Source organism: Sebastes umbrosus, chromosome 4 (genome assembly GCF_015220745.1).
Source record: "Sebastes umbrosus isolate fSebUmb1 chromosome 4, fSebUmb1.pri, whole genome shotgun sequence".
NCBI lineage: Eukaryota > Metazoa > Chordata > Actinopteri > Perciformes > Sebastidae > Sebastes > Sebastes umbrosus.
The window spans coordinates 15791537-15853348 of record NC_051272.1 but is presented as its reverse complement, the minus strand read 5'-3'; the positions used below and the strand labels follow the sequence as shown (position 1 = coordinate 15853348).

General features: G+C 40.2%; 2 protein-coding genes across 2 annotated transcripts in view; both read right to left on the bottom strand.

Annotated features, from left to right (window-relative positions):
* Positions 1-9866: 9866 nt before the first annotated feature.
* On the bottom strand, positions 9867-34307 carry gnrhr4 (gonadotropin releasing hormone receptor 4). The gene is made up of 5 exons (XM_037765960.1): positions 34237-34307; positions 29462-29583; positions 26748-27387; positions 11010-11214; positions 9867-10908 (listed from the first exon to the last, which is right to left on the bottom strand). The coding sequence occupies exons 3-5, from the start codon at positions 27267-27269 to the stop codon at positions 10445-10447; spliced, it is 1191 nt and encodes a 396-aa protein (XP_037621888.1). The 5' UTR covers positions 27270-27387; positions 29462-29583; positions 34237-34307; the 3' UTR covers positions 9867-10444.
* Positions 34308-59942: 25635 nt separating this feature from the next.
* Positions 59943-61812, bottom strand: part of si:dkeyp-59c12.1 — a 2290-nt gene continuing 420 nt past the window's right edge. Inside the window, exons 3-4 of the mRNA XM_037767590.1 lie at positions 61777-61812; positions 59943-61031 (exon numbers count right to left, since the gene is read on the bottom strand). The exon at positions 61777-61812 is cut by the window's right edge and continues 41 nt beyond it. Coding sequence (XP_037623518.1) covers positions 60606-61031; positions 61777-61812 — 462 coding nt within the window. The 3' untranslated portion in view covers positions 59943-60605. The remainder of the gene's footprint in view (positions 61032-61776) is intronic.

Below are 61812 nucleotides of genomic sequence, written 5' to 3'. Positions count from 1 at the left end.
AGCAGCAGGAAGGAAGGACCTGCGGTATCTCTCCTTCACACACCGCAGGGTAAGCAGCCCGTGACTGAAGGAGTGGTTTCTATAATATTATAGACCATTTCACGGGGTTGGCTGAACGTAAACATTCCACAAATACGTCCTAGTTTATCTCCTGTCGCAGTGTAGCTGACAGGAAGTAAGCATGGAACCAAGCTGTTGCCAAGCAATGCAATTACGTTGAAACAGTCACATCCACAGTCACACAAGGTGTCCCCCAAGGCTCTGTACTCGGTCCACTCCTGTTCATAATCTACATATTCCCCCTCGGTCAGATCCTACGCCACTTCAACCTGGACTTCCACTGCTATGCCGATGACACTCAGATCTACCTCAGCACCAACACCCCCCACAACCCACCCCTCTCCCACATCAACTCCTGCCTCTCTGCAATTAAAACCTGGATGCAATAGAATTTTCTTAAACTAAACAGTGACAAAACACAACTCCTCCTCATCGGCTCCAAATCCACCCTCACCAAAACCAACAACCTCACACTCAACATCGATGGCACTTCTGTTTCCCCCTCCCCACAGGCACGTAACCTTGGCGTGATATTTGACCCCACCCTCTCCCTCGAGCCCCACATCCGCCAACTGGTCAAAATATCCTTCGTCCACCTACGCAATATTGCAAAGATCCGTCCCTCCCTCACACCCCCTGCTGCAGAGAAACTCATCCACGCCTTCATCTCCTCTCGCCTTGATTATTGCAACTCTCTCCTCTATGGCATCAGCAACACCTCCATCAATAAACTCCAACTGGTTCAGAATTCAGCTGCCCGACTCCTCACCCACACCAAATCATGGCATCACATCACTCCAGTCCTGAATGACCTTCAATGGCTCCCTGTCTCCCACCGGATCTTGTACAAAATCCTGACCCTCATCTACAAAACTCACCAACTTGCCCCCCCCTATCTCTCTGACCTCCTGAGATTCTCCTTGATTGTCTCACACCGTTTACCCCCCGAATGTGTAAAGCATCTTTGAGATCTTTATAAAGCGCTATATAAGTTTAATTTATTATTATTATTATTATTATTAACAGTCTATAGCCTGCGTGAAACAACACAGTAAGAACGCACAAGGCAAATTGTAAGATGCACTGTTTGTTGTCCATCTGTGAAACATTGTAGTTTCACCACGGATGACTCACGTCAATGTTATCCCCCGCTGCATCATAATTACATAATTAGTCGGCTTCTCTTTTACTAAGTCCTCCTTCACATCTTTCCTTGACCTCCTGACGTTTTCCACTGATGTCAAGGAAAAGTGGCTCGGAAAAGACATTTAGACTTCGACTTTTCCACCACAGCAACTGGACCCAAACGCAGACAGTGGAGGAGGCAGCAGGATGCTTTATTAAAGGAAATGACTTACAGCTGAAAGTCCACAGGCAGGCAGGTAACAGCAGTCGAGCAACAGGTAGCAGGTAGCCGGCAGGAAAACAGGGAAAGCCAAAAGACTGGTCGAAGGGAATAAAGCAAAAATAGCCTTCTGAGCACTGGGAAAACTAGAAACTAGGAACGCTACTTACCAGGTGAGAGGCTGACGACCTGATACTGAGATAAGGAAAACACACAGACTCAATATTAACTAATAGAACACAGGTGTGGTGCAAAACAGGCAGGAAGTAAACCACGACATGACATATGAGGAGACTGAACTTTCACAATAAAACAGATAACAGACTAAGCAAAAACCCAGGAAGAGTGATGAGTGGACTGGTGCAGCAATGCTTGATTGAGATGGTGATAAACTGACATACTGATTGATTGGTACACACTATTGATTGATGTATTGATTGGATGATAACTTAGCTGTCTTGATTCCGCATTGATCTTTAGACTGCAGCAGGCGGACATTAGTGGGTTGATAATTGAGTTTCATCTCTTTTGAAATGTTCAAAATTACACTCCAAATGTATACAAACAATTTGCTGCGGCTGTAGAAATGTATTGACATGTAATTTGACAAGTAACTGAGGTTTATTTTAACAATTTGTGCCTCAAATCAACCCCTGGTGGAAAGGCAAACAGTGGATAAAAGGAATATCCAGCACTTTACTGAACCTCACATCAGAAATGGTGAATTTCAGTGCACCTGTCCAAAGCAAAATACACCAATACTGAAACACCGAACAAAAAACACCTCAGAACATTATAAGGGTAATGATTGTCTTAAGTCTTTTTAGAATTTTTTTTAAATGCTAGGAAGAATTGATTAAAAATATTGACTGGACATCTTTAAAAATACTTTATTATATCAATTCACTCACTAAATTTAACTTTGCTTGGATCAGGTAACAGTGCTTCCCTTATGAAGCAAGAAATTACACAGTGAAGATTGTATTTGGGTTGGAAAGTATATGGCACAGACATCCTTTGATGTTTTTTTTTGTATTGCTGCATGTGGGTGGTAAGCTTTGAAAAAGTGGAGCTCAAGTTTTTCTTTTGAGCTTAAGTCATTTGAACTTGTATGCGTTTTTTCTATCGCTTTGTAGTGTTCTTTTTGTATTTCTGTCTTCATCAGGTCAACTCAGATGAGTCTGGCAACTTACATTGTACTCTTCTCTACAGACTATCATCAACAGAGTGTGCAGCGCATAACAAAGTTTCGGATATCTTGCCTGCTCATGGAGTATCTAGTTCATAACACAAAGTATTAACCTCAGAATTGTATTAAACCAGGAGAAGTGCCTCACTGCAGATTACAAATCTATTTTACAGCAGAGTCCTGGCCAATGCAGCAGCACATAAAACAAAAACATAAGCCACAAATTAATATTACCAAATAAAACAGAAAGGACTGAGTTGTCTACCTTAAAGTTAAAGTTTTAGAAACAGTCTTTTCTGAAACTATCAGTCTGAAAGATGAGTGCAGCAACTGAGAGGACTGAAGATTATACTCTACGCGAGAGAGGCCTGAGATTTGTCCCAATTCCCTAAATGGGCCCTGGTGATATTTAGTTGAGGAGTTAGAAAGTGCTCTATCCACAGAAAGTTGTACTCTCCTTAGCACCTTTACCCTAAGAGATAACTGAGAAGGAGCATTTCAGGTCAGAAGAGTGTGAAATTGAAAACTGTAACTTGTCGCTGACATCTTGCAATATGTGAAGTTTCTTAATGCCACTTCAGTTACGAATCTTCTTTCCTTAGAGGTTCCCACAAACGTCTTCCAGAATGAAAAGGGTGAGTCGAAAAACAGCTTTTCTGTTGTGTTTTTATCCTTGGAAATGTCTATCTTCCAAAAAGCTATGTTTTTGGATTTTTGATCACAGCATGGTCAGTGACAGATACTTTTATCATTTATTAAAATATGTTGTTAAATAATTTTAGTAGCTAAAACTTGTAAAACATTTGTATTTTGTGTCTGTTTGTGATATGACATCAGTATTCTACAGTTTCATTGACATAAGAATGCAAGAAAATCCACATTAAATGTAATTACATTATTTAAAAGTATAGTAGAAATAAAATAAAATAAAATAAAAATAAAGTCCCAGCGGTCAGTCGAATTACTTCACACTCGTTTGTTGTATTTTTAGGCTGTCGGAAAAGCAACAAATCTAGCAAACACCAGCTGGGTTTTTCTTCCATTATGAAGTTTTACACTTTTATTTATCGAAACATTCTCATGATGTACGAATCAAATTATGTATTCAATATCAACTTTCATTTTTCTTTTTCAACAAAATGAGATGCCAAAGAATACTTGGTGCAGACTGATGTTATCTCTGTCTGAAATATTGGAGTACCAGCACAAATAGTCCAAACAAATATAACTTATAGTCATCATTTTAATAGTTGTAGGTTTATTTTGATCACTTAAAATATGTGCAGTCATAACACATACAGTTTATGCAGTGTATGCCCTTAAAATTAGCTCAATTTCCACAACTCCTGTTTACATTGCAGTATCCTTACTCACACATCACACAGCAGTCAAGCAGAACCCGACGGTGTGCAAAATCGCTCTTTCTGCTGGGCCAAATAGATTGAATCCTTTGCTGTAATCAAATTATGGTGCTGATGCACATTTATATTCAGCAAAGAAGCTGAATCCCTGGACTCAAAGGAAATGGAAGGTATTAGATGTGAGATTAAGATTTCATTGTTGAAATCCCCATTTTATAAACTGTAGGACGCAATAAATGCCTTGTGATTCTCATTTGGTGCTCTCTACGCCCAAAAAGAAACACTACTGTTGACATATTCTCCGTATGACCGTCCTCTGTCCACAGAGGAGCCTTTTCAGATTCAACACAGCAGCTGTTTTTGGCTTTTGCAAAGATGCTCTGAGATTATTATAATCACATGTTTTGGATGCTCCCTTTGGTGTAGGGAGAAACGGCTGGAGCCTCGGCTCCTGCTGTGCAGAGCAATTCGGTTCTGCTCTATGTTATTTTTGAGTCTCTGTTTGCACCACACATCAATAAAAGTCTCTTTAAAAGAATACAATTTTAATAATGTCAATTAAACTATGACTGCTACTGTTGCTTCCCCTGCTGGGGACAATGAACTGTAACGTTTTGTCTTGTAACTGGTCCACTCGGATAGCCAGACATAAAATCTTTGATTCAATTTCATGTTATGTCTACCAGCCAAGCTGGAGTGCATTTCTCAAACAATATCGCTGTGACAGGCGAGAGATCTCCTGCTACGTTTCGGTTAATAGTGTCACTCGGCAATAAGACGCCCTTGAGGCAGACCTGCAGAGATTAATGACCGCTGTAGCATGGAATATAAGCTCCAGGTCACTAACGAGTATCCCACTGAGGCATGTACCTGTCATCCACGCCCTGTCAGTTTTTACAGGTTCAACACCCGTGCCCTGCTCACTGCTGAGAACAAGAGCTGCACTAGACTTTTAATTTGAGAGGAAATTATATTAAGTATTCATGACAACTCACAACGCTGGCACTCATTATGTATGATACACTCCCGCCCGTGTATTCAGGTAAATAAGATAAATTAAAGAGATTGGGAGCATTTCTATCGCCTCTGCACGGCTCTCAACATGGTGACGGCTGAGCTAACAACGCTAACAGTGAAAACAAAGGCAACACTGCTGACAGAGCAACAGTGTTAACCTGGGAGGGAAACTGAGCGTGCAGGGTGCTAAGCTTAACGTTCACATGCAAGAACATGCACTAAAAGCCTGCCCGGCCGGCCCGGCTATGTAAACAAAGCACAGTACAGCTGCAACGATTAATCTATTAAAGGGACTGTTTGTAACTTTTTAAGCATATGAATGTACCATTTCGGGACACATGCGCGCTCGCATATGCGCGCTCGCGTGTGCCTGAAGTCTCTCCTCCTCTGCCTGCCTGCCTTCACTGACACAGCGCATGCGTTCTCGCTGTCTCGCTCCACCTCTAGACATGAACGCTCGCTCACTACAAACTGCAGAAGAGATAGTTTAGCTCTGAGAATATCTAGTGAATGTACAGTGGACGTTTGTGCAGAAATAAATGCTGCAGTTCCTCCAGACCAACAGAGGTTTTCCGTGTCTTGTGAAGTGACGGGGCTCCGCAGCGAGAAACGTTATCATCTCGACCGGGCGCCGGTGTCTCCCTGCAGGCGCAGGTCGGAGGCGAAAACGTTACTCGCTGCGGAGCCCCGTCACTGACCCGCTTTTGCTGAAGCAGGAAAAGCCAACACTAGGATCAGCAGTGATTCATAGAGAGACCTTCGTCTGGTCAGCTAACATTACTGCCAAGCAGGTGAAATATAGAGTGATATTGTGGTTTTAGCTGACGTGTGTCGCCTCACTGTGTTGAGCGATGCTCGTTCAGGTATATTTAGAGCGAGCAAGCTCGAGCCCGACGCTGACTTTCGTTGACTTAACGGCCACAGGTGTCACTGTTAACAAGACATTCTGAAAGTTACAAATAGTCCCTTTAATCGATTAGTTATCAACTATTAAATTGATTACTATTTTGAAAATCGATTAATTGGTTTTAGTATTTTTTTAAGAAAACAGAAAGCTTCTTAAATGTGAAGCTGGAGTTTATGACAGTAAACTAAATATCTTTGAGTTGTAGTCAAAACAAGAGCTTTGAGGACGTCATCTTGGGCTTTTGGAAACTGGGAACTGATCGTCATTTTTCACCATTTTCTTGCATTTTATAGACCAAATAACAAATCACTTAATCGAGAAAATAATCTACAATGAAAATAATTGTTATTTGCAGCCCTTAAGCAGGGAGAAGCTCTGATTACAACACACACAGAGGGGGAGCGACTTTAGTCTTTGCTCAGGTAGACATTACTCCTCTATATCTTTACATAGCAAATAGTTGTTTGCTGCTATGTTAATGCTCTGAATGTCGTACAGAGCACCTTTAAAGTTCTAGTACATAAATTTCAGCAGAGCCAATCTGCTAAGAAACGTGTGCCATCATCCACTTTGCTTTGTAGTAATTAAAAGCAAAGAGTGTTCAACGAGTTTGGGGAGCGTAGAATGTGGCGCATATTGAAACACAAGTGGTTCACATCTGGTGTATTAAAATGCTCATTTTCACACCAACTAACACTTCATTATCCAGATAACCACCGTCTGTCTGCAGGAAACTTTTGTAGGTTAAGCAGCTTTTGCATATTTAGGTGCCACAATAGAGTCGTGCTGGAGATTAACTGATGAATGATAAAAACATCTTGACGGTTACGTCTTTTAACACATTATGAACAATGCCACTTGATTGGTATAATCCTCAGTACACTTTCATCTCACTAATTAATAACGACTTTCGGGAAAAATCCCTTTTTTGGCAGTGAACACAGAGGGAGAGATAAGCTTATGATGGTTACAAGGAATGTTGAATCCAACTAAATCTCCAATTAAACAAAGAGAGACAATGGTTTGACACTGTTTCCTGACACTCTGTGACAGTTCATTTCCATCTAATAGCTTTTCAAAAATTCTTGGAGAGTCAGAGAACAAAATTGGCTTATCACAGGAGTATTATTCTGCACAAGGCGTGCAGCTGTTGGCCGGATCTCAACTCTGATTGCTAGTGTTGCAGGATGGATTCTTGATGTTAAACCGGTGATTCTCAAATCTGAAAAAGCTGAAAATAGATAATAGATAATAGCTGTTATTCCCACATAGTGGTGTGCACAAGCACTGAAAGGAAAAAGGTAATACTGTAATTCTCAAAAGGGGCATTTTCTGCTGTCAGCTGTAACACTCTCAGTGCAACATTTGGGGGTTTTACTGTAAATTGTGCCTGAAAGGTTTTGTCACTGGCAAAAGAAATGACAGCACGGTTAGAGACAAGGTGGAAATATTTGAAATTCAGCTTTAAAAACTGGAAGAGCAGTTGAGAAATCTCACTACAATGTCCATTTAGTAGCTGTTGTGGAGCTTTTGATCAAATCACATGATCTTTACCAACAGATGGAGTTGCCCACATGGAGGAGAAGTCCTAAAAAGTGCTCCGAAAGAGTGGAAATTCGAACATCTATAATTCCATATTTGCTCATGTGATGTGATTGAAAGCTCCAGAACGGCTACTAAATGGACTGTGAGGTGAGATTGTTTTCTCAACTCTTTTCTGGGGGTTTTTGCACTTATAAAAGAGACAATGCAACACATTTACATTTGCATTCCTGACTTCTAATCAAAATTCAGTCAAGATTTTATAGAAATAAGATGAAATGCAATGAAGTGAGCTACTCTGATATATCACTTCCTGACTATACTGCAGTACCTTCTTGAATTTTCCAGAAATAAAGAAAAACATATATGTTCAAGGACACTTTGTTTACAGAAGTCACTCATGAATCGCGTTGGTATTGATACTGCAGCCACGATTTGATAGACTGTAAAAGGCTGTGGGTTATTGACATAAGAGAGATTTATAGAAAGACAAATCTTTTATTCGGCAGCTCTATACCTATCAGTAATGTCTGCGCTCTTGTATATAGAGTTTGTGTATTGAGATACAAAGACATGCAAAGTGTTCCTACTCCTATCTGTGGAATAATAGCTGCGATTCTGATTCACACATCAACAGTTCACCAGATAATTTAGCATTACTGCAGCTATTTTCAATTAAACTAAATGCTTGAGGAATTATTTAAGGTTTTCATTTTGGTGATAAATAATTAGAAGATGTGAAATATTAGTCATAGTACAGTGAAAGCATCATAATCTTCATCAAGGCTGTCTCATTTTTTCTGATTGAGCCATTTCCAGCTGATGACAAATTGAGCTCAGTGAGAGGCCGGTCATTGTTTGTGCATCACCCAACGCCTGGAAAAAAAGCCATCATTTTTTTTTATTCAACAAATAAACACATTGCAAGTATACAATGCACATTAAGACTTTGCCCATCGTCTATAACTTGCAGGAAAGAAACAACATCATACAAACAGACAAATGGTTTTCATCTCTCTTTTTTTGCTTATCAGAAAAAGTGTTTACTGTTAACAATATCACAATATAATTAAATTAAGCAGTTTTTTTTAATCCATTTCTGGGTCACAGAAAGCATCACAATTCACAACATAATAACACTAATACTAATATAAAATATAACAAATGGCACGATGAATCAAGAACATTTAACAGAGCTTTGTCGCCAGTGTGATATTGTGCAACACAGTAAATACAGAATTGATCTCGGACAAATTACGCAATCAATAACACATCAACGACATGCTGCGCGGGTACATTCAATACATAGAACTGTATACCATAACATGTATTTAAAAGGCCGTCACGGTCAATAATGGTCATGTCATTCATGTTTGTAATGAAACTAAATCACAGTCTTTTATATTGCACACACAGCACCACACATGACAATTTAGAGCAGTTTCCAGTAAATAAGCAGCACTAAATAGCAGAAGACCTTGTGGTTCAACATTTAATAAAAATGTTAACATAAATGAAAAAAGGTTACACCACAGACAGTTTATGACCTATTTGATTATCTTTAATCAAATGCTTGCATCTTTGTTTTTGTGGTTTCTTTGACACAGGAAATAATACAGGACATGTGAGGCCTGTACTACGAAGCAGGATTTGGGATTAGCGAGGTGACTTCAGGGTTTTCCGTCCTACGACGGTGTTTCACTTCTTACCGGGGTATCGCCATGGTAACTTATGCTGAACGGCTAACCTGCTCCGGAGCTGGTTATGTTCCAGATAACAGATCAACTCATATAAAAGCACCGCCTACTGACCGATCAGAGCTCGGTGCGGGGATTGTATGATAATTTATTACACAAAGACAAAGAAATTAAAGTCAGAATCCAGGCTGAAAACAACACAGTTTAAACTGACAAATACAGAAAGGACAGTTGGCTCTATACTGTGGGTGTTTACCGCTTTGAATTATGTTTCTATATTTATTTTTTTACTTGCTCTCAAGTCCGTTTCACACCGCCGGTGTCGGGGATGCAACTAAAAGAAGGCTGAAATACTCATACTATGTCATTACCAAAGGGCATAATGAAGTGTAATCTATCCATCCATTTTATACATTTTTTATAATATCACTGCCCCATCTAGACGACTATATCTGACTTTTGAGTATTAATTTATGCATTCACACATCTGCAAATTTTTTCTTTTGCCAGCTGTCCTTCCTGCATTAAGCAGCTTCAACAGTGTTACTTTTAGTCTGGATTATGCGTTTAACTTCTTCGTATTTGTCTGATATTATAGTTTACTCTTGGTTTGTAAAATATGCTGCTCTGCTGACAGTAGACTTGTCCATGATTGTGATTGGTCACATGCTGCAAACACCGCCCCTTTTATGTGAACGCGCTCATAGCCAGATTGAGACACCCTGGGTTGATTTACCAAGGGGTAGGACCGCATAGCGGGATCTCGTTTGTTTGGGTTAGTTAAGCCAGATAACGAGAGGATACCCTGGGTATGTTGAACTCGCTTCGTAGTACAGGCCTCTGGAGATCTACCCAGTAAAACCCAGTAGTTGTGTTTGTGTGTGTTTCCCAGAGTGTGACTGCCTTTCAACCTGTGAATCAATGTGATGTGGTGCTAGAACACATGGGTCCAAAACATTTTAGTCCATTAAGCGGATTTGTCATCAGTTCAACCCAAATTTAAACTTTCCCACATGAGTATTTAAGCTTCATCAGATCAAATCAGATCAGCAGCATGTGAGACATTCTCTGTGATGCACAGCGTCACCCTTATTATGGTGAGTTCTGAAAATGCTGCATGTATCACTCTGCAGCGTTTCGTCAAAATCCGATCAGTGGCGTCCAAGATGTGGGATGAACAAACCAGGGCAGAGCTATGATACATCGTCGATTACATCAGTGCAACAAAAATGAAAGAACACCTGATTTTTTATGGAGCTTCATCATGTCAAAGCAACATCCTCGAACTCCTCTCTGGAAAAAGCACAACGCTGATTAAGAACAGCATCACATCTTGCTTTCTGGGAGGACAGGCCTTGAACCACTCTTCATGCTGTTGTTGTCGTTCCCCTCGTCTACGTCTGTGTTGTTGCCACTCGAGGCGATCTGCCTGCGAGACGACAGGCGAGTCATGTGTACAAGGCAAGTGTTGTTTTCTAATTCAGTCCGTGTCTTTGAAGTTGGAAAGCACGTCTTAAGACCATGGTTAAGATGAACAGTGAACAGACCATAAGTGATGGGGTCCAGGCAGGCGTTGAAGAGGCCAAAGATAAACAGCATATGAGTCAACGAATGAGAGACCGTCTCCTCCATTTCTTCAGGAAATAGCCAATACCACAAGCCCAGCAGGTAGTATGGGGTCCAGCAGACGATGAAGGACGTCACGATGACGATGCTCATCTTAAGAGTCCTCATCCGAGCTTTGGGGATGTTGTTGTGGGAGCGGCGGAGATGAACATCTCTCGACAGCACTGGAAGGGAAGAAAACACCATCTTTGTCACGCACAGCTCCTCTTTGGGTCTCAGAAAACACATGTTGACTGCAGATTTTTGAAGAAAACGTGAGACTTACAGTTCCCCCGGGCCATGCGGCTGGATATCTCAATGAGGATTCGTGTGTAACAGAAGATCATGATGACCAAAGGCAGGAGGAAGAGGCACACAAAAGTGAACATGTTGTAGACGGTCTCCTGCCAGCGCTGGACGAAGCTGCCGTGGGTGGTGCACTGGGTGAAGTTCTGCGGGACTGTGATGGTCACATTGTGGAATATAAACATCTGCATGAACAGACAAGAAGAGTTTTGCTTAGCAATAAGTCTAAATCAGTCAGACAGAATGGAGGATACGAGGAGAGAGAGGCTTACTGTATGGAACCACAACTGTGCCGTATTTTATGAGAATCTGATTATTGATTCGTCAGCTGATCTGATGGGACACTAAATGAAACCGTCAGGCTGCTGTGGAAACAGCAATACTCTAATATAGGGCAGCATCTAACAATTATTTTCATTATCGATTAATCTGTGGATTATTTTCTCAATTAATGGACTAGTTCTTTAATCTATAAATTGTCAGAAAATGGTGAAAAATTGTCAATCAGTGTTTCCCAAAGCCCAAGATGACGTCCTCAAATGTCGTGTTTTGTCAACAACTCAAAGATATTCAGTTTACTGTCATAGAGGAGTAAAGAAACCAGAAAATATTCACATTTAAGAAGCTGTAATCACAGAATTTAGACTTTAAAAAAAAGATGACTCAAACCGATTAATCGTTTATCAAAATAGTTGACGATTAATTTAATATTTGCCCACTAATCAAATAATCATTGCAGCTCTACTATAATATCAATAGACCTTTTCATTGCCATTCTGTTGCTAGAGCAACAGCTTTGGTCCAAGTTTACTTCTGGTCAGCTATTGCATTAACAAGGTCGTGTCTAGGAGGTAACATGGAAATTGCGAAACTCTCGTGAGAGTGGTAAGGTTAGGTATTGAACTCAAATTGTTAAGGTTAGGATATGTCGTCGTCCAGCGTGTCTCGCAAGAGGTTTTGCAATTTAAGGGTTACCTTCTAGACATGACCCTTTTACAAACATTGCAACATGAAATACAAAGGTCAAGTTTCAAAAGGTCTAGAATATCACATGACTGTAATCGTGTAGATTTGGCAAACTACCTGTGGAAACAGGAGTAGTAGCCCCCTCGGTGGCTCTATAGCTGTTTTTTATTCATAGAATAAAATATTACGTGTGCAGATTCTGAATCATGAATAAATCACAAACACTGTGAGGAAGCACCAACTCCCTCACTAACTATTTGCTTAAGCCTTTTGTTAAGAAAGGTGGATCACACAGTTTTCTTTGTTTTCTTTAATCTATAGTTAAATAATTCATTGACTGACAAAGACAAAGAAGTGTTCTCAGCATTACGTTAAAGGGACTATTTGTAACTTTCAGAAATGCTTGTTAACAGCAACACCTGTGGCCGTTAAGTCAACGAAAGTCAACGAAAGTCAACGAAAGTCAGAGTCGGGCTCGCGCTTGTGCTCTCTCTAAATAGACATGAACGAGCATCGCTCAAAACAGTGAGGCGACACGTCAGCTGAAACCACAATATCACTCTATATTTCACCTGCTTGGCAGTAATGTTAGGTCTGGAGGAGCTGCAGCATTTATTTCTGCACAAACATCCACCGTAAATTCACTAGATATTCTCAGAGCTACTAGCTCTTCTTCAGTGTGTAGTGAACGTGCATGCACGTCTTGTAGAGGTGGAGCGAGACAGCGAGAACGCGCGCGGTGTGTGTGAGTGAAGGCAAGCAGGCAGAGGAGGAGAGACTCCGGCCACACGCGAGCGCGCATATGCGAGCGCGAGCGCGCATACGAGAGCAGGCATGGGATCCCGACCCGGTATATTTGTACCTGTAAAAAGTTACAAACAGTCCCTTTAAGTTTATTTCTTAAAAGTGTATTAAATGACGTGCTGTAATCAAAATCATAACCTGTCAAAGTTTGATTCCTTTGTGGAGGCTGTCTTGTGCCGGTGCTTAAAGAGGGAGCACGCCTCAACAGCAGCTCTTTTATGTGGTGTGTGAGAAGGCAGGTTATCGGATTTGATGTGATATTGACTGTGTGATGAAATGAGAGCAAATTAAGTTAAATCTTGAATTATGTACAAGTAATGTGTTTCTTTTGAATGTACCGTGTTTATGTCAATATACTGTAGGATGTATTGAGGCCTTGCACATATGAGTTAGTTAATAAAACAATGCATATTTGTTGTTAATCCTGTCAACTCTCTATTCTAGAGTCCTCACCTGATAGGCCAGTTTGAACTCTCAGGTTATAGATGTGAGTGGATTGGGAGACACCTGATGATTTCTTTTGTCCATCTTTTCTTATTTTCTGATCCAAGTGCGTCTAGGCTGATTCAGTAAAAATGAGGTATCCTAATATTTCCCCTATACAGCTGCACAGTCATGGTTATGATATCCAGCCGGAGTCTGTTAAGGTCAGACTTACTTACTTACTTACAGACAACAGTGATTTTATTTAGAGCATTTACTGCTGATTGTGATTGCTACCTCACTTCCAATCAGTCCTGTCCGTAATGAACGCATGTAATTGTTTCTTTGTTGTTATTTCCATCAGTCACCTTCCATGACGCCCTGACGTCAGTATATAGACCTGTAATCACTATAATTAGAGTGGCAATCATCAGGTGGTCTTTCCTTTCAAAGTGTTACTTAATTATCTCACCACATAGGGCAGTGGAGACTCTGTGCATCATCGGTAATTGCCATCTCAATATGATGCTGGAGTGAGCCAGTTAGGTGAATAAAAATCCCTCCGTCCCATCATCCCAGCGGGAAGCGAGGAACCACGTTAGCCAAATGGAGAGCAGCCAATCTGGCAAACTTGAATGTGCAGTGGGGAGGTTTCGAGGTAGAGCGGGTCGTCTAATAAGTACAGGGTTGGTGGTTTGATTCCCGACTCCTCCTATCTATATGTCAAACAATAATTGCTAATTGATAGCCGGGTAGTCCTTGCATCGCTGCTCCATCGCCATAGATTTGTGCACATGGGTGAATGCAGTATAAATGCAACACTGAATCACAATTAAAGGAACTGTATATAAGAATCAGAAATTGCTTGTTAACAGCGACACCTGTGACCACGCTTGTGCTCGCGCTACGTAGACGCGAGCGAGCATCGTTCAAAACAGTGAGGCGACACAAACGTGACTGAACATGATTGACAGCTAAAATCACAATATCACTATATAGTCTTATTTTTTTGGTTAGGTTGCAACCTGTTCACACATTGGAAATAAAAAACAATTAAAGAACGTTTATAAGTGCATGTTTACCATTATTTTTGGACTGTATTAGACCATAGGAGTAACATGTATGAATTTTAAAAATGGGCGTAGTTCCCCTTTAAGTATAAAACAAATCCTATCGGAAGAGGAATAGAGTCTCAGTGGCTCAAGATGCTTGAGGTAGTTTGACTGTAAATTGAATTAGGACATTACTGACGTCATTCAAGGACAAGTACATTCCTTGAAATCTTGAATGTGTCTCGTATTATTAGCTGACATAATGTCTGAATATAGTAATAGTTATAATAATAATTCGTATATTGAATGGCTTTGTTATATTCTGAATGTGTCTGAATCAAACTGTGGCACTCCAGAGCTTTTAAGTAAATGTATAAAGCAGACTCATTCAGCTGTTATAACACTAAACATGTCCATAACAGCTGAATGTGTCCTTGCCATTTTGAAATTAATGGTGTGGTATGTCTAATAGACTGACGAAGATGATAACGTCAGTAAAAAGATTTACACTTAACATTTTTCATTGGACACAAAAAGCCTTTAGCTTTGTGCATCTGAGGAAAAACAAACTATATTTATCTTGCCGGAAAGACGAACCCTTGAGAAATCTGAAACACCGTATTCACTGTGGCTTATGTACACCTCCCGTCCTCCGCTAAAGTAAAAGCCAGTAATTGCAATTCTTGCGGACAAATGAAGCAACCCCAAAGGGAAAAACCCCAGTTCTGGGTTTCAGCTAAAGCGCTTACATTAATTTGTTGCCTAATTGTGTTCTCATAAAAAAATGTTAACACAACAGAACGTTGTTTGATCAATAATTTTACATTTTCTCCCAAAACGATGTCTTCATAACGTGAGTTCCTGTGCTTCTCATTTCAGGAAAACACGAAAATGGGAAAAAATAACTTGAATCTATGACCACAAACTGAGACATTATGAGCGATAGATAACAGGCTATATGTGCAAACTGTTTTATGTGTTTCATAACGAGACATGATATCATTTAAACTGAGAGCAGACTCTGCTGTGGTGTAAATCTCAAGGCTGAAACAAGAGATGTATTTCTTGAATTTTGACAATACCTAGCAGCCTCTGGGCTGAGAAAATAGAAAAAGCAGCAGTGTAGCTCCTGGCTATTTCTTTTATAAAGCCATTTAGAGCAGTTTATTTGAGGCCCTCAGATATCAAAGTGAAGATAAATGCACTGCGAAGGCTGAGCACAGCTGAGCCCCTGTCAGTCAGGAACAGAACATGTATAAGTCTGCTTCTCCAACATCCTGTGTATATCAGGATCTTTGAATGAACACAATATACTCCATTTTTCAGAATAAACCTTGTCTTGTGTGGAGATTCAAAAGCTAGTCAGGAAGCTTCCCATTCCGCAAAAAAATACATCTGCTTCTAGATGATGACAAAAATGTCTGTGTCTAAGGGATATGGTTTTGAAAGCTGTAAACAACCTGCTGCTGAGTGGGTTTTTTTCACCTCTTAAAACCCCCCTGTCACTCACTGTCAATCAGTACAAAATCATAGTGTTTGTCCAAGCTATGTTCCAACTCAGAGAACTCCAATATGTCATGATAAATCTGGAGAAATGTGTATAAACCTGATACTCCAAACATCCAGAATCCAATTTCCATTCGACAGAGCGGTGCAGACAAACGAACATGGAGTCTAGGGTTTAAATATTTAATCCAGGGCAAATATCATAGACTGTGGCTTCGATGAAATGTTGGAACAAGCTTATACAGAATATACTGGAAGCTTAAAGCTACATAAAGGTTAAATAACATAGGAAAAGTGGATATGACGCATGTACTGTACAAAGAGTAAGGCTTGACCCCAACATGTTTATGTTGCTGCAGTTTGCATCTGGTGCTTCAGAGCTTCAGTAGATCTCACATGCTACAGCAGGATCAGATGGGGTGAGTGAATAAGCAGAATATGTACCCCAATTATGAAATTTAAGTGTGAGTTATGCCTCTGTTTACAGCCTTAATAGTGTTTTATTATAGGAGTGTTTTAGCCCACAGTGATTTCTCCGTATAGTGACGGTCCATGAATGACACAGATATGTGAATACTACAATATGACTGGACAGAAACCAGTTGGCTCATCATGTAGACCTATAAAATATGAACGAATGAAGAATTTGTCATCAGCGGATTCCAAAATAATATTAAGAATATTGCATAATATGTACTAAAAAAGTTAATATGAAGAATTTAGAGATCTCACACAAACACTGACAGCATTTGGATGATCATGAGTCAAAGCTGACCGTCAAACATCACTGATGTGTTTAACACAGAACGGATTATGAGCTCAAATCACATTAGCTGCTGTCATCCAGGCATCCTGAAGAAAACAGGTGTCATGTTCAGACATAAAAATAGATGTGATTTCTCAGTGTTTTCAAACACTATGTATATGGCAAACACTGAGTCATATTTGCTATACAGTAGCCTCCAGTTATAAATTCATGCAAAGCAAATGGACATCAATGCCTGCAGGCTGTTCTCACACACCGTTTGTAGCTATATATACGAAAAATAATGCACTGTCACTCATATATATATCCCACAAAATCAATTTGTATGTAATCCACGTAATCATGAACTGGGAAGTATAAAGAGTGACAAACTCGGTGTAGGAATGGGAGGGTAAAAAAAGCACCCCGTGTCACTCGTACCCCGTGTGAAACCAGAAGTCAACGTTGATTTATTTGTCACGTAACTTCTGTACTTAAGTTACGGCACTTCCTGAGTGATTTTAAGCCAAACCACAATATTTTTCTAAGCCTAACTAAGGAGTTTTGTTGCCTAAACATAACCAAGTCAATCCTTTCCTAAACCTAACTAAGTAGTTTTGTTGCCTAAACCTAACCAAGTCAATCTTTTCCTAAACCTAAGTAAGTAGTTCTGTTGTCTAAACCTAACCAAGTTGTTTCCTGCGAAGACAGAAGTTTATTTTGAAAATGCTGTATGCATGCAACGAGCGTAAATTGACACGTTTTGCTGAACATTCGTAGGAAAACGAAAAAAGGAGGAATAACTTTTTCACAAGATATCATACAAGCTGTTGTATGAGGATACGCTGATGCCTGTTGTGTGAAACAATGAGCTCAAAGTCACAATTAGGTTCCATGTTGTGCACTAAATTAGTGAGACAAATTGTAGGAAATCACTCAATTTTCAATAAGTCGTCTGTATTAAATCCACACAAGACACAAAGGAATAATACAACATGAATATTGAGAAACACATAGATGTGGTCTGGTTGTAGGAACGAGGCCTGAGTGCTGGAGATCAGCAGAGTGTCAATATGACACCATTTGTGCATGAAAGTACTGAATTTCATAGAGTTAAAGTTAGATGTTGCTCCATCTCTTCTACTCCTGCTGGATTAGGCAGCTCGGCAGTAACCCGGAGACGTTTGATCTGTGTCCTCTTAACTGTCATCACTCATCATCTGCCTGAAGTGAGGAAACCCTGTCTAAGGGTCCACGAGGAACAGAAACTGAAGAAGTTCATAAGGCCCTTTTGTTACTGTTTAGGTTAGAGATCCATGAAGGAACTTTACATGTAAATGAGTCACAGCAGGAACAAGCCTCAAGGGTTCATTCACTCTCATTATTCAGGACTTCAACCTGGAAAGCTCCAGGGACGGCACGCTAGAGGTTCCTACTGAGGACAGAGAGGTTCTTGCTTCACCGTTCAACATTTATTTTTCCTTTTTTTATCTGTTCATAAGGCATCATGTACTGTAGACCAGTTTAATATCAATTAATATATTAATAATTATTATATTTTTTATGCATTTCTCCTGATAGAGCTCTACTACTGAGAATCATTTAATCAATCTAAAGGTTCATATTTAGTCACAATGTTCATGCTGAATTAATCACATTATCTAGTATCTATTTCATTGTATTGCATGACATTGATTAAGAAAGAACTCCCTTTAAAAGGCTTTCTGTAATTTAAGTGTATTATTATGTTATTAGTAGTTGTGTGAGTTTAGCTTGATTGATTGATTGATTAATTGATAGATACAATAACAGTTTATTTCATTTGTTTCAAACACCACAACACGAGACAGGTCACCTAATTTTATTATCTATGATAAGTTCTTCCTGATCATGCTGAGTATGTTTCAATCATTGTATGGTCCCATGATTATTGATGTAGTATAATGTATGTCTCAGTGGACAACCTCCAGGTCTGTGAAGTAAAGCCAATGATAAAGTGCCTTAAAGCTGCAATCTTTCTAATAGCCAGCAGGGGGCGACTCCTCTGGTTGCAAAAAAGAAGTCTGACTGTATTTTAGTCTATGAGAAAGTGACCCTACTTCTCACTTGATTTTTACCTCAGTAAACATTGTAAACATGAGTTTATGGTCTCAATCACTAGTTTCAAGTCGTCTTCAATACAGCATGATGTTCATTTAGTAAATTATGGTCCCATCTAGAGTCAAATAGACCATAAAACAGGGTATGCTTTCAGTTTGCTTTCAGTTTATGAAAGTTAACATTTTGGTTTCCTAAAAATGTCTTATTCAGAGTTTGGTTGTACTTAGCTCCACCGTCTTGTTTCACTTCTGGTTGCAAAAAAACAAGATGACGACGGCCAAAATGCCGAACTCAAGGCTTCAAAACGGCAGTCTACAAACCAATGGGTGAAGTCACGGTGATTACGTCCACTTCTTATATAGAGTCTATGATATATCTACACGTCATTATAAAGTCTAGTATTAGACTTTTTATTTATACAGGATATTAAAAACTAGAATTACCGCCTCGCAGTTGTATGCCTCCGCCAACCAGTCAAGTTGCAGTTTACATTCATGTCTGTCCAAAATGTCATCACTTCATCATTTTATCCTGTTATAAAATAGTGTGAAATTGTCATAATTAGCACCTTCGACCACCAAATTCGATGTCACTTCATCTTGAGTTCAAGTGGACGTTTGTGCCAAATTTGAAGAAAATTCGCTCAAGGCGTACAGACAGACAGATGGATGGACAACCCGAAAACATGTCGCCGGCACGGAGGCATTAAAACAGATTACAAAATGCTTTACGAAAATAGTGAAACTAGTGAAACTAGTGAAATTAGGCAACATAACATAATACACTATGTATCTATAAATAGAAGATACACCTATCACCTCACTACAACATCAAATGAAGCCTTTCAACATCAGAGTGACTCATAGACGTTACTATTAATCAAGGTCACTCATTCCTGCCACCTTAACGCTTCTGGAGGTTTAATGCCTCCTGTAATCAGACGACAGAGAAAAAAAAAACAGGATTAGTCGATGGCTGCAGAAATATTTGCTGCACACCACTTTCTACAATGTGACACATAAGTCAAATGTCACGAGGATAAATAAGAATACAAGCTGTCTAGTTTACAGAAGGCGGATTGGAGTCACTGCCATGTCTTTGACCCATACGAAGCCTTTCAGACCGATGAAAATGCAGCTTTTCATAAAAAAATAATGGAAAAAAAAGGTTCAAACAAAGACAGCTTAAGGCATTTCATCTTTACCCACTACATCTCTGCGTAAGCTGCTCCGTGATAAAAGAATTCATTAAATAACTGAGCATACCTTTCTGATTAAAACCCATTTCACTACATTTAACATTGAGTGGCTACAGAGCCTGATCTCATTCAGTTTTCCACTGTGAGCTTCGGGGTGTGATATGCAACTCAAGTACACAGCTGGAATCGTCGCAGCTCGCTGGTTTGACGCTGCCTCTTCGGTGACTGAATGTCTTGGACATAATGTTCGATCGTTGAGGGTCTCCAGGTGTCATTTTACAGGAGGGGGTCACTGATGAGGCACTGTTTCATCTATGTTCCCAGTGACACTTGTGATACAGGTGCAAAGCTCGGAGTAGAGGTGGCTTACGTATGAAACATCCTTTTCATTTCATAGCTTTTTGTCTTATGAAGGAGAAAAACACCTGTATAACAAACCCTGCTTTTATATGCAAGTTTTTTTTTCTTAATTTTTAAGGATTACAGCTTTATACAATTTGTAAATGGAGATTTGCCCCTGTGATCTTCCACGGTAGAGACGATGACAGGTATGTGGTGAGATAATGCTATATTCAGTATATCCAATATTCAGTTCAGAGCTCCAGCAGCCTCTAATATCACACCTGGTGGTGAAACAGATGATTAAATGTCAGCTGTACCACCTTGAGATCGATTCCAGGCGTCTTTGGTATTTTACATGTGTATCAAAATGTCATCTCTCATCATCTTCACCTCTTCTTCATTTCAGTCATATGTAATACAAACCTGACTTCATTAAAAATTGTAAAGGAGTGTGTTGCTGAGGGCTAGTTGCTACTGGTTACTAGTGAGAAGACGAGCTATGGACCAGAGGGTCCAGTTTGAAGACACTGCACAGTGTTTTTGCTACGTGAGCAATAATGTTGTCCTCAGTCTCAAAACTTGCAAGGCGATGTAGATTATTCAGCTGTTTTACTGGACGATGTTGCAAAACTGAGCCTGGATTATTTTTCTGGTGCTGCGCTTTTCAGCCCAGAGATTGTGTCACAGACCTCCAAGTAATATTTGCTTTTGTTCGCCGTAACCGTGATCCTCGCCGAGCCCAAAAAAGTTTTCCAAGCTGCTTAACTTTAAAGCAGCGTTATCTGATTTTGTGGCCACTTGGAGGCAGCAGAAATAAGCTGAAAATGCAACACTTGCATATAATCACCTTATGAAGTTGAACAGGTGAACTTGTTAACAAACTTGCTTATTTACACATCCAGAATGCATTTGGAGTCATGCTTTATGACCACCTGATGAATGAGTTCTGTTCAGGTCACAACCGATTCTTGAGGAAAATATCTGGTTCTCTAGCTGCTTAAAGGGACTGTTTGTAACTTTTTAAGCGTATAAATGTAGCGGGTCGGCACACATGCGCGTTCGCATATGCGCGCTCGCGTGTGGCCGGAGCCTCGTCTCCGCTGCCTGCTTACCTTCACTCAGACAGAGCGCGCGTTCTCGCGTACTCACTCCACCTCTACTAGACGTGAATGCGCGCTCACTCCACACTGCAGGAGAGTTAGTTTAGCGCTGAGAATATCTAGTGAATGCACAGGGGACGTTTGTGCAGAAATAAATGCTGCAGCTCCTCCAGACCAACAGAGGTTTCCCGTGTCTTGTGAAGTGACGGGGCTCCTCCACGTGTTACGTTGTCGTCTCGTTACCGACCAGGTGCCGGTGTCTTCGGCTGCCGGCTGCGGTCGGGAGGCGATAACGTCACTCGTTGAGGAGCCCCGCTGCCTGAGCCTGCGCTGAGGCAGGAGAAGCAAACACAGTATCAGCAGTGATTCATGGAGAGACCTTTGTCTGGTCAGCTAACATTACTGCCAAGCAGCTGAAATATAGAGTGATATTGTGCTTTTAGCTGACGTGTGTCGCCTCAATGTTTTGAGCGATACTCGACGCTGACTTTCGTTGATTTCAAGGCCACAGGTGTCGCTGTTAACAACTGTTTGTATCAGAGTTTTTTTAGGTTTGATTTTCTGTGTTTTTTTTGCAAATGACAAATAAAGAAATAAAGATAAACGATAAAGAAATAAAAACATACAGAGATGTGGACTTTAAAGATAGATTGTGGCAGGTGATTGCAGAGCAGCTTGGAATCAGTGATGGTCGCAAAACCACTGATGTACAAAAGATTAGACAGTAATGATGGTGCTCTAGGCAACTAAACGACACCTTCTTGCTAATGTCATCATTCATTAGCCCCGCTTGGGACTAGTGCTATCCATTGCACCCACAAACTGTAATGAATTCAGTTTTATCTTGTTAATAATAATAATAAAATGCAAGGTTTCTGTGCTTAACGATTTTTAACTGATGACCGTTTTTTTAAAAAAGCATATGAAAAATACGGAACACTTGTGCAAACACTGAAAAACTCCAAAAAGCTGAGGGCAACTGCAGAGTTGGTAATAATTCTCTGTAAGTGTGGCGCTATGAGCGATACCTTTTACATACATAGTCAACTGTTATATTGTTAATATAAAAATACTAATTATAGCAGCTTTAACCATATCTTAGGCATAGTTGCCATAAGCACAAACTTTCCTTTACCTCAATTATACTGTAGTTTCCACATGGAGATATTGTGGGAAACAATCATTTTAAAAATGTTGTGAGCGATGTTGTGTGAATATCAACATGCTGTCTTGGGATATGGTTGTTGTTTTATGAAGCAGTGCTGTAAATGCTCTGAACTTAGTCTTGGAGTGAATAATAAGCAGTATAGAAGCCAGCTTACTAATGCTTTTAGTAAGTGCTGCATCATAAATCTTAAAGATCCTTGTTCAAATCATCATTTAGCCGATAATGCAAATGATGCAAAAATGCAGAAATTAAAGAAGATAACAAAACAAATAGGAGTAGAAGTCTTATTTGTGCATCCCTCAAAGGCTCTGGGGTTCATTTTGTTCTGATTGTTGTCTTGATGAGAGTTTTTAGGACCCAATCGCTGCATGTGTGCAGCTTTTTGGTCCCTTTTGATTTTCAAAGGTTGAAAAATAAACAGCCAAAAGGTTTTTGAGATTACCCTTTGCCTTTCGAAGAACCTTTGCAGAAGCTTCTGAGCACACAGGGATTTCTCAGATGTCTCCCTGCCGTGAGAGAGTGCAGGTGCAGGTGCAGGGAACAGCGTTGCATCATGACATATTGGCTCTTATTAGAATACTTATCAGCCAATCAGCCAATCACAGCGTGAGGCTGGTATCTATTGGGGTGTTAACTTTGCATCAGTCGCACAGTTAGTGAAGCAGATTTTGAGACATCACTGATTATCTCTGAGCACTATTTGGACAACAATAGGTTGCAGGCACAACAATGTGGATAAAGAGGACTCTTGTTTTACCTTATTAATATTTGCAGCCACCATCTCTGCCTCCTCCACCGTCTCAAAAGATGCTTTAGATGCACCACAGCAGGAGCCACTCAGACAGCTGAGTATTGCTTCGTGAATCTTTAAAATAAAAACGGAAACTTGCCAGTTGTCTTTCCTGCCACCTCTCCCGGGCCACTTTGCTTGACACTCTCAGGAGCTAAATCCAGACTGTGTCAGATGAAGGTTAAAATAAGTCTAAATCAGGCCACATCACATGTATAGTGTCATGAAAACTGTTACTTGTTACGGTTATACAGTGGCCCAGAAAAATAATGATGACACACGCCAAACACGGGTGAATCACGGGACGGTGGCAGAGGCCGCGATTCTGATCTGACTGAGTTACAGATGGTTATGGTGCAGTTAGATGAACAGTTATTCAACACCAGAAAGTTGTGGAAAAAGTACAAAAAGTCATGCTTAAAATGTATAATTACAGTACAAAAGGAACAAAAACGTACAAAAGTTGGCAATTCAAGAAAAAAGGTTTTAAATCTGTGGATTTTTTTCATTTTGTTCCAACTTCTTGTTGAAAAGAAAATGGGGAGGATGTCTCAGACCACTTATTAAGAAATGAAAAGATTTGTCTTACATTTGCATTTCAATAAAAAGGGTGCGTAACGCAATCAAATAAAAATGCAAGTAAGTTTCAAAGGCATCACGTTCCCATTTTTGGACACAGTTTCTCCTTTTTGTGAATGTGAGGCCAATTGATTGGACTTGAATAGATGGTTTGATAACTGTGATCCAACCTGGTTGATTTTTGTCCCTTTACTGAACACACGGCTCTCGGTTGGACTTTTCTTTTCACCTTTCATGTCAACAGTTTGTGAGTCATCTCTCTCCATTTCTTATTTCATAAAAAAGTGGCTCTTGATGGGGTGAGACTATTTTTTATTTTCTGAATGTGTCTAGCCAGCTGTTAATAACAGAAACATAAAGACTCTGAAATAGTGAGTCATAAAATTGTTTTTGTAGGCACAGCGGCAAGACAGCTCCCCAAAAGTGAAGCCAAAACATCTTGATCGCCCCCTGGTGGCTGGCTGTTAGTTTCAGAAGCACTTGATTTTCATTTTTAGATTTAGATTTACTTATCAATTTTTTTTATATGCAGTGAAGTTTTCTATGAGCAGAGTATATACTTTAAATGTCAATATCACAGTCGATCATGTTCATTTAATTCTGTGAAGCCAAAATCGTGATCGAGAATAATATTTGATTAATTGTGCAGCCCTACGTGATGCAGCAAGAAAAAAAACAGAAAGGCCAGTGCAAGAGCACCAGCATACTCGCCATGGGAAAGGAGTCTATCGCCTATCTTTAGCGGGTTTTGCTGTATTTAAAAAAAGTATTTAATTAATTATATTCCCATGTATCAGTAATGTCCCACACTGTTATACTATTACATATATTTAATTTGTTTCATTTACACCAGGATGAGGTCAATATCTTGCATTGCTTCCATATGGTCTGGAGCCATCATGTTTCTACAGTCCCACCCCCTAAGAAATGTTTGATTAGACGTCAAACATTATAGTAATGTAGCTGCTGCCATTTTTCTTGGGAGGAGAGTCTCACATTTAAAGATATTGACTCTCTTGAAAATCCATTAAATGTAATTTATCTCTTCAAGTTGTTAAAATCCCCAAATTCCAAGAAAAAGATCAGAGGACATGGCCTCAGTGTCCTCGGTGTAGCTGCGGCACCGTCCCTAAATACTCACCGAGTCTATATGAAAAGTTTAGCAGTCAGATCTTGACTTCTTTCACTCCAGTGTGGTCCAGTTGCACTAGGTGAGGTTGAGGAAATAAAAAAGGTGATCTTACACCTGTCCATTTGCAAACCTCCTGAAAGCCTGTCAGGTCAATGATCCCTTGATGAGAAACCTGATTAGAAATCCAATTTGATTCAGGCGAGCCGCTGCCTCATTTGTGTTGAGTAGTTAAAACCAATTCAATGACTGTTGTGTATTTCTCATAACGTTGTTAAGCAACCAGTGACCAGGACCTTGTGCTGGTGTCCGTGTGCTGGAACAAATCATACCCAAATTAATGGAGCATTGTGAAGCTTCCCACACCATGTAATGAACAATACAACTTAATTTAATGAGTACAACAGGTGGAGGCTAAGCGCACCTTAGGTGTTTTGCTGTAAGAAAGTAGATGAATAGCGAGTGAGCCAGCTGCCTTTTTCACGTTATATAAGATTTCTATTTTTTGCATTAATTACCTGAATGTTTAATTGTTTTTTCTGCGGACTTGACCAATTATTTAATTAACCTTCACCCCCCTTTTCAGCAAAACTAAACAAGATGGATTAACTGGAGGAAAGCACACTGGCAGTGTTTATCCCCTTTGACACCCACCAGCCAACAGTTTTAGAGCTAGGTACTGCTATAATATATAATATATAACATATATAACTAGAGAAACAAAGGAATCTATTGGTACCAACCATGCCGGAGGCTAAATAACGCTCCAAAGTTAGGCAAAATATTGCAGAGGAAAAACTGGCATGGACAATTTCACAGGGGTCCCTTGACCTCTGACCTCAAGAACTGTGAATAAAAATGACTTCTCTGGGTACCCACGAGTCTCCCCTTTACAGACATGTCCACTTTATGATAATCAGATGCAGTTTTGTGCAAAAACAATGTCGTTTTTTGCATGCAGTACAAATGTGTTATTTTCGCCTATGGTGTGTTTGAATATTTCTGCATACTGGGGTCCCTAAACAGTCTTGGATTTACATAAATTGGGTATCACTGTAAAGCTGAGGATCCATTAAGACCAGTTGTATTAATGTGTGATGATGTTAGTCCCTAAAGTAGCCATTTCATTGTAGTGAGACCCTTTTTTAACTTGACCTAACTGTATAAAATGACCTGTGGTGACCTCTAGGATAATCACAGCCTCATGAAACTTTACAGCCACAAACTACAGACCTACAGCATTCAGAGGATGCTCTAGGTCTAGGTATATTGACAATAAGGTGGTTTCTGAGCAGTTTCCAAAACAGAAGTGCTCGCCATCCAATCACCGAAAAATGCAATTCTTGTCTTTTCTGGGGTGTTTATCAAGGTATTGGTGTCTTAATATGGTATTTTGGAGGGATTATTGATCATTTTTATTAATTCTCAAGTGGTATAAAATGGTTAAATGTATCACCAAATCTGTGTAACAAATAGTATCAACCCAAAAATTGCTGCAACAACTTATGAGACATAATAGAGCAAGTCGTTTTTTGCATGCAGTACAAATGTGTTATTTTCGCCTATTCTGAAATGGTGTATTTGAATATTTCTGCATACTGGGGTCAAGAGATGGATTCACTAGGGGGAAAAGCACACTGGCAGTGTTTGAACAAGGGTTTCATTCTCCTGCAAATAAAACAGAGATGGTGAGAGAGGTACAACAACCAGCAGCTGTCATGTGGCACAAAGCCTCATATGGTGTGTATAGAGAGGGTTCAAGTATTTGATGAGTGGCAGAGCAAAAACGAAAATGTGATTTTTTTTTTCTCCTTACCTGAGGGAGCGAGAGGATTACACTCATCGTCCAGGCCACAGTCAGCATGATTTTGCTTTTCCTCTTGGCCTCGCTGATGCCCAGAGGGTTGAGGATGGCAGACTGTCTATCCAAGCTGATGACCACAGTCACAAAAGCGCAGGAGTACATCGCCACCAGCTTCAGGAACATCAGCAGCCTGCAGGCGAGGTCTCCGGCCTGCCACTGCACCGTGATGTTCCACACCGCGTCCACGGGCATCACGATGAAGGTCACCAGCAGGTCGGCCACGGTCAGGTTCATGATGAGGATCCGGACGTGGGACTTGCGTTTGCCTCCGTTGCTTGCCGCCCACAGCACCACCAGGTTGCACACGGCCGACACCGCACACAGGCTGAAGGTGATGATGACGCGCACTTTGGCCGCGGTGGAGAAGGTGGGCAGCTGGAGCGCGTCTCCATCGGTGCTCTTGTTGCACGCCGAGGATGAGGCTCCTTGGCAGCTGCCATTCACTGTTTGATCCGTCAGCTGGTGGAACATCATGAACTGACAGGGAGGCACAAATATACAAGGCAGGAATCCTCCAAGGCTACTCCTAGACTGCGTCTTTCCTCTCCATCTCCATCTGCATCTCTCCAACTGGAACTTTCAACAGTGGAAACTGAGAAAAGAAAGCAATTATGCATCCGATTTGTTTATGCTGCTGTTTTTATACATGTGGCCAAGACGCAGGTAGTGCTCGTTTAGTGGCACCTGTAACCTCGTTAGAACAGTTCTGGCAGTTTTGGAGTTAAACAAAATTAAAGGGACTGTTAGTAAGAATCAGAAATGCTTGTTAACAGCGACACCTGTAGCCATTAAGTCAACGAAAGTCAGCGTCGGGCTCGCGCTTGTGCTCGCTCTACATAGACATGAACGAGCATCGCTCAAAACAGTGAGGCGACACACGTCAGCTAAAACCACAATATCACTCTATATTTCACCTGCTTAGCAGTAATGTTAGCTGACCAGACGAAGGTCTCTACATGAATCAATGCTGATACTAGTGTTGGCTTTTCCTGCTTCAGCAAAAGCGGGTCGGTGCCGGGGCTGGAGCAGGAAGAGAAACGTTATCGCCTCCCGACAGCGCCTGCAGGGGAGACACCGGCACCCGGTCGGAGGCGATAACGTTTCTCATTACGGGGCCCAGTCACTTCACAAGACACGGAAAACCTCTGTTGGTCTGGAGGAGCTGCAGCAGTTATTTCTGCACAAACGTCCACTGTACATTCACTAGATATTCTCAGAGCTAAACTAACTCTTCTGCAGTGTGGAGTGAGCGAGCGTTCACGTCTAGAGGTGGAGCGAGACAGCGAGAACGCATGCGCTGTGCGAGCGCGCGCATGGGATCCCGACCCGGTACATTTATACGCTTAAAAAGATACAAACAGTCCCTTTAAGACATAATTAAAACAGTTAGAAAAACATAAAAAGATTAAAGATTAGAAAATAAAAACAAGCTAAAAATAAAAACTAGGATAGAAGCTTAAATAGAGTATAACACACAAGAGTAAAAGCTCTAGTGCAGTATAAGGTCATTATCTATTTAATAAAAGGCAGCAGCAAACAGGAACGTTTTAAGCTTTGATTTAAAAGAACTCAGAGTTGGAGCGGTCCTGCAGGTTTCTGGGAGCTTGTTCCAAATATTTGGTGCATAAAAACTGAACGCTGCTTCTTCATGTTTAGTTTTGACTCTGGGGACACTAAGCAGACCTGATCCAGATGACCTGAGAGGTCTGGATGGTTCATAACATAGCAGAAGATCAGAAATGTATTTTGGCCCCTAAACCATTTAGTGCTTTGTAAACCAGCAGCAGTATTTTGAAATCAATTCTCTGAGAGACAGAGAGCCAGTGTAGAGTCTTTCCATTTTCTTGGTCTTAGTGAGGACTCTAGCAGCAGCTGGTTCTGAATCAGCTGCAGCTGTCTGCTCTATCTTTTAGGAAGACCAGTAAAGACGGTGAAAACTGAGAAAAGAAAGCAATTATGCATCCGATTTGTTTTATGCTGCTGTTTTCATACATGTGGCTAAGGCGCAGGTGCTCTTATTGGCACCTGTAACCTCGTTAAAACTGGCACATGCAGCTTTTACGCACAGAAATTACCAAACACTGCGTTATTTAGCTTCTCTAATAGATATTCAGAAGCAAAGTGATCACACAAATATATCTTCAGAAGCAAAGTGATCACACAAATAGATAATCAGAAGCATAGTGATCACACAAATAGATAATCAGAAGCATAGTGATCACACAAACAGATATTAAGAAGCAAAGTGATCACACAAATAGATATTCAGAAGCAAAGTGATCACACAAATAGATATTCAGAAGCAAAGTGATCACACAAATAGATATTCAGAAGCAAAGTGATCACACAAATAGATATTCAGAAGCATAGTGATCACACAAATAGTCACAGTCACGCCACTATAATCTAAATGAATAAAGAACAGGAAAGAAAATGAGGTATCAGATCACATTACTAAACAGCACAGGTGAGGGGAAAAAGAAAAAGACGCCAGTAATACTGAATGAAGTGCAGCTATTTGCTGAACTTCTAACCCTCCTCATCTTTCATTTTCTCAAGTATCTAATTAAAGATACCTGCCTCGTTACTGTCCCAAAGGTAGAGAAAAAGGAGAAGGGAATAAATCTGAATTAGACCAATTTTAGAGGCAGATAGAAATAGCTTACCTGTAATTGGGAGCGGAGCTGAGAGTGAGCAGTGCTGAGGAGGATCTCACTGAGAGGCTTTCTGCTGCTGCTGCTGCTGCAGTCTCTGCAGCTGTTGCTTCAGTCCGCTTCATTCCTCCGCTCTGACGCGCACAAATGACATGTGACAGGATCAGCCGTCTATGAACCACTGGAGATCCTCTTATTGCACACTGTGGAAGTGGAAGAGCAACCCCTCCCACACCCGTTGAGTGAAACCCAGTGGAAATATCATTTTTACCTTTTTAAATCTCTGATGCATTAAACAAGTCAAGTGGTTTTGGGTGCATTTTTCTGTTGTGGTTCAAGAAGGAAACATATTGTAATTTAAAGGATATATATATCTATGCTGACATGACCGCCTGCCAGCTAAATATTTAGAGGAGCTGCTCAATATAGTAAAAAAATAGTGGCTCAGAAAATAGCATATTTCTTCACATTAAACCTGTGGTTGGTAATGTTCTTCAAAGAATTTTTTTTTGTTATATTTGTTGAAATTTTCATTACATCCGAGAGCAATTGATAAATCAAACACTCTGAAGAAAAATAAAAATAAATCTGGTTTGTGTGATGGTTGCAGAATCCCGTCCAATCATTTCAGTGGGCCCCAGTCAAATGATTGAACGGGTCCAAAGTCTGTCTACCTGGATGCACTCTGCCCGTGCACTCATTGCGCGTCACTAATCGGTCACTATATCCTGACAGTAATACATGAAACAGGTAATCTGAAAAAAAATCATGTGCCTCTGCGTCCTCCGGTGCTCCTAATGGCATCTGCAAGATTTCACAGACCGGAGGAAAGCAACCAATCAGAGCCGAGCTGGAGCCTTGCTGTCTCTGAGCAGTTGTCAATCACTCACAAACTCCGATCAAACGGTCAAACTAGTCAGCGTTGATCAAATATGAATCAATATTATGTCACTGTAATGCCTATTTCTCGCCTCAAATGTTTTCAGAAACATCTTGTAGTGTAAACTGTTTAGCTGTAAAATTCGAAAGTTTGTGACTCCGCAGCCATGTTGAGATCTGTTGAGGAAATACCAAGCACCGCCCACCAGCCAGAGCACAGCCATTAGGAACACTCTCTCTCTGAAATGACCTGTGATTGGCCCAAGTCTCCCGTCACGGGTTAGATTATTTAAAGCCTGAAAACAGAGCCATGAGGAGGTGCAGAAGTCTAGTTATCTCTCAGAGCACTTGAATTACAATATGCTGAAAGGTTATTATGGAATTTTTGCCTAATGATGCCAAAAACGTTCTACCTACTGAAGCTTTAAACTCCTTTGGTTGTTTTGGTCGTGTTTCCGTTTTATTCTAAGTTTTTCAACTAAGTTTTATTCCAGGTTATAGTATGAATGCCAGCGAAGCAGATTGACTGAAGGCCATTGCTTTGCACTGGTGATTATTTACAGCCTGTAAAGGCCGCAGATATCTGCTCCATCTGCAGTCTCTAACTGGAGTGATGCACTGTCAAGTCACAGTCACGCACAGCAGATCACAGAAGCTTTGCTGCTTATGCACGCGCCAAACTTGTGATTTTGATCATTATTTTACAGTTCCTTCTGCAAATCAACAGACGTACTAAAAATAGTTCACACAGCTCCACAAAAAATTATAGATCGCTTTAAACTTCTTTGAAAAACTCCATCAGGACCTGCCAGTCTTCACCTGATGTCTCCATCTAAAATAGCAGGTAACCAGTGTAAAGGCTGCACACATCATCTTACTATAATGAGTTTAGCAAAGCGTTGCAGCTCCACATTTTTAACTATGACACAGGTAGACGTGCGGTTGTGAAGGGCAACACGGTGGATAGAGATTGTTTGGGTTCTATTTATATCGATGTTCCCAGAAAGAAAGACTTACCTTTGAAATCTCAATTTCTTTGTGAAACATTACCTGGATCACGTTTATGTGGCAATATGAAAATAAAAGAGGCATCAATTTTCTTCCCAGATTGTGAGCAATTATTTTGCAGTCAAATCTAACTGAATTAAACTTTGAAAATAAGAGCCTCTAGTGCTCCCACCTATAATGCATGCTAATGTATTCTCTCTGATCCCACCCTGAACCGAAGTGTGCCACAGGTGCGCCCGGCGAGCCTGGCCGCGAAATTTCCAAAATTGGATTTGGCATGAGATACCTCCAATAAAATTAAAGTAATACACATTTGTTATTTGTTTGGAGCAGCCTCAAGTAGCCTAGTGTTTTCTGTTTTGTTTTTCATCTCTTTAACTGGATTATTTGCTGACACAACATGGGGATAATGGGAATAGGAATTTAAGCCTCTAGCTGGCTTTGGCATTGTTTGTTTTTTTCCTTAGCCTTCTATCAGGAAAGGAATAAAGCAGTTTTCTTTATACAAGACAATAAATTACGAGTTAACTCAAGGAGCTTTATATTAAAATGCCTGAAGACATCCTCAAAGACAGTAAAGAATCCACAGCCAGACACTGAAAGCTTCAGTAGGCTGAATGTTTTTGGCATCTTTGGGCAAAAATTCCATTATAACCTTTCAGCATATTTGTAATTCAAGTGTTCTGAGAGAAAACTAGACTTCATCACCTCCTCATGGCTCTGTTTTCAGGCTTTAAAAAATCTAGCCTGTGACGGGAGACTTTTGCCAATCACAGGCCACTTCAGAGAGAGAGCGTTCCTATTGGCTGGGCTCCGGTCATGTGAGCGGTGCTTGGTATTCCCTCAACTGATCTCAACATGGCTGCCGGGTCACAAACTTTCTCATTTCACAGCTAAACAGTACACTACAAGGTGTTCCTGAACACATTTGAGGCGAGAAATAGGCATTACAGTAACAGAATATTGATTCATATTTGATCAGCGCTGCCTAGTTTGACCGTTTGATTGGAGTTTGTGAGTGATTGACAGCTGCTCAGAGACGGCAGGCTCCAGATCAGCTCTGATTGGTTGTTTTTCTCCAGTCTGTGAAATCTTGCAGATGCCATTAGGAGCACCGGAGGACACAGAGGCACATGAATTTTTTCAGATTACCTGTCTCACGCACTACTGTCAGGCTATATTGATCGTTTTATAAAAATGACTTGTTTTAATCATATTTGCTCCATTTCTACCCACTGCAGATTTAAGTGATTTCAGAGAAGTGACCAAAACATTGTAGAACACAACTTTGCTTAACAGGTGGGCAGCGGACCGCGCAAGACATTTGCTCCATTTCTACCCACTGCTGCTTTAACTACACACACACACACACACACACACACACACACACGCACACACACACACACAGTAACAAATCAAAACCCTGAGAAAATAGAAAAGTTTGCAGTTTGCTTTTGAGAGTTGACACAGTGGTGACAGATATCAGGTCAGGTAGTGTAATCCAGAGAACAGGACCAACGTAATTACGAAGATAGAACAGGAAAGGAACATCCAAAATGTGAATTACCACAGGTGTCTGTTATTTGAACTCTCTTTACTGATAATTTTAGAAAGAACCAATCACTGACTAATTATCCACCCCAGTATCATGAAGGTACAGTAGTCTGATGCACTATTATAAGGCTGGATGATATACGGCTGAAATTATGATATTAATAAGGATAGCTCACCTGGTAGAGCGGGCGCTCATCTGCTGAGGATGAGTCTTTACCACAGCGGCCTGGGTTTGAATCCGACCCGTGGCCCTTTTTCTGCATGTCATCCCTGCTCTCTCCTCCTTTCCTGTCTTCATCTGCACTATTGAATGCAAAAGAGCAAAAAATATATATATATATCTCTATAAGAAAAAAATATATTTACCAATATCAGTATATATCACAATATGGCATTCAAAATCATCAAACTGATGTCCAAAGAAATGACCTGTGGTTACACTCATGAATTATGAAATGCTGTGGGCAATTCCCCCTGGGCCCCAAACCCACGGAGGCCCCAAATTCATTGTGTGTCAGTTGGTTTGTGGTAATTTTATAGGCAATACACACCACTGGATCAATCAAGCTGTCCAGCATTTCTACCCGTCTTGTAGACTAGTCATGTGTCAAAATCTAGATGTGCATACAGTATTCCTAAAAAGCCTACAATCAATATTTCTATAAGATAATGGATTAAATGACTACGTGAAAAGTGTTGCTCGTTGTGATGAACACAGAGCGCTGCAGGCTTACGGAGCGTTTTAGTGTCTTTCAGCTCACTGTTTTTATTCACTCTCACTACTCTCATAGTTGTGTTTTGTGCTAGTAGCAGAAGGACCCAAATGTAGATACAGAAGCAGGCTGACTGGTGCAGTTAAATGATTTATCAAAGGGGGACATATAAAAAAAAAAATGTCAGTGCTTGTGCCCATACATTTAGGTATCTGGAGCGTCTACCAACCCACAAACTGTGTAATAAAACAACCAGTCAGTTTTTTGGGACTGCCTGCAGAAAAAATTTGATTAAACAGGCCATTCAGATTTGGGTCCTCTTCCTATGTCACATGCAGGCTCATTAGAATATATCACCCTCAGCTTGAGAACTACTTTTGCAAAGCTGCACCATATTTTTCTCGTAAGCCAATCAGAGCAGAATGGGCTGTTTCAGGACGGGGTCTTAAAGAGACAGACTCTAAAACGGGGCGTTTCAGACAGAGGGTGAATACAGGTATATTCAGACAGACAGTATGAGAAAAATTGAGTTTTTGAACATTAAAGCATGTAAACATGTTCTAGTAGAAACCCAGAACACAAGTATGAACCTGAAAATGAGCATGACATGTCCCCTTTAAACAAAAGGCTTACAGTACAAACTGAGAGTCCAAGATGCAGGCAGGTAACGGGCAAACAAGACTCCATGCAACATGAAGACAAACTGACAAAGAACAAAGGAACTGAGCTGGTATATGTAGTGAATGACTGATTGGGGAAGTGAAAACAGGTGAGCAGGAGGTTAACGAGGGACAGGTGAAACTAACTGGGGCGTGGCAGCCATCCAAAACTGGCGGGAAAACACACAAAGGCAGGAAGTGAAGTGATCTGGAACGAGAGGATATGTGCAGATATGTGTATTCATGAGATGGACACAAACATGACTCCAAATTAATGATATTGTTGCTCCGCATCTGCTGGATGTGTAAATCTTAAAAGATGATAATGTCAATATTTAGTTTACAGTTTGTTTCCGCTCCCCAAAGTGGCCAAAAAAATCAGTTATTGCAGGTTTAACTAAATTACCCCTGGAGGTTTAATCCAGCCATGGTTCCATGAAACCAAACTCTTGTGTAAAATAAAGACTTCCCATTTGTTCAAAATCATTCATTTGGATAACTGAAACTTGTATAACGGTGTCACACTATTCTGTTGAAAGTTGATGAATGATATTAACTTATCATATGGTCTCACAATCGCAGAGTCCCTCCAGAATAAAGGTCCAAGTCTGCTCATCCTTTGACGCATTTAGTAAATAGGTCATGCGTCAAGAGCCACCAGAACTGCCAGAGCCACAGTGTCAATATGTGTCCTATAGTTGTACAGTATACTGCAAACACCTAAATAGCAACCCAAATGTAGAATGACACTGTTATTTTACAGCATTGATTTAAAAGCTGACGCATTCTAGCGAAAACTGTCCAATAATTGAATATCATAAGTGGTACATTTTACTTTTTATCTGATCTTTTATATCTCGAGGTTATGTGATGGAGTAGTTGGCTTTGGAAACGGCAGCTGACTCATTTTTATTGAGCTGCGATAGCAGATGAATGTCAAGCCCTCCTCTGTGACTGTATTGAACAGGATTATTCTCTTAGAAAAATTCAGCATTGATGCGGATAATCATAGTTTAGAAAATTAAAGTCGCCAAATTGGATGCTGTCATTTGTCTGGATTTAGTGGAATTTGTTGGCGAATTGACCCCTCTCTCAAAGCAATGAATTCATCTTGGATAGCCTCTTGCATTCACACACAGGGGGCCAGAGAGAGATGGGCTCAGGGAGGAGGGGTGGTGAGACTAGAAAGAGAGAAATTATCCACAATTTCATGCATTTTCCATTTTTTCACTCTCAATGAGACATTTCTTATGCCCATAGGCCATGGCATACTTTACCAGCCCATTTCAACACCGCACGTAGGGTTGCAAGCAAACACACACAGTTGGCGATTTGCTTCAGGGCATTTACCTCTGTTGTTCCGGTCACATACAGTGACTGTATAGACCGGCGTACTGTTAGTTTGAAGTAGTTTCTATTTGTGATTCACATAAATACAGAAACCCAGGACCTCTGCCAGCCACACAGGGTTACACAAACAAGAAACGTCAGCTTACTGTTTTTTTCACCATATCTTTCAGGCATGTCTTACAGTCATCCACAGGTCAGGGGGTTGTTTAGTTGTCATGGAGATCATATGATAGCAAGTATGATGAGGAGGCTAGTGGGGGACGATTTTTCCCTGTTTCATGTGATGACATACACCACTCCAGTTCCCCTCTTCTGGGGTCCAAGACCAGCTGCTATCGTGAGACCGAAGGTATACTTCAGCTTGTGTTATTGTGTTTACAGCCTTATTAATACTGGAGAGAGTTTAGATGGAGCTAGAATTATTCCGCTGAGAGGCTCATTTATCGAGTTCAGGTTTAGCTCAACACGTTCTCATCCCAATTCATCACATAGCCTACTGACACTTTGTCAGCCCCCTCGGCATTTTTGGTTGCAGTAAACACGTGCTTAAAACAAAGACACTTGCACAGGTTTAGGCAACAAAAGCACTTAATTAGGATTAGGAAAAAACATCATGGTTGGACTTAAAATCACTACTTTGAAAATGGGACTTGACGTTGTGAACACGAGACACAAACAGCTGATTGTAACGTGGGACACAAACTCCTGGATGAAAGCCTTGTTTTGTTGGACCCATCCACCTCCCCTCCCCAGCCCTCCCTGTGTGTCTTTTTCGCTCTTTAAACTACGTCACCACAGCATTTTTTTAAACACTTTGACCTGACGAAGATTCAAGCACGATCGAAATGTAGTCAATAAAAATATTGTGACATGGACTAGTGTGCAGGCGTTACCTTTTTCTTTACTGACGCTGTTCTGACAGCCTTGCACCTACGTGGTGTGCGTATAATTAATCTTCTTCACCACAGCACTTTCCCTGAGTGTTTACTGTTGCCGCCGATGGGTTTACAGTTTAGTTAACTGAAAGCTCGGTGTGTTTCATAACGGCACAAAAGAGTGCCTTGTGCGGCGGTATCAAACGCAGACGGCCGTGATAAGGCATCGGTATTTGAAGCCCTGGGAATGAAAAAAAAAAACTCAAAATGAGAAATTCCAGAGCTTGATTCTCAGCTGCAGACCTTAACATGACATTATCATGTTTGCTGTGTTTACATGGGGTCACCTACCCTGCTTCTCTGTCCAAAGACATGCATGCGATGAACAAAATAATGGAAACACCAATAGTGTATTTATGCTAAGTACCCGGTAAGAGGTAGTATCACACATTGTACTCAGAACAGCATCAGTGACTCTCTGAGCGCCGTCACACTGTAAAAGTCCTCGACTGTGAAGTGGGATGCTGAACCACCTCTCTTATATTTGTTTATCAGTATGCCGTCATTATCGTCCTGGAATATGGGGCCATCTTCATAATGCCTCAGTGTTCCAGGACAGTTTGCACCACAAGGTGCAACAGCTCCTATATAATATATTCATTGGGTGTTACACAAGCAGGCAGAATAATCCTTGGACCGGATGACTCCCTTAAGATGCCTGCTCACACCATTATGGATCCCTCACATTGTTAAACAGATGGCAACAACACTGTGGTTTGAAGGCAACATTTGGCTTACGAGAAATGTAAACACGTCTGTACATGTCGGAAACAGCTTGAATACATCCTGTACATACAAACCCAGACCACTGACTCATAGCTCAGGGGTTTGGGTTCAGTGTTCTGCACAGCAGATTATTGATCTTTGTGTGTTGATCGGTGAACCAAGTCCCTGTTTTCAAGGGCGGATTGGCCATCGGGAAGCTCGGAAATTTTCACAGTGGGCCAATCGGGCCAGACTTTCTTTTTTTGTTTTTTTATGAAGATCTTTAGGTTTTTGAGTTTTAATCATAGACTGTATGTAAGAAGTGGACATAGTCACCCTGACGTCACCCATTGGTTTGTAGACTGTCGAGCCTCGAGTTCGGCATTTTGGCCGTCACCATGTTGTTTTTTTGCGACCAGAAGTGACAGGAGAGGATGGAGCTAAGTACAACCGAATGCTGAATAAGACATTTCCAGGCGACCAAATAGGTTATAATTAACTTTCATGAACTGAAAAACACTGTGATAGGGTTAAAGTTGTATGACGACCCTGCTTCATGGTCTATTTTACTCTAAATGGGACCATAATTTACTAAATGAACATCATGCTGTATTGAAGAAGACTTGAAACTAGCGATTGAGACCATAAACTCATGTTTACAATGTTTACTGAGGTAATAAATCAAGTGAGAAGTAGGGTCATTTTCTCATAGACTTCTATACAAACAGACTTCTTTTAGCAACCAGAGGAGTCGCCTCCTGCTGGCTATGAAAGAATGCAAGTTTAAGACACTTCCACACTTTTCAGACCCGGAGGCAGCCAACTGTGTGTTTGTCTGTTCACTCCAAAGATGATGTCAATGAGTTCACTCAAATATTGGTAGGGACATGTCGCTACTGTCCATATGCAAACCTACCTTTTGGCTGAATTTCAGTTCCAGTCTGCCGCTGCCTGTTTTAAAGGCGGAGATTATAACATTTTGTGGTATTAGTATTAGTGTGAAATTCAGTAACCATGATATTAAGTGTTTGATGGGATGGATGCAATTCCAATTTTCGACGACATCTAGCTCTTGTTCATATGGAGTTTGAATGCACTTGTAAGTCGCGTTGAACCAAAGGTCTTGCCAGATAAATGTAGCGTAATGTTTAAAGGCCTTGAAAACCTGGTTTCAAATCAAATAAATATTCATCACTACATTAGCAAAGTTATTAAAGTTAAGAAAAAAAATATTTAAAAGTATTATTTATTTAGAGTTTGACACTCAAAAACTGGCTGCTTCATCAGGACGGCGTGGGTTTAGTTTGATCAGATTTGATTAGCACTGTAAGGTAACAACCACACACCTACATCCCACCCACTTCAAACCAGTGAGAGGAGTAATATTCATGAAGAATAATATTTGTGTATACCCATTGCTAATGATAAGAAGCAGCTCATTGAGCAAAAAGGTTTTCAGGATTTTTAAGCTTCAGATGGCAGCTGTTGTTTTTCTGTGCTGATGCAGACTGTCCGTGTACTGTTTTAAAAGTCCTGGAGAGTTTCCCTTAAATTATTTACACCCAAGTACTTGTTGTGTACTTGATGTTGGATTCTTTCAGTATTCAGTAACAGCATAATTTGCCGTGTAATTCGATGAAATACATATTACACTGAAGTGAAGTTTGCTGGAAGTAGATTGAGACAATTCTTTTCTTTTTGTCCACAGCGTGTAATCTGTTAAGATGTTGGTCTTTTTAAAGAGAGGATTCAGAGAAGAGAAGAAAAAAAAGCTTTTTGTTGCTACCTTTTTAATTCCCTTTTACAAAGAAATGCAAACAGACAGACACAATAATTAAAGAACACAAAGCCAAGAAAATAAGTCTGATGGAGCTTCGGCCAAATTTGTCTTTAATTAAGTTCTGAGTTCAAATTCACTGAATCACTGAACCACAATTGAAATGACCAACCCGATCTCATCCTCAGGGCATCGAATACCAAGGCTTTGTCAACGCCTACGGCTTTCAATACCGACGCACAAGGCAACCTTGAACAAACACAATGCTTTCTTCAAGGCTTTCATCCAGGAGACCGCTGTTTGTGTCTTGTGCGATAAGTTTTAATTTCACTTTACTATCAGCTGTTCATTTGTGTCCCCTGTTCACAACGTCAAATCACATTTTCACTGTACAAATGTAGTAATTTTAACCCCGACCATGTTGTTTTTTCCTAAACCCAACTAAGTGGGTTTGTTGCCTAAACCTAAGCAAGTGTTTTTATTTAATTCACAACATTAATCACATGTTTACGTCGACCGAAAAAGTGACGGCGAGGGGTCTGACAAAGTATGTGACGAGTTGGTCTGATGAGAACTTGTTGAAATGACACGGTGGTAAATTATATTGTATCCCCTTTTTCATAGTGATAGTCATTTTAAAAGCAGAACTGATGTGTTGCATTCGACACCCTTTAGTGTCAAAGAGTGCATTCAGTCTGGAAAAAAAAAATCTGTTTCACATTCAATATTCAATAATTCCTCTTAGATCAGATGGAAATCTCTCTGTAAGAAATGTTGAAACGCTGTGTTATGTCTTGCTCATCACTTGTACGGATGAGAAATTGCATGTTTTATTGAGTAGAAATGGTGTCGCATATCCCCAATCCATACAGATTTCGAGAGACCTCAGGAGACCTCATTTGTTCTGATGAATGAAAGTTACTCAAAACAAACCTACTCAAAGTATAGCTCTGTACCAATAATATTAGATGCATGTTCCTCTCAGTACTGGATAATGTTGAGAGCACTTATTACAGAGGCAGCATGTACACAGAGTCGTAGCATATTAGTGATGAAATACATTTCATAATCATATTTATTAACTTTCAAGGATGCACAATATATAAGGAAAAATGGATTCCGCGCAAGTACAGCTCTATTAGGGTGAAGTGATTTTTTTTTTATCAGTCATACGGCATTCATTGAACATGCTGGTACTTAAGGGTCTGTGAGAGAAAATAAAACAAATGTGTGTGTGTGGGTTTGTTGTTCAACAGAATTCTTTTTATTATTGGAGAAGAAGTGTAGGGAGACCTCTTCATTTGTTGGCCAGCAAAGTACACATAAAAGATGAGAGAACAAAATCAATTAGAAGAAGCTTTATGGGATTCATTTTGGAGCCCACTTTGGAGACTCATCACTTAGCTGCTTGAGTCTTCACATCCAATAATAGTCGTGTGCATCACGCAATTATGCAATCAGCTATGAAAACTGCTTTGAAGCTGTGAAGCTGAATTTTCTGAATTTATTAAAACTGAGAAATGGCTTTCACAATTCTCAGCCTTCAGCATGAACATAAGGAACCCGCAATTTCATAACATGCAAAGTAGAAACACTTTAGGCTCTTTTTCTGTAATATCTTAAGGCTATAACGATTCATGTGTATGCCGGTGGAACATCAAAGAGTACAAATGAGTGCACAGCTGTTAAAGCTAGGGCTGGTTGTGTTCTTCACAAGTATTTTGTAATTATATTTGTTGAAATTCTCATTACATGCCAACAGCAATCAATAAAACAAATGGTCGGACAAAAAAAATTAGGTATAGATTAAAGATAAAGATGTCTATTATTAGATTGCATGTTGGAGTGGCTGGGACATGGCATTTATCTCCTGAGATTGCTTTTTTATCCACAAACTCCTGAAGTGGTGAAAGTGGTCAACAGTGAGATAACATCATATTTATTTCAGCTATATAAACTTCTTAAAATGAGAAAGCTTGTTTTCGGTCCTCAGGGGATATTCAGGTCTGCAGTTGTTGCGTGGTCTGTACTAAATGGTGTTTGGAGCACAGAGGTCGTGATCTGTAGCAATTTCAATGACGGTTGTTGCGCTAACAGTGTGACAGGGTGAGAGAATGAAAGGAGAAGTCATTTAAAAGTCATTTAGATTTTCATCTCACCAGAACAGTAAGTGTAGACAACCCTGTCTCCGAGAAATTATGTTTATATATATGTTTATATTGTAATTTGCCAGTTACATTACTGGATGAGGGAAATGTAATTGATGCAAGGATTCTGATTAAGTTTGATACGGGAGACTGAGGTTCACATCCCGACTCCAGTGTGTGGTTATGTTTAAGCAACAGAAGCACTTTGGTTAAAGTTAGAGAAAGACCATAGTTTCAGTTGAATGTTAACAAAGTAAACTGCTCCTGTCTTTTGCTTTAAGTGACTTTGATATTCAACCAAGGCTGCAATCTTTCCCCAACCAAAAAGTAAAAGTTTAAAGGTATAATATGCAAGAATTAATAAAACAAATCATGGGCTGATACAAAAATAATCCCTCTTAATTATCACTTATAATTCACTAGAAGTGTGTGGCGGTGTCTGTTTCTGCAGATACCTTGCCCTCTGCCTGTATTTTCCATTTTCTTCTTATTTTGCTTTACTCGGGACGCATCTGGGCGTCTGCAAACAGCCTTTAGGACGCACGTAGGAGTGTAACCCCAAGCCAATAACAGCACGCAAGGTGTGCTGCCCGTTCAGGTGGTCAAATGCCGCCGCGATGTCACGCCCCTCTGCTTCTGATACCGACTCACAAGTCCCCCTTTATTCTGTTAGATACAAAGCAGCCGTATTTCAGGGATGTGAAGGGGTTGTGTTATATTCATGTGTTCCAGTGATCCCCCTGCTCCTCTCTGTGCCGTGAGGTCATTTATGATCTTTGTGTCTGTAGTTTGATGAGAGCAGCGTTGAGCCAAAGCCACAGTAACTGTTTTTAACATTGTTCTATTGTTGTCTGGCTGATTGCTTCTTGTAATTCGTTAATTATGTTCTGTGTGTATTTATTCTGTTATTGCACTCTCGACATCATTGAAAAGTAAGGCATGCCCTCAATGATTCCTCGAGATTTAAATAAAGGTTGAATGAATGAAGAGACAAAAAACAGGAATTTCAAAAAACACTTCCAAGGCCTGAGAACATATTTACCACTGTAGTAGACGGAGCGATCTGGTGAAGACTGAGAGGAAAGCCGGGGTTGATATACTGCAGCAGTTGATTAGATGAGAGATGAGACGTCAGGTGTGCCAGCTGTTAGAGGAGCAAGAGTAGCCAAGTCCACACACACAGACACAGCAACACGTTCTCAACCCAACTCGTCACATACCGCCGCTTTGTCACGGCCCTTGGCGTCACTTTAGGTTGAGGCAACAAAACCACTCTGTTAGGTTTAGGAAAAATCTGCATGGTTGGGCTTAAAACTACTTCCTTTGTTCATTGAAAATTAAACTGAACGTTGTGAACACGGCACACAAACAAACAGCTGATTGTAATGTGAAAGTGAAAGTTAACACACAGGGCACGAACAGCGATCTACTGGATGAAAGCCTTGTGTTCACTGTACCCATCCACCCCGCCTCCCGCCCTTTAGTGCTAAAGGGTGCCTTTTGACGGCTGTGACAAAGCCTCGGTATTTAGACACACAGGGAGTCCACAGAAGACAAGAAGGCACGGAACACAAAGAAAACACAGGGAAAGGTTAGGGGAGAAGCCATGACAGTACATTCAGTAATAACATTTTGAGACTCAGCAGATATGTTCACTGAAAAATGTTTCCTCTTTATGTTGCAAAAACTTTATTGAGGCAGCATTACATTTCTCTATGTATGCTCAGTTGCCAGTTTATTAGGTACACCTAGCTAAAACTAATGCAGTCTAATACCATTGACAGGTGTTTCTATTATTTTGTCCAGGGTATGAGGGTAGGATGGATAACAGAAGCAGTTGAATCAACACAACAGTTTTAGCAAAAATGTAACATTATAACCTTCATGATTTATTGTAGGACTTGTATTAGTTTTAATAAGATGTACGTAATATGATTGTGTATATGATGTGTACAGTAACTGTTGTTGGTTCACTCATCACGTCGAGTCAACATCTTGTTTTCAAGATGCTAATGAATTTAACAGGTCAGCTCAATATATCAACCCTGTGGAATAACAGGCATCAGAAGGTGACGGATGTCTCACACAGTATTTGTCAGAGGCATCTTATTAACAGCTTCATATCTGCCAAACTGTAACTGCCATAAACCTGCGCTGCTGTTGGATCTAATCTTTGGTCTGAAGTTCCTGGAATATAAAGTGCACCAAGACAGGGCTTCCTTGACATCTAAAACAGCAGGAGACTGTCTTACGTCTAACAATAAAACAACCGTGTTGCTCGTTCGTCCACTCGTTTATTAACACAACAGACTTTAGCAGAAAAACATTCTTCTTCTCTGTCTCTTTTACAGGTGTACTGAGGGGCTACAGTGGAAGCTCAAAGGCGTTAAAACTTCTCTAATACGGGAATGAATTTAAATTGAATTTCCAATATTATTCCTCAATGTTAATTCAACTTAATTTGTCATAATATTCTAGCAAGTGAAATTGTCATGACTTCAGCCAGATCCTAAACATTCATTTAGTTACCTGCTCTTTTTTCTCAGTCATATAGACATTTCAGATCCAGGCACATCCTTCCTGACCTGCGGTAACCCCTTTTCCCGCCATTCCCAACACCTGTCCGCCCACTTACTCAACTCCTTCCCATTTCTCTGATTAGTCTAGAAGCATATATAGCCTACGGGTCAATTTCCACTCTGTATTTGACAGATTGTCTCAAGTGCATCCGCCTATCTTTCCAGCCTTTACTCTGCCTGCCTGACCCAAGGACCCACAATCTGAGTGTGCTGTGTGTGTTCATCTCTATAGCTATATAGATAAGTAAAAAGCAAAAATATAGACAGTTTTAAAGTGTTATAATGTCCGAATGTTTGACTAAAAGTTTGGGAACTGCTGCTCTGAGACGAAGGTTATATTCATGCCAGGTGTTGGGGTGAATCTGATGTGTTGGATAAGTGGTGAGGTGAAAGTTGCTCAAGGTATCTTTGTAAACCAAGTGCTGGTGTGATGTGATCAAGAAGTTAGCTAAGATTAATTGCAGTAAAAGAGTTTTACATCGAAGAAGTCGAGGCTTAAAGAATCTGGTGTTAATCTTATTTATTTTGCTTATTTTCAACAAATCCCTTTAAAAGAGCCAAACCAACAATGAATTGATCCTATTAACAAGTAATGCTGGCGTAACCAAAGCTTGATATAGCTTATACCTCTTTGACTTCCATTGTTGTCCAAAAGCTATTATCAAGACAAAAAGGCTACAGCCATGTTGGCTCTGTGAGACCAACTTATACTGAGATAAATGTTAATGGCTGAACCAACATCAGTGAAAAACAACTGGGGATTTTTTGCTACTCAAACACATTACATTTTTGCTAATTTCACCAAACTAGCTGACCTAGCCTAGTGATAGCACGTAATAGTATCCAACCCTGACCTTAACCTGGTAGAGGAGACAAACTGCTCTCTATTAAAAGTGTTGTCACTTTATAGTCTAATATTTGTTAGGACTGTACTAGAATAGTATTGTTCATTCAACTTGTAAGAAAAGTAATTACCATACCGTATGTATACAATGATGAAACTGTGTGCAAGCCGAGTGTAATAAGATTAATTTCCCGCTCTCTGTCAGCTCAGTGGCCGACTACTGCACCACAGTGTTGTCTGACTGTACATGCAGACATTTGTGGCCTAAACACACTGCAGGAAAGTACAGGTTAAGAAGTGTTCAAATGTGACTGACTTTCACTTGAACATCAAAAACAACATTTGAAAGTCAAAAACAGCACTTTATTTTAAGATTGGGTACTCGTCTTGCCCCTATGCTACAAAAAAAGATGCAATTTTCCAGCCACAAGTGGCAATTCAACTCAAAATGCCTGAGCTATGCGAGGCCAAAATGTGCAAAGTGCGGCAACAATGAAATAGGTTGTTTGTCAGAGCAATTTACCTATATGAGCATTGTGCTGATTTGGCACCCCTGTCACTAGAGCAAAGGCTCACCACCAGAACTTTCTTTTAAAGGTTCAGGCAAATAAAAAGGTTGGAAAAGAAGACTTGAGATAGATGGTTGGCAACGTGTTTCAGCCTCACGTCTGCAAGTACAGGACAGTGATTGCTCGATGTCTTTGAAAGCGCTGTTGACAGATGAAAGCAAAAGAAAAAAAAATAAGTTCTGTTGCGGGTGAAACAGAGTCATGAGCAGGGTGTGGCTAATGAAGGAGAGCCAAAACAAACCGTCTTTGAAGCTTCTAAAAATGAAACGCATAAAAAATAGATTAAAACAATAAAGGCAGCAAGAAGTGTAGCTAAATGGAAAAAAGTTTTGTTACAAAACTGGCTTGAGAAAGAGTGAAAAGAATAAAAAAGTTTAGTTTACTCAGAAGTTACTTACTTACACATAATGTACATCATTGCTATTATGTGTAGTAGGTAGTTGTCATAGTAATTTACTACCTACCTCTGCCTTAAGAATCTATGGATGGCAATATCGTTCTGTCGGTCAGCCCACTGCTTCGGCCCAAACTGTTATATGCCAACAACTGCTGTACGGATTGAGCGGAAATTTAGTACAAAACCTTCATGTTTTCCTCTAGCGCCACCATGAAATTCACATTTATGGTTTAGAGTGAAATATCTCGGCAGCTATTGGATTGATTGCCATTAGATTTGGTTCAGACATTCATGTTCCCCTCAGAATAAATTCTATTAATGCTGACACATCCTAACTTTACCGACTCCATATAGTTTTTCATATGCAACAACTTTCATCAGTGTTTTGGGGGGAACAACGGCAACAAACCCACTTAGGTAGGGTTATGAAAAGATTGCAGTTGACGTTAACTTGACTGACTAACAAATCACGTTAATAGCGAGTGCCTAACAAGACACGCCACTAGCGACTTGTTGGCCTATGACTGACGTGACAAAATAAGTCAACGTTGACTTTTAGTTTCACAGGACAAGCCATCACACACTTTATCCTACGCCAGTTGAAAGCCTGGTGCGTCGCATACAGACGCTAAAGGGTGCGACATTGAAGGCTTTTCTCGATGGAAAAGATGTTTCCGCTCTTCTCCCGACTGGCTTCGGCAAGAGTTTGATTGACAGATGGTTCATCCAATCACCTTCCAAGTATTTTGTGAAAGTGCCTTCCCTTTTCCAAGCAATTTCCAAGATGACTTCTCAGATGGTTTTGTGTAACAAACCATCTGGAGGGTCATGTCACCACACAGCTAGCATGGCTAGAAATATCAATGGGATGCACGACCAGGCTGGTGGCGTCAAAGCCAAATGTTTGGAAGGCCTATCTATACTTCACACTTACTCTATAATCCACTACATGAAAGTTGCACTTCTTGCATTAGACCTGAACTTTGCAACTGAATGTAAATTGCTGACATAGAATAGTACACATATGCAAATGTAAATAGTACATTTGAGCAACACCTAAGTTTGACTGCAGAACCAATATTTTCCTTTGCAATTACCCTCCATCCTGACTTGTGTATTGGTATCAGCTTCCCAATGCAGCGTGCAGCAATCAGCACACCAGTAGTCTTCGCCATATGTGACTCCATGGCTCTGGAACAATAATCACACACTTGTGAAATGATCCACAAACAGATTGATTTGTTGAGCCTCTATAGATGAGCCCAAAATTCAAATGTGTGCATGCAACCTCAGCTGTTGTCACTAATCCTTTTCCACACGGACCAACAGACACAATGTAATGCCAATCAAAACAATTGAGACTATTTAGATGTCCAAAACAGTGATTAACAATGTCACAGTGTCTACTTTAAAACGTGAAGTGATGTTTTGAAATGATATATTCAAGGTTTGGATTTCTGGGTGTCTGTCTGTCAGCCAGACACCCAGAAATCTAAGCCATCAATATATCATTTCAAAACATCACTATATGTGTGTGTGTGAAAGACATGGACAAATAGACAGACACACAAATAGAGCAGGAAGAGAGACGTCAACAGACAGGCAAGTAGAAATGAACAGACAAACAGGGAGCACTCACTCAAGTGCAGAGTCCACTGAGTAGGTTTTTTGGACACTGCTGCCCTCCTGTGGTCTTTTATAGAGGTAGATTGCCCCAATTTTTCTTGTCCAGCAGTTGAGTGTTTTCCTTCTAAACATCTGATGTTCCAGGTGAAATGAAGTCTGTGCCGCTGGCCTGCTGCCCAGCTCCAGAAGACGTTGGACTCTGGACGGCACTTTGTGCAGTGAAGCTTACAATCAGATGGCTAACAGCTTGCTCAAACACACAAACTTGAATCAAGGGAGGCGATTTTACACCTCTGCTCTGTATCATTATCATAGAGAGACAGTCATCTTCACCTCTGACCAAATTACTGGAGGTAATTATTGATGTGCAGTTAAACAATGTTGAGTCATTGCATTAGATTAGGTTTTTAGTGGTAATAATATGTTGGCAAGATCAACATGGACATTTGAAAACCTTTATAAAACAATTATGGTTTAAATTGGGATTACACGTAGAGTATTTGCTTCCTTGCTAAGAGTTAGTTTAGAAGGCCGACATCAATATCATATCTGTCCATCCAATATGAAGCCGCAGCCAGCTGTGGGTTAGCTCAGCATAGCACAAAGACTGGAAACAGAGAGAAATAGATAGCCTGTATCTGGAAAATTTTAGTTTTTACACTTTGGATTTTGTGCAAATTAAAGTTGCAGCAGGTAGGATTGGAGCAAATGTGATTAAAAAGTTATTTTTATTTTATAAAACGGTCACTATGTTCTGACAGTAGTGCATGAGACAGGTAATCTGAAAAAAATCATGTGTCTCTGTGTCCTCCGGTGCTCCTAATGGCATCTGAAGAATTTCACAGACCGGAGGAAAACAACCAATCAGAGCTGTGCTGGAGCCTGCCGTCTCTGAGCAGCTGTCAATCACTCACAAACTTCGATCAAACGGTCAAACTAGGCAGCGCTGATCAAATATGCATCAATATTCTCTTACTGTAATGCCTATTTCTCGCCTCAAATGTTTTCAGAAACATCTTATAGTGTACTGTTTAGCTATAAAATGAGAAAGTTTGTGCCGCGGCAGCCATGTTAAGATCAGTTGAGGAAATACCAAGCACCGCCAACCAGCCGGAGCACAGCCAATAGGAACACTCTCTCTCTCTCTGAAATGACCTCTGATTGGCCAAAGTCTCCCGTCACGGGCTAGATTTTGTAAAGCCTGGAAATAGAGCCACGAGGAGGTGCAGAAGTCTAGTTATCGCTCAGAGCACTTGAATTACAATATGCTGAAAGGTAATTATGGATTTTTTGCCCAATGATGTCAAAAACGTTCTGTCTATTGAAGCTTTAAAGAAATAAGATATAACGCGTTAATTAGTGAGCTTTAGAGATGCTGCTCGTCTTATTTTCTTACCACTGGACAGGGCAGTCTTTGTGCTGAGCTAGGCTTACTGGCTGCTGGCTGTCGCTCCATAGAAGAGTGGTATCAATTTTCTCATCCAACTCTCAGCCAGAAAGCAAATAAATATATTTCCAAAATGTCATGCTATGCTTTTAATTAATGTGCATTCCATTTGCAAGATAGTCTGAATTATCATATTCCTTTTTCTTTCTGACTTTGAGCAAAATTAAATCCATAATTAGGATGTCAGTGTTTAACGTAATAAAGTCACTATTTATATAATTTGAATACAAATTTAAATTTCCTGACTTTAGAGTCCCTGGTGGTCGTATCAGAAAAAACCCTGTCGCTGATAGCCAAGATCCAAACTGCCTTATCTTGACCCAAAAAATATATTATTTCATCACAGCTCCTTTTCTGAACAGATTCCCAAAACTTGATCAAGTATTTTCATTCAGATTTCAGAGCTTACTGCATGATGACTGATGAAATTCCTCATTTCACCTTCAACACAGAGGCGACTGCTGTTTCCAAAAATCTGTTGGACCTTTTCTGCTTTTGACATTGTTGATTGTATTCATGCCCATTCGCTTAGAAAATTGGTTTTCGCTCGCTGATAACGTCCTGAATGTGATTAAATCACATCTTTCAGTCATGAATAAGGGTACTTCATTTAACACCAGCGTCAGCACGGTGTTCCCCTGGGATCACTGTTGGGTCATGTTTCACCATGAGTCAGTGGTTAGCTCTGCTGGCACACAGCCAGAAGGTGCTGGGCTTCAAGAGTTAATATATTTTCTTCTATCCTGTCATTATGTGGGCTTCCTCTAGCTGCTCTTTTTTTCCAAAGACATGCAGCATATCAAGTGAAGTCTCTAAATTGTCCCCAGGTGTGACAGGGAGTCTGTAATAGCATTGTTATCAGTCCTTCTGCCTTTGGCACGAGAACAGAATATTGCTCTGTCTAAAGCCTTAAGGATTCATTATTAATAAATACAACTGTGGACCTTATTAGTCCTATTAGTTCTACATTATACTTGACCCACTGGACGTCTCGCTGTGTGACCCTGGATGAAGTCTCAGAGGAATTTTTTGGAAATGCAGAGCAATGGCATTCTTCACATTCAGTACACATTCCCTGCAACTCCCCTTTTCTCGGCATAATTCAGGACATACATCAGACAAAGGGGCCGTTACACAACATCTGGACCCCTGTAGTTCAGCCAAAGCTGATGAGATGTATGTATGTGCATACTGAGAGGACACGCTATGCACATGCTGTGTGGAGCATGTTGCATGTAAACTGGTTATTATGTAAATCAAGTCGTTGCTGAGGGTAAATTCCGGGTTAAAACAACCTTTACGTGTCACTTTCATTTCTGAGGATATAATAAAGTGACTTCAGGAAGCAATGTCTCTGATTCAATTGAAGTATGATTAATTATGTGTTTTTTTTTTAATTTTTCATTAATTCAAATAAAATGTTCAGTTTTTAACATGATGAGAAGGGACTTAATTTTTCCAGATAAGAGTTGAGCTGCTAATGATCAGAGAAATGTATCTGGATGGTCACAGAATAAGATTTTGAATTAAACCAATATATTGATGTAAGTCTATTTAAAAACGGAAGAAAAAAACAACAAAAAAATCAATTGTTTGTCTCTCTACATTTGATCTGTAATATTTTTTTTAAAGGCCCTGAAAACTTCTCAATCAGCATCTTACTATGCGTGATGTGGTCCTTCATGATCGCATTTTTTTTTGTTGCCGTCAGAGTTTTTCAAAATTTGAATCATAATGTAAGGACAGCAGTGGGGCCGTTTCGGTCACAGTCAATCAGATATGATCAAAAATACAGTCATGATGAAGCAGATTAGATGAAAATATGTGTGTTAATTAAGTATATAAACATTAACAGAGGGTGTTTGATTTGTGCTCTTTTAGTCATGAATATTCAATGTTATATAGAAATACATAAGATTTGAAGTCAAGTTTACATTTTCCGCATGCAGATTCAGAGATTGGCAGATTCAATGAAGATACTTTAACTAACAAAATAGCTGAAAAGAAGAGCAGGCAGATCACAAGCAAACAAAACTCCATCTAGCAACAAAGACAAACTGACAAAAGACAAGGGACAGCACAGAATATAAATACACAAGTAATGGAGGGAGATAAGGAGGGACAGGTGAATCTCATGAGGGCGGGGCAGACAATCACACAGGCAGGAAGTAAAACAAGACACAAGAAGAGAGGACTTTCAAAATAAAACAGGAAACAAACTACAAAAACCGTAACTCTGAATAAGACGTTTTTAGGCGACCAGAATGTTACGATTAACTTTCATGAACTGAAAACACACTGTGCAAGGGTTAAAGTTGTAAGACGAAAACACGGACAACTCTCAGACCGGACAACGTCCTGGTAGCGACCTGTCAATCACAAGGTAGCCACACCCTAAAGCATCCCCTGCTTTATGGTCTATTTGACTCTAAATGGGACCATAATTTACTAAATGAACATCATGCTGTATTGAAGAAGACTTGAAACTAGTGATTGAGACCATAAACTCATGTTTACAATGTTTACTGAGGTAATAAATCAAGTGAGAAGTAGGCTCATTTTCTCATCGACTTCTATACAATCAGACTTCTTTTTGCAGCCAGAGGAGTCGCCCCCTGCTGGCTGTTAGATGAACACAGGTTTAAGGCACTTCTGCATCGGCTTCACTTTTCAGACCCGGAGGTTGCCCAATACAAAGTGTCGGTGTCTTTAAATGGGGTCGTGTTTACAGAGTTCACAAGAAGAGTCCATATGAACGCTCCACTCTTGTGGTATTCACCACCTTGTCAGTGGAAAGTTTCTGAAAGCTCCAGCTTCGAATTGTGAGGTGTTTGTTGATGTTGTCAGAAATGGCGAAGGCCATGGAAGTTAATTTTGCAGTATGAAAGCCAGCATGCTTCTCTGGCTACTCTGACCCACAATCCTTTGTGCAGCGGATACATGAGGGTCAAAGTTCAAGGCACAATGTATGTACAGTATGTCTCAATTATATGCTTACTTCATGCTACTGTACATACTTTGTAAGGGCAGCTGTAGTATGTGCTAAAAGTAAACAGAAAAAGTATGCGATTTGGAATGCACCCTAAATCTTTTTCTGGCATACTAAATAATATGGTTGTGTTGGTATTCGAAAGCACCGATTTTTTTTGTAAACATCAGTGTTGAAATTAACACCACATACATGTGTGTTACGCTGGAATTAAAAGGAAAAAATACACTTTAGTAATAAATACCTATCAGTTAATATAATCTCTGTATGAGACCACCTATGGCCAGTTACTGGAAGCAGCGTCTGCTGCAGTGGGGAACCAGGTCAATCTCCCGACGCCCATTCCAGTGCGACGAGTCACTAATCACCATGCCTGATTTAATTTACCGGCTCACGTGCAAAACTTCCCCTCCGAGTGAACTCTTCATGTAAGAGGAAGCGTTTCCCCAACTCAATCACCCATTTTATATTAGATCATCAAAGCATTATCAGCTCTGCCCTCCAGACACGAGTACCCTGCACTCAGTGGTGTATCTGGTTATTAAAAGCTCAAATTATCTCTTGATCTGCAGGATCATGTTAGTTATGAGGCATTTAGATGCTTAACCTGGAATACAAATTGCTTATTTTACCCTTTTTTTATCGTCGATGGGAGAAATGTTGTAAATTATAATCTTTTTTTCAATCATCGTGTAAATTGGAAGCCTTGTAACTCAAGAGTGGCGGGCTTAAGACTGAAGAGACCGAAGAGAAGTCTGACAGTCTGACAAGTGTCTCTATGATAAATGTCAGAAATGCTCTCTGGTACAAGAGTCCTGCAATATTCATGTCAACATGCAGACAGATAAGGCTGCTGCACCTGTTACTCTGACTCTAAATGTTCTCATAAACCTACACATCAAAGAGCACTTGACAACTTGTCAAAATAAACATCCGCCTTGCTGCCTTTAGTAACTGAAAATGGAAGATTGAAAAAAGATATAAATATGTGATAACAATCTGGCACGATATGCAAAAGTTAACCATACTCCATACTGTATGCAAAGTTGTTGTTAGGTTCATGAAGCACCAGTAAGATAAGCCATTAAAAAGTACCAAGTGCTACTGAACTTTGAACTGTCACTGCTTTCCGTGCGGGAGGTTGAATTATGGTTACTGTGTGTACACACCAGGACCTTATTTGGAAAGCTGTTGAGCTGTGCAGCGCAGCAGGGGGTCCTTAAGTCTTTATAGGGGAGCTTAACAAAGGCAAAAGGGCATAAGCAAAGGGATAGTTGGCATTCTTGAACAGTTAACACATTTCTTATTAAATCTGGTTAACAGAAAGGCTCGTTGGTTTGTTTTACAGTCCGCACATTCCAGACCCCCTGGGTAAATCCTGTATTAGGAAACTGAAAGTCATTATCAGGTTGACAAAGCCTGTAATGCCACAAGGTGAGAGTCCAGGTGTGAGCCTGCCTCAGCTGAAACAGGGGACATTACATGCTGTTTGTTATGTGACAAAATCCTGAGCATTTTCTTCCTATAACAGTGAGCGAGCTGCCATGCGATAGTACTACAAGGCCAAAATACAGTAACTATATATTTGTTCAAATTTGAGTCCTGACTCTGTTTTGTGGTTCACCATTTAAAAGAATAGTTCAATATTTGGGGAAATAATCTAATTTGCTTTCTTGCCAAGAGTGATGAGAAGATTAATACAACTCTTGTGTCTGTTTGCTGAATAATATAACATTTGTTTGATGGTCCAGTTTGTAGGATCTGGCGGTATCTAGCGCTGAGGTGAGGAGATTGCAACCAACTGAATCCTCTCCCGTGTGCCAAGCATGTTGGATAGCTACGGTGGCCGACGTAAAAACGCGAATGGCCTGAGCTAGTTTGATTTAAGAGTAGCGTAGGTCATTTGGAGCAGAGCCAGTGCTGCTTAGAGTGTGTGTGTGTGTGTGTGTGTGTGTGTACGTGGGAAGTGAGTGGTGAAGCAAAAGAGAGAGAGTGGCGGCGACGGGAACGAGTAACGTTATCGACGTTATCGACGTTATCGACGTTATCGACGGGAGAGGACTCGCTCCCTATGTAGATATAAATGGCTCGTTCTAAGGTAGCGAATACGCAACGATTCTTATTTTCAGGTGATTATACACTAAAGAAAACATACTTGTAAATATTATAATCCATTTCTGCCAATAGATCCCCCTAATTGATACACACTGGTCTTTTAATCCGTACAATGTCGTGCTATTATACACCTTCCTGTGAGACCTTTTTGGACCTCCTCATCTAACTCTCGGTAAGAAAGGAAGTTAGCCTATATCCCAAAATGTCAAACTATTCCTTTAAAAAATATCATGATATGTTATGTCCTGTTATGTCCACTTCAATAAGAATATTACATGAACAAATAGTAGGTGAACAGACACGTTGCAAAGAGACATTCAAACATTTGATCCCAATAAACTATCAACTTAAAATGATCAAAGCAAGGTTAATATTAGCCAAACTAAACAGTTTTCCCCCCCTTTCATTGTTTCCAGGACTGTTCTCCCCCTATGTAGGACAAAGGACAGACTGATGACTGATTGATACTGTTTTATTGGAAAATTAAAAAGGACAGTATGGATTGGAGTGCCATACTTCAACTGTCCAGTCTTTCTTTAAATGGTCTTAGTTAGTCAGTACAACGATAATTCAACACAATACTGTCATACTACGAGTCTCTTTTCTTTCTTTGTTTAACAGCTCTCTGAACCTACTGACCTCGTAGCCCATATATCCTATTTAAGTTGCTTACGTAGTAATGAAATTAGGTCGGCTTGTATTTAATAAGGGTAAAGCAAATTGCATTGTGTTACAGTAATGATCAGTTTGAAAACATGCCGCCAGCCAGGCAGGAAACATTCAGTTGAAGTCTAACATGTGCCCTGAAGCAGTGAGACATCGACGCACATGCTGGATTGTATTTCTATTTTCATTTAAATTCAGATGTTTTCCCAGATTTGAGATTTCTCTAAAGAGTTGGCAGCGAATACAGAATATGTTCGTGCTGTTTATATGCCATGTTAAAATATGAAGATTGGTTGCACAGTTTACTTTCATGTGGGTTTTGTTTCTTTGAAGCCGCAGACTGTCTGATTACCTGCAGGCAAAGCTGGCACATAAATCTCCACAACTCATCATCGGCTGCCTTTTGATGATGCCATTGCTCAGCTCAGAAACATTTGGTGGAAAGAACCCACAGACTGCACGTGTCTTATGTTAAAACTAATTAAGAAATGTCCAAACTATTTAGGATGACTGCTTGTGACCTGGTTGTTGGATCTGGATTTGTTTTAAGGCAAATTAAGGAGTTTCAGGGATATTGTTCTACTCTTGTTTACTCACCTTATTCTTCCAATATAAGTGACTTTGGTAAGTATCCAGTCAGGGTCCAGTGGTTTAGTTACTATTTGACTAAATGTTAAGAGGTGAGAGAGCCGGATGCACTGAGCCCATCACCTCAGGAGCTGACACACTCCTGGGATTCAATTTACTGAAATGGTGTCGAAAACAAACACATCCAGCTGGATGCTTGTGGGTGGAAAATGCATTTTGGATGTGATTCATGGTACCACAAGTATTCAAACAGTAGCAGTCTCAATCACACCTCCTCAAACCTTGAACCAGTTGCTCCATAGTAGCTTAGGCTCCAGCAGTGAAGGTGGAGTTGTAAAAAAAAAAACCACTTCCTGATGCGGCAAACCACAGTCTCTGTTCCAACATGTGGAGGGTTTATGTGCCAGCTCTGTCTGCAGGTTTAAACTCTGAACAACATTAACCCCACGGACAGTGACGCAGAGCAGTGTAATGATGTGAGGACTGGTTTCATGTTTGAAAGCAGGTTGTAAACATTGTTGCTGACCATAACAACTATTTTTCTAATGAGTAAAGGTGGGCAATGTGCCATGTCATGAGGCACTCCCATCTTCAGTTGGTTTCAGAAACAAGATAGTAAGTATTGAGAATTGAACTCCAGTAGTCTGGACAGTCCCCTCAATTCTGACTCAACAGATCACCCTCAGTCTTTGGATGTGTGTAATATGAAAAATACTTCAGGAACTGCACTTTAATTAGTTTTTGCAGAGACAAACAAGTATACAATATTTACTGAATAGACTAATATTACATATCATAGCATTCACAGCCTAAGTTGATTCACAACATCTGTCCCTATGGGCTTTTATTAAAAAAATAATAATAAGAAAAAATATATCAGGGCAATAAAAACAATGTGCAATGATGCAGACACTAAATTACATCCCTGTTCACTCTTCAGAACCGTTTCAACTTGGATTTATGATCATTTTGACTTCCACGTATTGAGCACCTAAACAGATAAACACCTCTCCAGTTAATAAAAGACTGTTTTAAAGTGAGCTTTCAGTCAGATATCTTCTTCAAGCGTCAATGCTTAAAGGAGGTCCCTGACCGAATGGTTCATTTAGTAAAAGAGTATTGCACAGTTCGGATTGAGCTGGTGCCTTTTCTATCATTTTAAAATTCCCCATAAAAGCAAGAAGACACACATTGTACAAAAACATCTTTAGAAGATGGAAAAGGTGAGATTTTATTCTCTTTTCCACAGTTTATTTTCACAATTATACATCTTGTACAAATGGTTGGTTATCGTGGGGAACAGTTTGAGATCATGAAGATGCACAATAATTAAATGCAATCGAAAAAATATTCTGATTGTGTATTAAATGCAGTGACAACCTGATGCATGAGTTCAGCGTCGGGTTGCTGTTTTTTCTGCGGCTGATCCGATACCATTGGGTAAACATGGACGTAGATGTCTGTGAAACATTTCCGGCACCTTGACGAACTCCTGCCTTGCAGCTTTCAGGCTGATCTGGAGGCATAAGAGCGTCTATGACACCAGCAAGGTGGGTGAATGTGATGGATATCTGAGATGTGCTGTGAGGCTTTGAAGTGTGAAAGCTTTGACGACCAGCAGCAACATTATGACTTCAAAGACCGACAGTGAACCACACACAGCTGTTTTGTAGTGGATCAGTGTTAGATGTTATAGCTACATGATGTAGCCTACAGCTTTTTAGGGGGCATCAAGTGTCACATGCTGCATGTTGCACCATTAGATGATTGATAACATGTACTGAGTTACAGCCAAGAGTATTGTGCCCACAATGTATTTCCATAATAACCTTTCAGCATATTGTAATTCAAGTGTCCTGAGAGAAAACTAGACTTCTGCACCTCCTCATGGCTCTGTTTTCAGGTTTTAAAAAAAATCTAGCCCGTGACGGGAGACTTTGACCAATCACAGGTCATTTCAGAGAGAGAGAGCGTTCCTATTGGCTGTTGTACAAATGCAAATGTGTGCACACGTCCCTTCAAATGGTGAAAGCCCGATTGATTCAAAGTTGGAAAATGTTGCAGAAAAAGTTGCTATTCCAGCGTTGGCAACAGCTGCCTAAACTGCAAAGCAACCCAAAAAAGGAAGACAGACTTATCAAAAAGAGTCTGACGATATTGGCGAAGCGTGCCTCAAATCACAGTAAGTCATCTCAAAGGGCTTAACAGGACTACAAAATACACAGAATTGGCGTTACATAACGGCATCAGGATCACAATCATGATCAGGATGATGTTTGAAATGAATGACTAGTACTCATACAGGTTATACTGTTATACAGTTATACACAGTATCAGCATTGATTCATGGAGAGACCTTCATCTGGTCAGCTAACATTACTGCCAAGCAGGTGAAATATAGAGTGATATTGTGGTTTTAGCCGGCGTGTGTCGCCTCACTGTTTTGACCGATGCTTGTTCATGTCTGTGTAGAGCGAGCACAAGCGTGAGCGCGAGCAACAGGACGCTGACTTTCATTGACTTAACGGCCACAGGTGTCGCTGTTAACGAGCAATTTCTGATTCTTACATCGAGTCCCTTTAAAAGTGCATCTTATATTTATTGTGCTTTGTGTCACAAAAGCATGTTTCATTTCAAGGGTTGTGAATTAAGATGCTAATTAATATGCTGGGACAATATTATAATTTAATTATAATTACTCCATGTGCATTCTCCTCATTCAGCGGCATGAAACGTGTTAGCAGCCCATCTCCTGCTTTAATGTAACCAAATTATTTTCATCTCAAACTGTAATGGGGTTTGCAAATACTTTATGTACATACAGTTATATATATCTCCTGTAAATGTTGGTGTCATCGTGGCTTCACATGGAGACACGTGAAGGCAGCTCTTGCAGGTGAAACGTCGTTGTCAGTTTATTCTGAATCCTGCTGTGAAATGACCAGAGACTGTGACAAGAACCTGCAGAGGCCAGACTGCCCCAGTCTTACTTTGTTAACCCGTGCCTTGTTCCTGTCAGATTCCTCGTACACTAGAATAGAAAAGAGGGGGAGCTGGCACCAGCTTTCCTGACATTTGCCCTCCTGTGCTGCTGCCTTAATAGCCACACAGATGGACATCTCCCTGACACTTAATGACAGAGGTCGAAGGGAGGGAAAGAAGAATAGATGTGTCTGCCGCCTAATGTTGGGGGTCAGACCAAGTTTACTGGTGCAGGCCAGACACAAATTAGAGGAATTTTCCATGGGGGAAATAGTCTCATAGTTTCAGAGAGAAAATCCTCATAGAAAAGAGGATAAAGTCTAGATCTGCAGGAGATGTGAGAGTTTATTCAAGTTTTACAGCATCTGTGTGGACAATCCTATTCATTAGTGTGAATATTGTCAGCAAACACATGCAGCTTACATCAAAAATATAGACATTTTTGTCTTATTTCAGATGATCTGCCTATTTAAGCAATAGGACTCACAGTTTGGGAATTTTCTGCTTCAAAGCACCAAGAGAGTCCTTCAACTGTCCCATTAACTGTCATGTTATTTTACCTCTGGAAGTCTTGCACAAAAACACAAATGTGGAAACTTTTAAAACAGATTTCTCAGTCATTTTTAACTTTATCCACACAAATGACATGTCTACATCTTCAGCAAAGCATTAGGGTGTTCAAAGTGAAGCGTTTTCAGCAATACAACTTACAGTTTTTGACATTGAGTGTCTTTTTCAAGAAGTACTTCTCTGTGTGTTATCACCAGTTCTACTCAAAAATGACTCGTTCAGGTCCCAGATACAGAAATACAGGTGATTCTGATTAACTGATCCGATCTCCTTCAGTTTCTGGCTGATCAGTTTCTGCCTGTTTCTGATTGGTGCATCGCTTTTAAGCTCTTTTCTCTGCATTTTTTTTAAATTGTTAATTCACTAGAAAAAGGACCATGCCATCAACAAGGTGCGATTTAACAATTTATTGAAAGAAAACACAGATGATGCTTGTGGTTTGTCTACTTAGTCGAATGCAGTTTGGGGAGCTTCAATCGAGGATCCGCCATAGCACCTAGACAAGACGGACCTCCTCACATACACTCACACATACTAACAATCACGCAAACACACATACTAACACTCACACATACATAAGAACATTTATGCTTTTATTCACCTTTTTTCTACCTTTATGCTTTTCAAAATATTAAGCTTCTCTTTTTCTGATTAACACATTAACTAACTATTAGTCGTGGACCAATCTGGTGAAAATCTTATTTCAAACCCTTGGCTAACTTTGATTGGGTGATTGATAACCCCTGTAGCAGTTTCTAATTGGTGTATACCGAACCCTGGTTTTAGTTTAACAGCTCAGTCTGGGGACATGAGAACTACATCTATTGGCTAAAGGTCTTTAACAGTTAGGACCTCTCTCTACACAGTTTGTCAGTTTAGAGTCAGGACAGACGCAGCGCTGCTCTGAGAGGAGGCAGGACCACTGAAAGCCTGAGCATGATCATTTCCTCCCTGATGTGTCCATCAGAGAAATATTCCACATACTCGCACAAATGAGGATGCAACTCTTGGCCAGCTTCTCCAAACATAAGAGTCACTATTAGGTCCCATTATAATGGCATTAGGCCATTAATGTGAGATACGACTGATTAATGTGTGATAAATATGTGGAATCAAGCAAATTGCCATTGCAAAAACCCCAAAACATCCTTTGAGGCTGCTACTGTAATGCAGAAACTGATGTGCTCTAGAGTTGTGAGAGAATCCTTCATCCCGTCAATTAGCATCCATCCTCCCTAAGTGTCCTTGAACATGCCAGTGAGTTTCTACCAAATCCAGTTGATCCATTATCATCACTCCTTTTGTGAGTATTTCCTCGTGGGGAATCAATAAATAATAGATTTCCTAGAAAACAAACATTTGAATTTTAGAATCAACAAAAATGAAAATCACATTTTATGCTTTATTTAAATCCTTGTAAGACATAAAACAAGGCTTATACAAACAATACACTTCAGTTCATGACCCATAATTAATGACTTATTAACATGGGAGAGCTCATAAATATAGAAAACACTAGTTTGTTTGTTTGTTTAGACTTGAATAAATACAAATATGTATGTTTTACTAAAGAATTAATGACATTATCTTAGTCATTTTTCCAGTGACACAAAAGTTCCACCTGAAACGAAGAGCTTTTTACAGTCTTTGGTCATCATCATGATTAAAGGCTCATTTTGCATAGAGCTTAAGCATATTGCATACGTCGGTGCACACAACAGTATATATCACATGTCAAGTATCATATGTATACTGAATGAGACTGTAATTTAATCAGTCTTGTGTAGCTTGAAGTGCAGTTAACCAAGTCACCAAAAACCATCTGTGACACCGTTTTGTCTCCATGTTTTCTGACGCTTAATGGCTTTTTCTTCTCTGGAGTCTTTCCACATGTTTTAATGAAAAGCAGCTCTGCAACTCAGCAGTGTCTCTGTCTCAGGAGGCTTCATTGTTACCTCTGGCACAGTAACATGGTAATATTTCAGAGTCTGTGATAGCCATCCAGTCAAATAATGTGTACCGTCTCTTATGCAGATTCCTCTTCTGTTATGGTCTTACTAAATGGAGTCTATCCGTCTCCTGGCAAACACCGCAGACATGCTTTTCACGATGCCCCTGAACCCCAGAGGCCTCTTGGTGGTCAGCTTGGCGTCCTTCATCCTGTCCACCAGCCCGTGAAACGCCGTGCGCACGCTGTGGTAGTTCTCGGCCGCCGACACCTCGTAGAAGTGGCAGTCCGTGTTGAGGGCCAGCAGCCGGCCCTCCTCGCTCAGCACCGTCCGCCTGTGATGCAGGTCCCTCTTGTTACCCACAATCACTATGGGCGCTTTGTCTGCGTTCAAGTAGTCTTTGGTGGACTTGATGGTGTGAACGAGCCTGCTGACGGTGTTAAAACTGGCCCTGTCGCAGATGCTGTAGACGAGAACGTAGCCGTCTGCCCACTGGACCTTCTTCTCAAAGAGGGACGTCTCCACAGACGAATCCTGGGAAATCAGATAAGACAAGTTCATGATACCTGTAGTTTACTTGAGTTTTTCCATTCTATGTAACTTTATTTACACTACATTTCAGACAGAAATATTGTACTTTTTTACTGCATTACAGCTGTAATTATTAGTTACTTTGCAGATTGAGATTTTACACAAAGCATATATAAAACTATGATTATTATGCAATTATTGTGCAATTTTGTTAATAGTCCGTTTATTGTCAATACTGTATATAATGCTCCTATTTTTATACTTCCTTCTATTTAAATGGTTCATATTTTGTTACACTTTGTTTAGCTCTTTTTTACTGTGTTAGCTGATGCATCTTGTTTTTTTGCACTATCCCCTTTGCTGCTTTACACTGCAAATATCCTCACTGCGGGACTAATAAAGGAATATCTTATATTATCTTTTAAGATATGATAGATTATTATAGATCAAACTACTAAAAACTAAAGTTACAATTAGCTGCATCCCACGTTTAAATACTGCGTACACATTCAGATATCAGTAATAATAAAATATACATGATAATATAAAAATATGAAAGGGACTTTTAGGCTATACATTTGATACTTAAGGCACATTTTGCTGTAATTTTACTTTTTTGGAGGAAGAAACTTTACTTGTAATGAAGTGTTTTTATATTATGGTATTTCGTAGTAACAGCACAGCTTGTCAGCTGAATAAAAACTGCATTATTAAGATCAGAAATAGATATATTTATATCCCTCCTTACCTCAGAACAAGGTGAATCCCAAACATTGAGAGTGAT

What these genes read in the sequence shown, in the direction of transcription:
- gnrhr4 (XM_037765960.1), bottom strand. Translation starts at nt 27,269, where the DNA reads ATGATGTTCCACCAGCTGACGGATCAAACAGTGAATGGCAGCTGCCAA. An exon ending in TAATCCTCTCGCTCCCTCAG is followed by an intron (nt 11,215 to 26,747) that starts GTAAGGAGAAAA and finishes CTGTTCATGCAG; the next exon opens with ATGTTTATATTCCACAATGT. An exon ending in CCGCATGGCCCGGGGGAACT is followed by an intron (nt 10,909 to 11,009) that starts GTAAGTCTCACG and finishes CTTCCCTTCCAG; the next exon opens with TGCTGTCGAGAGATGTTCAT.